Below are 72,089 nucleotides of genomic sequence, written 5' to 3'. Positions count from 1 at the left end.
GCACGTCAAAACCCCACAAACCCAATCCTATCAGCCATGTCCAAATCTTGGCAAAGAGCACATCGTTTATTAGCTTTAAACTCCCATATTCATGAAAAGGCACCCATATGGAATAATTCCGGTTTTCGTATTAATAAGAAGGTATTATCATGGCCATTATGGAAAGCAGCAGGTATTCTAACATTAGATCACATTTTTTATAATGGTGACTTTAAACCATTCACACAAATACAAGAGGAATTCGGTCTTCCATCGCATCAAGCCCTACGATATACCCAGCTTAAGCAATGTTTGGAAAAACAATTAGGTTCACACTCTCCGGTGCTGTTAAATTCACAGATAGTATTATACCTAAATACTTGGGGTAAACATAAAGGAGTGATATCTGGTTTATACAGAGTTTTTACATCACATCTTTTTTCTCAACCTCTAACACAGACACTACAATTTAAATGGCAGTCACGACTTTCAATTTCTTACACTACTGATGCATGGGAGACAATAATGGAGAATCTAGATAAAGGAACCCGTGAGGCTGGACTTAAATTTTGCCTATTTTAGATTCTTCATGATTCGCATTGGTCTCCTGCAAGATTAAAAAAAGCTGGTTTAATTTCCCATGCTAATTGCTGGAGATGTGATAACACTAACTGTGACTCAGCACACATTATCTGTGCCTGTCCGTTGATCCACCCCTTCTGGGCATATGTGGGAAAAATCTTATCTTCTACTAAGCCTTTTACACCTTCCTTTCACTCCTGCTGTTATTATTCTTCATGACCTTCAGTTATCTCCTAAACTCACCAAACCCCAATGTCGTCTTTTTCACACAGCAATTGCCACAGCAAAAATATGTATTTTACGCCATTGGAAATCTCCATCTCCTCCGTGGCAAGAAGAATGGTTGACAACTATGTTCCAAACAGCATCACACAAGAGAATAATCTATAATCTTCATAATCAAACTGACATATTTCTTCGCGTTTGGTCACCTTTCCTGAACCTGAATAGTGGCATGGATATTGATTATAACATTTCAGGAGTGGATACTAATACTCTTTGATCTGATATTTGACAATATAACCCACTTTTATTTATGTATCTATTTTTATTTATTTATTTTTCGTTCTTTCTCCTCCCTACATTCACCCGTGGTTTTCATGCTTTTCTATTATTGTATTAGCTTGTAGTGTTGTATTGTTATTTTATTCTTTTATTATCTTATTATTCTATCTTTTCTAATTTTCTTCTATTCTTTTCTTCGTAATATATTTTATTGACATCTCGTTTCTCATTTCTCTTCACATAACTTCTATTGATGCGCTTTGTTCTTATAGCAACTATTTTTCTATATTCTATTCAATACTCTTTTCTTGATATATTTCACAATTTTAGATTTTACAGATGAATTACTCCTCAAGGACTGAGATTTGTCATGTTACTATTTCATATATTTGTAGTCATATAATGTTTAATTTATATACTCAATTGATAGATCTATTGAGTTAACATATGATTCATTCTTCAAGATTTTTATATTTCTTACATATGCTGTTTGCATTATTTAAATATTTAATGTCTTTCACACCATATTTATTCAACTGTATACCTTAGTATTTATCTTTATAGTTGTAAGTGTAAATTATCGGTGCATAGTAATTATCATATATGCACTTTTTCTTTTTCATATATTCCGTATATTTATTCATATCATTCAAATTGTAAGTTATTATTGACTTTAGTGTACTTATGATGCAATTTTCTCAAAATGTCAATAAAAAATGTATAACACAAAAAAAGAAAGTGTCACTCTAAATGCCACACATTGGTGAATAAATGTTGTTCATAAGTACACTGAAACCATGAAAATGTTACACATAAGCAACCTGAAAACTTGCCAGCTGTGCCCTACTCCTTTCGCCTACAACAAAGAAACAAGTGACTCCTTGGAGGGGTTTGATCATGAAGCGCACAAGACTCATCCCAATAACTCATACCAGCGGCATGACACTGGGCCCTGGAGCAGCGGGCTGCCCCGAATCAAGCGCCTCGACGCATTGAACAGGGACAGAAAGCGCTACAATAGTGATTGTATACCCGGAGCAGACTCTAGCGCCCCCAGACCTACCAGCAAAAATGAAGGGGCCCCATAAAGTCAGTCTCCAACTTCAGTGAGGCTGTTTGATTTCTGCTGATACTCCTTACCGGTCCTCGTAAAATGGGAGCCACCGGGTGGCTTTGGCATCCACTGTCCAACGTGGGCGCCCTTCCGTGCGGGCACTGACACCTACCCTACCTCCTCTACACCCTGGTGGGGGCCTGTCACCTTCTGTCCTACGAAGCGGTGACTGAGCCCGATAATTACTGAGCACCACAAGCGAGCAGGAAGGCTCTCGCTCACCTCAGCGCAGCAAGAAGTACCAGCTGCACTGTTCAGGCCATTAACAGCTGTGCAACAGGTAGTGCCAGATGCATCGTTTAGGCCTTTTTACAGCTGCGCAGCAAGTAGTGCCAGCTGCATCGTTAAGGTCTTCTACAGCTGTGCAGCAAGTAGTGCCAGCTGCACCATTTAGGCCTTTTACAGCCGTGCAGCAAGTAGTGCCAGCAAAACCGTTTAGGCCTTTTACAGCCGTGCAGCAAGTAGTGCCAGCAAAACCGTTTAGGCCTTTTACAGCCGTGCAGCAAGTAGTGCCAGCAAAACCGTTTAGGCCTTTTACAGCTGTGCAGCAAGTAGTGCCAGCAAAACCGTTTAGGCCTTTTACAGCCGTGCAGCAAGTAGTGCCAGCAACACCGTTTAGGCCTTTTACAGCTGTGCAGCAAGTAGTGCCAGCTGCACCATTTAGGCCTTTTACAGCCGTGCAGCAAGTAGTGCCAGCAAAACCGTTTAGGCCTTTTACAGCCGTGCAGCAAGTAGTGCCAGCAAAACCATTTAGGCCTTTTACAGCCGTGCAGCAAGTAGTGCCAGCAAAACCGTTTAGGCCTTTTACAGCCGTGCAGCAAGTAGTGCCAGCAAAACCGTTTAGGCCTTTTACAGCCGTGCAGCAAGTAGTGCCAGCTGCACCGTTTAGGCCTTTTACAGCTGCGCAGCAAGTAGTGCCAGCTGCACCGTTTAGGCCTTCTTACAGCTGCGCAGCAAGTAGTGCCAGCTGCACCGTTTAGGCCTTTTACAGCTGCGCACCAAGTAGTGCCAGCTGCACCGTTTAGGCCTTCTTACAGCTGCGCAGCAAGTAGTGCCAGCTGCACCGTTTAGGCCTTTTACAGCTGCGCACCAAGTAGTGCCAGCTGCACCATTTATGCCTTTTACAGCTGCGCAGCAAGTAGTGCCAGCTGCACCGTTTAGGCCTTCTTACAGCTGCGCACCAAGTAGTGCCAGCTGCACCGTTTAGGCCTTTTACAGCTGCGCACCAAGTAGTGCCAGCTGCACCGTTTAGGCCTTTTACAGCTGCGCACCAAGTAGTGCCAGCTGCACCGTTTAGGCCATCAATCAGATGTACAGCAAGTAGTGCCAGCTGCTCCATGTAGGCCTTTTACAGCTGTGCTGCAAGTAGTGCCAGCTGCACCGTTTAGGACACTGTATCCGTGGGGACATTTCTGATTGAGTTAGGACTCTCGCTGCATTGGCAGCAACCTTGACATTATGGTTTCAGGGCATTTGAGTCCCCCTCTGAGATGGCTAGTTGGCCAGGGAGACTGCGAGGTTTGTACAGAGCCAGGCCCTTGTATGGATATGTGGTGCTAGGAAATGCTTTTCATGTTGTATGATTTACACACCCTGTTCTGAGTACCTCTAAAGGTGGCCTTATGATGACGAGGCTGTCGTGCATATTTAGACCTTGTTAGTCAGATTTTGTTCCACCCTCTGCTCTTTGCCCCTAATGTTAGTGATTCTCAGGAGATTAGGGTCCAATAGAAGTCTGTTGAGATTATGGGTGTACAATGCGGTTGGTGCCGAATGTGCTTCTGTTACAGGCTGATGCGAAGTACAGGGATCACCAGTGGTCACTGGGTGTTCCTTTTTGATCTGTTTTACTTTGACTAATTGTGCTTTGTGATGGTTTTGACAGTGGTCCAGTTGGTCCTATCTTATGTAAACATTTCCCTTGTAAATATTATCTTGTGCCTGTTGGCTTTATGTATACCTAGATGAAGGGCCCAACAAATGCCCACCTCTTTTCCCGGACGGCACATTAGTTCATATTTCCACACCCGACGTCTGGAATATGTTTCCCCTTTTAGTCCTTATTCCTCTCCTCACCACCGCTTTCCTAGTAACACCCTTGTCATATCCCCCCAGCACTCCTTCTCCTGATTTTCCCAACATGGCCACCACTTGAGTTAAGGCAGGAATTAACTGCTACAAAATCCTTTATCCTCCCGGCCAGACTAAAACTTCAGTAAAACGATTGAAGCATAACACTATTGAACCTTTCCCTGATTTCCTTTTTGTTGATCAATTTTACAATGGTTGCAAAAGGCGCAAAAACGATTTCATTTTCTTCACTCACGACACCCCCTCTTGGTCCACCAGCTTATATAATTCCCTTAACGTCACCTCCTCCTCCTCTATCCCTCATGGGAAACAACTTAAGATTTCCCCCTCTGCGTATTTCAACGGCTCCCTCACCATCTCAATCTATAACAACGGTACTGTCATGATCCAAGGCAAAGACACCTGTCTCTCTCTCTTTGACCACCTCTTCCCCTCCCTACTCCCCTCCTCTGCGACCGGGTTTTCCCCTGACTCTCCGTCTAGCTCCACCCATAACTCTCTTTCTCCTCCTCTGACCCCCCCTACACTCGAATAGGCTGCACTCTCGGGAGGCACAGGTCGGCCCTCTTCCCTCCCCTCCCTTGTGCCCTCCTCTCCCTTTCCTCCCAATTCACAGTATGCCCCCCCCCCCTTCATCACGTCAGCCTCACCCCTAGCTAATAAAATCTGCACAGTCCCGGTAGTCCAGTCTCATCTCCTCCCCCCTATTCCTACCTGCTACTCCCTTCTTTAGTCCCCCCCTCCTCCATCCTCCTCCCCAGCTAACTTTCCTTATGCTCCCCTCATTCCTGCCTCTTCCCTATTCTCTACCCCCTCTCCCTTCGCTCCTTACCCCGATTTCTCCATAATCCCATTGCATCTCTCTCCTTCCCCCCACTTGGCCAGCAATGCTGTGCTACCCCCTTTCCCATATTGGAAACCCTTTCCATCAACCTCGATCGGGCCCAGCAGAACCATTTCCTTTCTTCAACTTCCCCTTCTCCCAACCCCCCCCTTACTCTGCCAGTTGCCCGTTCCCTCTTAGCCACCTCTCCTAGCTGACAGGACCTCTCCAACCACCTCCCATCTTTTCCTCCCAAACCTCCCACACTCCTATGACACCTCACAGTCCTCCCCTCTCCCTCTCCTTCTACCCCACCGCCTTGATCCGCACCCATCTCCCCCTAAATATGTCCTTAATTCCTTTCCTTCGTGCAACGCCAAAAAAGACAACTCTCCCTTCATCTCTGATACACCAACCCCCGCTCTCAACCTCCACCTTTCCCCACCTATGAACCCTATACCCCAACTCTCCTCCTGTCCCCCATCTCTCCCTGCCTTCCACCACCAATTTCACCCCCTCCCTTTGCCATCGAGACACCAAAGCTTCCGTGCTCTGCCCTACTCTCTCTTGAAAATAATCTAAGCTCTCTTATCATCTCCATCTCCCAGCTTGTAGCTGGTACACAGTCAAAATATCGAGTAGGAAATATCGACCTACCATAATATCGAGTCTGAAATATCGAAGGTGCATAATATCGAAGGCAAGAATATCGTAGGACAGAATATCGACCCAAGGTAAGTAATATCGAAATACTTAATATCGATGTAAGTAATATCGAAGTTAGTAATATCGATAGCATATATATCGATGTTATTAATTTCGATGACACTAATATCGATATTTGTATTAGTGTATAGTTTTTTATGATGTATGTGTTATATGTTTAATTTAAGTATTTAAAATAATTACTATTGTATGTGTATAAATTTTATATAATAATAAATAAATTTAAAAGTAAATTTTATGTTTTTGTACCGGAGCGGGTTGTGGGTTTATAGGGGAATAGGGTGGGAAGTAATTTTATTATGCTAAATTGATTAGTAATTAGTAGGATTTATTAATAAATTATAATTAATTGGTAATTATGTGAAAATGATAGGAAAATAATTTTAATTAATTTATTAATTGATATATATGTTCTGTAGCGGGTTGTGGGTTTATAGGGGAATAGGGTGGGAAGTAATTTAATTATGGTAAGTTTATTAATAATCAGTAGGATTAATTAATTAATTATAATTATTTGCTAATTAATAATCATTAATTGGGAAAAATTTAATTGATTAATTGATATATATTTTCTGTAGCGGGATGTGGGTTTATAGGGAAAAGGGTGGGGAGTAATTTAATAATAATTAATTAATTAATATATGTTTTTAAATATTTATAATTAATTAATTGGCAAATAATTAATATTAATTCGTTAATTAATTAATATAAATTTGTACATATTTTGAATTAGTAATTAATTGGTAATTAAATAATATTAATTATTTAATTACATTAATTAGAGTAATTTATTTATATATATACTTTTTAGTTACTGTTAATTAATTAATTGGGGAAAAATGATATTAATTATTACATTATATTAATTACAGCTAATGTGCTAATATATTTACTTTATTGTTATTGTTAATTAATAATTAATTGCTAATTAAATAATATTAATTAAGTTTGGGTAAAGGAGTATTTTTAGGGTTCAGGGTCAGTTTTGGTTTTTTGGGTAAAGTGGTATTTTAAGTGTTCAGGGTCAGTTTGGGGTTTTTGGGTAAAGTGGTATGTTTAGTGTTCAGGGTCAGTTTTGGGTTTTTGGGTAAAGGGTTTTTTTTAGTGTTCAGGGTCAGTTTTCAGTTTTTGGGTAAAGGGGTATTTTTAGAGTTCAGGGTCAGTTTTCAGTTTTTGGGTAAAGGGGAATTTTTAGTGTTCAGGGTCAGTTTTCAGTTCATGGGTAAAGGGTTTTTTTTAGGGTTCAGGGTCAGTTTTCAGTTTTTGGGTAAAGGGGTATTTTTAGGGTTCAGGGTCAGTTTTCAGTTCATGGGTAAAGGGTTTTTTTAGGGTTCAGGGTCAGTTTTCAGTTTTTGGGTAAAGGGGTATTTTTAGGGTTCAGGGTCAGTTTTCAGTTCATGGGTAAATGGTTTTTTTAGGGTTCAGGGTCAGTTTTCAGTTTTTGGGTAAAGGGTTTTTTTTAGGGTTCAGGGTCAGTTTTCAGTTTTTGGGTAAAGGGGTATTTTTAGGGTTCAGGGTCAGTTTTCAGTTTTTGGGTAAAGGGTTTTTTTTAGGGTTCAGGGTCAGTTTTCAGTTTTTGGGTAAAGGGGTATTTTTTGGGTTCAGGGTCAGTTTTCCCTACTGTTCCACTCTCTGGAGTAGGAATAGTAATTTTTACCCTTACGCTATCCAACGTTTTATATAATTAATTGTTAAAATATCAAATGTTTATTTTATTTTTTATATTACTTACATTTTTTTTATGTTATTGTTTTATGTTTGTAAATGTATTAGTAAATTAGAATATATTTCTTTAATTTATAAATTAGTAAAATAATTATTAATACTTATCGTTCAGTGCATATATATTACATATTTACAGTATATATTTAATTAATGTATTCTTAATATATATGTATTATTTATTACTTTTAAACATTATTAGATACTTTTAAATATGTTTATTTTATTTATTAGTCTTATAGACTTAATTTTACTTTTATATATTTAAAAAAAAAACAATATTTTTAACATCTATATTTTTCACATCGATATTTTATTTTCGATATTTTTGTACTTACCATGTTGTAGATAGGATGTCGATATTTTTGCCCTCGATATTGTTGACTCGATATTCTTGTAGGTCGATATTTCTGTAGTCGAAATTCTGTCAGTGATTCTTGTAGCTTCCATTTCACTTTTAAGCTCCAAGATTTCCACTTTCTCATTCACCTCAACTCCTTTGGAAAACTCTCACCTTCCCACGAAATGCACCTCGCCCCCCCACCATAGCCAAGCATAACCTGTCGTCTGCAAACATGGTTCACTCACACAAGCACTTGAATGCCACACCTCTTCAACTTGCATCTCTGAGTAACCCAACTATCTACACTATTCCGACCAACTCTTCTGTCAGAACCAAGCATCGTCCTAAACCCTCCCGTGCACCCCTATATAAGTACAATATCCCTATCGCCCAAGTGCCCCCGTCACCAAAACAGTCTCGACAGAGCTGCGCTGTCTGCTCCACAACTGCAGATCTGCAATAAAACATAAACTCAAAATCTCTGATACCATCACCCTTCACAATACTGACATGTTCTTCCTAACAGAGACCTGGTTCAACGATACCTCTCACTCTATGTATGATCTCCTATTACCCACAGGCTATTCTATTTTTAGGAATGACAGACCTATCAAAGTTGGGGGAGGTGTTACAGTCATCTTTAGAAACTCCCTTCAACTTAAGACTTCTCCCATCAGGAACTGACTTCATCAGCGACCAATACTCGCAAAGTGACAATCAGACCTTCGTGGGTGACTTCAATCTCCACTGGGGCTCTGTTAGACGGGGACCCAGAGGGTCGGCCGAGTACAGGGGGAGAGGCCTCCGGTGAGGGCCGTCTCCGGCGATCGTACAGACAAGCAACTCCCCCCCCCACAAATGGACACCACACAAGGATGAGATCTACACACTTTATATAGGGTTCTTGAGGCAAGTTATCAACGATACAGTGGGGTCAGGATACGAGGATCCCCCCAATTCTAGTCTTTCTAGGGAAACGGGTAGCGGGACAGTCTCGGTACCGGTCTGGTACAGGGGCGGCAAGAAGGAGCTCACAATCCTCGAGCTTAGGGGTCTGCAAGGTCGGGCCGCGGCAGCGCCAGCAGGCTAGGATGATAGTTCTCGGTAAGGGGGGCCGCGGCAGCGCCAGCAGGCTAGGATGATCGTTCTCGGCAAGGAGGGCCGCGGCAGCGCCAGCAGGCTAGGATGATAGTTCTCGGCAAGGAGGGCCGCGGCAGCGCCAGCAGGCTAGGATGATAGTTCTCGGCAAGGAGGGCAGCGGCAGCGCCAGCAGGCTAGGATGATAGTTCACGTTGCAGAGGGGCCGCGGCAGCGCCAGCAGGCCGAGGCGATGGTTCACAAGGATGGGCTGCGGCAGCGCCAGCAGGCCAAGACGAAGGTGCACGTTGCAGAGGGCCGCGGCAGCGCCAGCAGGCTTCAGAGATGGGTTCACAAGGCAGGGCTGCGGCAGCGCCAGCAGTCCGTCAAGGATGAGTTCTTCTAGGTGTCTCTCAACTCCAGGATACAACTGCCTTCCTGCTCTGGAGCTGCCCCAGTTATAGGTCTGGTCTCCTTTGATGTCCGGACTCTCGCGCTTGGAGGTCGGGAGGTCCGGGATGAGGGAGACCAGACACCCAGCAGGGGGGTGGAGCCAGCGCCTGGGGAGGCCGGGGGCGATCGACACCTGGCGGGGGAGAGCCATCGACACTCCTTTCTCCCATTGACCTGCCAAGTGGTCTCTTCACCTCCTGGGTGGATGGTGGTGCCTCGATGTCGGGGCCTGGCCAGGCCCAGGGTTGGGGTCGAGCCGAGGCCACGCGGCCTCGTGATGCAGTGTCCAAAGATGGCGGCTGGGCCGGGGCAATGTTGCTGACGGAGGCCCGGGCCAGCCGATACTGGGGTGTTCGGGAGCAGGTGTCCCGTCGTGGACAGGTTGCGGGTTGCCTCGGTGGGTTGCCGGGATGGTTCTTTCTGGGGAGACAGGGAGAGCCGGTGTCCGGGCCCTATCATGCGGGGAGGGAGCGGGCCTTCCACGAGGCCTGTCCAACATGCGTCCCCCCCAGCTGAAGGCAGGGAGAGTCACCCATCCTCTTGGGTACTCTCCTCGCCGAGGCGGAAAAAGCGTGACAGGCCGTCCGCGTTGGCGTGGTCCTGGCCAGGACGATGCTCCACAGTGAAGTCCATCCCCTGCAAGGAGATGGACCATCGCAACAGTTTTGGGTTCTCCCCCCGCATTTGCATCAGCCATTTCAGGGGTCGGTGGTCTGTCCAGTGGTGACTGTACACAGCAATATCGTCCAGGTGGGCGGCGCTGAATTCTTCGAGGCCCGCCAGTACCTTGTTCACGAGCCGTTGGAAGGTAGCTGGAGCGTTTTTCATGCCGAATGGCATCACCTTGAAGTGGTAGTGGCCATCTGAGGTAGAGAAAGCGGATCGTTCTTGGGCCCCGGGGGTGAGGCCGATTTGCCAGTAGCCCGCTGTTAGATCGAAGATGCTCAGGTAGCGGGCGGCTTCCATGCGGTCAACCAGCTCATCCGCCCGGGGGATAGGGTGAGCGTTGGTTCTGGTAACGGCGTTCAGGCCCCGATAGTCTACACAGAACCGGAGCTCGGGGGCAACGCCCGGGGCGGCAGCCTTGGGGACCAGTACGACTGGGCTGGCCCAGGGACTGTCAGATGGCTCGATCACTCCCAGAGCCAGCATTTTGGTGACTTCGTTCTGGATGCAGGCGCGCACCCGATCTGGCACCCGGTACGCCCTGTGTCGAATAGGTGGACTATCCCCGGTGTCCATGTCGTGAAGGCACCAGGGGGTGACCCCGGGGGTGAGGGAGAACAGGTCTGCAAATTGTAGCAGGAGAGCTCGACAGTCTTGGCGTTGCTCTGGGGACAAAGCATCGGAGAGTCTGACCCCTTCCACTGAGCCATCCTGTTCACGGGTCCTCAGTAGGTCAGGGAGGGGCTCGGAGTCTTCTTCAGTCCCACTATCAGTAGCCATCAGGAGGCTGAGTTCCGAGCGTACGAAGTGGGGTTTGAGTCTGTTGGCGTGGAGGACCCGTAGGGGGTTTCGGGAGGACTCCATGTCGATTAGGTAGGTGACGGGACCCTTGCGCTCTATCACCTTGAAGGGTCCTGTCCATTTGTCCTGTAGGGCACAGGGTTCGACCGGGGACATCACCCAGACTTGTTGTCCCGGCTCGAACTCGATGGAGGAGGCATGCTGATCATACCATTTCTTCATGTCCTCCTGGCTGGCTTCCAGGTTGGCTTTGGCGAGCTCCCTGAATCGCCGGGTCTGGTTGCGAAGGGTCAGGAGATACTTATATATATCTGGAGGAGACTTTTGGGGGGCCATCTCCCACCCTTCCTTGACCAGGCTGAGGGGACCCCGGACGGGGTGTACGTACAGGAGCTCAAATGGGCTGAAGCCTAGGGATTTCTGGGGGACTTCTCGATAGGCGAACAGGGGGCACGGGAGCAGCACGTCCCATTGGGACGTAGGGGTTCTTCTAGGCCCATGATCATTCCCTTGAGAGTGCGGTTAAACCGCTCGACCAGTCCATTTCCTTGCGGGTGATAGGGGGTCGTGAATTTGTAGGTGACCCCGCACTGTTGCCAGAGAGACCTCATGTACTTCGAGATAAAGTTTGTGCCCCTGTCGCTGACGACTTCCCGGGGGAAGCCCACCCGAGAGAAGATCCCCATCAGGGCTCGGCCCACCACGGGCGCTGTCACGGTCCGAAGAGGAATGGCCTCGGGATAGCGGGTGGCGTGGTCCACCAGGACCAGGATGAACCGGTGCCCTTGTGCCGTTCGGGGATCCAGGGGCCCCACAATGTCTATTCCCACCCGTTTGAACGGGGTGGTGACGACGGGAAAGGGTTGCAAGGGTGCTTTGGTCTTTCGGCCGCTTTTCCCGCTGGCCTGGCAGGTGGGGCAGGCTCGGCAGTGGTTGGAGACATTGTTTCGCATTTTGGGCCAGTAGAAGTGGGTCACCAGGCGGCTGTACGTTTTGTCTTGCCCCAGGTGTCCGGCGAGAGGTACATCGTGTGCCAAGTTCAAAAGGAAGTCTCTGAAGCGGAGGGGTACCACCAGCACCCGACTGGCCCCCAGCTCAGCAATCCTTTGCTCACTGTAGAGCAGGTCATTGTCCCAATAAATCCAGTGGGCCCCCGAGGTGTCTCCTGCGCTCTGGGCGAGGGCTTGCTGCCGGAGTCCCTCGAGGGAGGGACATGTCTTCTTCTCTTGTCGGAATTGTTCCTGGGTGGGGCCACCCTCTTGACGCCACTGGGCCAGTTCGGGAAGGTCCCGGAGCCGATCGAGCCCTTCTTCGTTTTGTTCTGGAGGACTGGCTTCTAGGGTGGCTCCCTCTGGGACGATCGGGGGAGGAGGCTCTGGCCATTCGGGTTCTTTGGGACTGGGGATGGCGCGGGCGGCCATGGACCGGGTCGTCACGCAGGCCCATTCAGGGAGGCCCAACATCCCCAGGTGCTCTCTTCTTTCGACGGCTGCCCAGGGGGAGCTTTCGAGGTCGTTCCCCAGGAGGCAGTCCACGGGTGCATCATCGCGGACAGTTACTTTCAGCATTCCGGACACTCCTCCCCACTCGAAGGGGACGCAGGCCATCCGACACAGGCTTTCTGAGTTGTCGGCCGATCGTACGGGGCAAGGGATGTTTGGCAAGATCTGGTCCGGGGTCACCAGATGACAGCGGACTGCGGTCACACTGGCCCCGGTGTCGCGGAGGGCTTCAGCCCGGCGCCCATTAATGTTGACCCACTGGCTGTATTTCTGCGTGTTGGCGGGCAGGGGGGCCCGCGGGATCATGTCCCTTTCCCCTAGGCAGACCAGGGACATGGCGGCTGGTTCCCACTCGGGCTGGTCGGGCTCGTACTCCTCAGGGTATTCTGAGGTTTGCTCTTCTCCCAGGGCGGCGGCAGCGACCTGGCGGGGCATAGGGTTCTGGTTCTTCGGGCAGTTGGGATCATTGGCGTACTGGCCGGGTCGCTGGCATCGGTGGCAAGTAAGGTTGGCCCGGAAACCTGGACGCATCGGGGGGTTTCCCCTGCCGGCCGGGGGCGGGGCGTTGCTGGCGGGAGTCACCGGGACGGCGTCTCTGCCCCGACCCTGGCCTCCTCCTCCCCCTCGGGGGCGATGGGGTCCTTGGGCGGCTCTGTTCTGTTCGCTGGGCCCGTTTCGGGCAACTCGGGTGCTTTCCCATCGGTCAGCTTCGGCGGCGAGTTGCCGAGGTTCAGTCAGTTTACTGTCAAGGAGGTGCTGCCTGAGCTCGACGAAGCAGTTGTTAGAAAGGTGCTCCCACACAATAAGGTCGAAGAGTTGTTCGTAAGTTGTCACTTTGCTGCCCTTGATCCACCCCTCGAAGGCTCGGCTAAAGAAGTTCACGTACTCCACCCAGGTTGTACCCGGGATCCGCTTGCAGTCGCGGAACCGCTGGCGGTACATCTCGGGCGTGAGTCCGTATCGAGTGAGGAGGGCGGCTTTCATGTGGTCGTAGGATGTCATCTGATGGTCCGGGAGTTGCAGCAGGGCGTCTCGCCCTTCGTTGACAAACCTCCCCCATAACCCGGCTCCCCAGTTGCTCCGGGGAATCCGGTGGGAGGTCATGCCTACCTCGTAGGCTTTGAACCATTGCTGGATATCATCGTTCCGGTAATACTCTCTGACGACATCCTTGGGGATGTGGACCTTGGGGTCTGTAGTGGCAGAAGTGTTCGGGCGCTCGGGGATCCCGAGATCTTTGTTCTGTTTCCGAATCTCTAGTTCTTTTAGGTTGCGCTCATGTTCATAGGCTAGCTTCTTCTCTTCTAACTCTCTTTGTCTTTGTTTCTCTTCTCGCTCCTCTCGGAGCCGCAAGTGTTCCAACGTTATTTTTTGTTCCGCCAATTTGAGTTCTCCATCTGAACGAAGTCGAGCCAGTTCCAATTCATGGAGCCTGCTTTTTTCCCGTTCTCGGACCTCTTCTGGGGAGAGACCCGATCTTCTTTCTTCCGTCGGTGGGGTGCTTGTTTCGGGTGCCTCGAGGCTTTGGTTTCGGGGTACGGCCGTACCCGTCTCCGCCCAAGATTCCAGGGCGTTTCTGAAGTCCTCTTTCGTGCTCAGTCCTGTGGTAGCAATGCCTAGTTCTATGCAGAATTGTTTTAGTTCTCTGTGGTTGTATTCTTCTAGTTTTTCCATCTGGAGTTTTTCCGTTGCTCCGCTCTCTTTTGTTGTTATGGTGGTTGTGTGTCGTGGGGTGAGTTACTCTCTGTACGATTATGCGTTGGTTCGGATCGCGCCGCTGGCCACCAATGTTAGACGGGGACCCGGAGGGTCGGCCGAGTACAGGGGGAGAGGCCTCCGGTGAGGGCCGTCTCCGGCGATCGTACAGACAAGCAACTTCCCCCCCCACAAATGGACACCACACAAGGATGAGATCTACACACTTTATATAGGGTTCTTGAGACAAGTTATCAACGATACAGTAGGGTCAGGATACGAGGATCCCCCCCAATTCTAGTCTTTGTAGGGAAACGGGTAGCAGGACAGTCTTGGTACCGGTCTGGTACAGGGGCGGCAAGAAGGAGCTCACAATCCTCGAGCTTAGGGGTCTGCAAGGTCGGGCCGCGGCAGCGCCAGCAGGCTAGGATGATAGTTCTCGGTAAGGAGGGCCGCGGCAGCGCCAGCAGGCTAGGATGATAGTTCTCGGCAAGGAGGGTCGCGGCAGCGCCAGCAGGCTAGGATGATAGTTCTCGGCAAGGAGGGCCGCGGCAGCGCCAGCAGGCTAGGATGATAGTTCTCGGCAAGGAGGGCCGCGGCAGCGCCAGCAGGCTAGGATGATAGTTCACGTTGCAGAGGGGCCGCGGCAGTGCCAGCAGGCCGAGGTGATGGTTCACAAGGATGGGCCGCGGCAGCGCCAGCAGGCCAAGACGAAGGTGCACGTTGCAGAGGGCCAGCAGGCTTCAGAGATGGGTTCACAAGGCAGGGCTGTGGCAGCGCCAGCAGTCCGTCAAGGATGAGTTCTTCTAGGTGTCTCTCGACTCCAGGATACAACTGCCTTCCTGCTCTGGAGCTGCCCCAGTTATAGGTCTGGTCTCCTTTGATGTCCGGACCCTCGCGCTTGGAGGTCGGGAGGTCCGGGATGAGGGAGACCAGACACCCAGCAGGGGGGTGGAGCCAGCGCCCGGGGAGGCCGGGGGCGATCGACACCTGGCGGGGGAGAGCCATCGACACTCCTTTCTCCCATTGACCTGCCAAGTGGTCTCTTCACCTCCTGGGTGGATGGTGGTGCCTCGATGTCGGGGCCTGGCCAGGCCCAGGGTTGGGGTCGAGCCGAGGCCACGCGGCCTCGTGACGCAGTGTCCAAAGATGGCGGCTGGGCCGGGGCAATGGTGCTGACGGAGGCCCGGGCCAGCCGATACTGGGGTGTTCGGGAGCAGGCGTCCCGTCGGGGACGGGTTGCGGGTTGCCTCGGTGGGTTGCCGGGATGGTTCTTTCTGGGGATACAGGGAGAGCCGGTGTCCGGGCCCTATCATGCGGGGAGGGAGCGGGCCTTCCACGAGGCCAGTCCAACAGGCTCTCTGCAAGACTCTTCTGTGAACTTGGTGGCCACCTTTCTCTCTACAAACTATCTTATCCAACACTGCAAAGAATCAACACACTCGAAGGGCTCAATCCTGGACCTTGTTATTTCTAAAGCAGGCATGCTTTCTATCGCTACCCCTATTCACGTAGACTGGTCTGACCACCTCCTCATCCCATTCTCCCTTCACCTAGCACACTCTATAACTCTTGGCCAACCTAAGAGGGCTACCTCCTGGTTCGGTGACTCTAAAAATATTCACACCATTTCCCTCTGAGAATCAGCTTTGCTGTCACTTCCAAGGCTAGACCCGAACCTAGATGTTGACGATCTTACCTCCCAATGCCTCTCAGTCCTTGCAGCCGAAATCAATAACGTCGTTCCTCTCCAAAGCAAAAAGAAAAGGCCCATTCCCTCAGCACCTTGGTTCAACAAATCCCTCTATGAAGAAAGGAAACACCTAAGACGCCTGGAGAAACAATGGAGGCAAGTACCCTCCACCGATAATTTGGCCACGCTTCATTCAGCAAGATCCAAGTACCACAAACACATCTTCCTTGGGAAAGCATCACACTTCAGAACCCTCCTTGACTCAGCCAAAAATAGACCCAAAAAACTATTTGATCTCATCAAGAATACTAACTGCTCTCCCCCTACCTCAAGTTGGAGGATTCTACAAAGAAAGCTGCAGATTTCGCTGTATTCTTTGATGAAAAAGTGAAATCACTGGTGGATCAGGTCGCTCAGCCTACCCCTCCAGAGGAACGCAAATCACTAGCCATTTGGCAGAACTTCGACCCTATCTCTGAAGATGTCCTCCTCAAGTGCATCCTCGAAACAAAGCCCTCCAACCATTCGCTAGACCCCAGCCCTAGTGCCATTGCCATTGACTTCTATACCCATTCTCTTCCCTATTGGACCACTCTGGTCAACCTCTCCCTCTGTCAAGGCTCCCTTCCTATTCCCTTCAAAACTGGGCAGGTCACCCCTCTGCTTAAAAAACCCACCGCTGATGCGAATGACCTCAACAACTTCCGCCCCATCACTAACCTACCCTTTCTTGCGCAGATCACAGAAAGATGTGTTGCAAAACAACTCACTCGTCATATCAAGGTGTAACCGGGTGGACCGGCACAAGATGCCTGTTGGACCCGGCCTCGTGGCGTGGTCCTCGCTGACCTCCGCAGCCCCAGATCTACGGGTGGAGCTGATTCTCGTCCACCCAGAACTGTACATGACGCTACTACCCCGGACCTGAGACGATCCCCAGACCGCGTGCCTGCACCCGTGCACGTGACCATCAGACTCCATGTTTGGCTACCCCGGCCGGCCGGCCGCCTTCTTCCCTTTCGGCAGCCCCTGGCCTCTCCTGGCTGCAGCAGAGCCTGCGCGTCCGATGCGCCCAGATCTACCCGGGGGGTGAACGACTCCTCAAGTAACCGAAACAAAGACTTCCCTCACACCTCCGGCCCCCTTCCGAGGAACTGGTTTCCATCACACCTCTGAACTATCCCTGGGGGCTGGTTTCGATCGCACCTTGGGCCTCCTAGTGAGCTGGCTCCAGGCCCTGATGGGCGTCTGGGATTCCCTGGTCGCATGGTCCAAAGCATCAAAGAACCACCCGCCCAGACGATCAGGCGCCTGGCCCTCGGACCTCCTGCCTCTGAGGGTCCGGACATCAAAGAGCGCGATGACTATAAGACAGCCTGCCTTCCATCTAAGCGGCAGTTGTATCTTGGACAAGAAAGCCCTGCTGATCTGATCGCGGCTAACTTTGAGAAGAACAGACTCTGACCCACCGAGCCCTGCTGACGTCATCACGGCTCATCCTAGAACCTAAGGAACGGAACCATCGGAAGCCCTGCTGACGCTGTTGCGGCTCCCTCTCAAAGCACGAGACCTGACCATCGGAGCCCTGCTGACGCTGTCGCGGCTCCACCTGCTTACGAGTACGACGGAGTACTCCCGACCAAGCCCTGCTGACCTCGTCGCGGCTTGACGAACTCTCTGGTCCGGCTGGACCATCGACGCTACCCTCACGATCGACTTGTAACCGAAGTGAGTAGGACAGCAAGCCACACCGCCAGCCCCCGTACCCCCCAGTTCAAGGATTGAGAACTGTGCGCAGGGTGCGTGGCGTGCCCGCTAGCCTCCTGAGACTGTCCCGGTTCCCCGATCCCTCGTTACGAGACCTTTGCGATCCCACGATCGCTGTATATTGCTCCCTACTTTTAATCTTGATAAAGTCTTTCTTGATAAAGAATCACGGTGTGGTGTCCGTTCATAAGTGTAGTGTGTCGACAGTGTGTACGATCAGTCCTCCCCGGCGGGGACTCCCCCTCGATAAGACTCGGCAGTAATTGTGGGAGAGGAGGTTCCAGGCGGTTAGGAGAGTCCTCTTGACCCCTGGGGTCACCGCCTTCCAACAATGCCTAAACCCGATACCTGGCGTGAACCTGTAACCTGGGACCCCCCCCCCTCTTATTTCCACAGCCACCGCAACTCCCGGAGTGGACCGGAGAGGAGGATTACAGCTGCGACGAGGAGGACGAGATCGGGCCCTTTAACTGGATGGGAGGCTGGATAGAGGAGCAGGAGTCGCGTTCTCCGATAAGTGTCAGCAGGGAGAATCCACAGGTGTGTTATTACACCGTAGGAGCAGACAGTGAGTGGCAGAGCGGAGTGGCGTGGAGCAGTGCAGAGATCGGAACAGCGAAGGAGAAGTCGGAGACGCGGGAAGAGACCGAAGCGGGCAGACCTCAAGAACCATCTGAGACGGAGGAGCCGCCTGGACGAGGTGGAGAGGCGGACAGGAGGAACACCGAGGAAAGGAGAAAGCCAGGAGGCCAACCCTACTCGTCGCCCAGCCGCACACCAGGAGGGGTGCGGCTATCCGAGGTGCATACACGTATCGTGGGCTGGGTGAAAAAGAAGGGCAAAAGCCTAACGTAACTGTCCCGTTCTATCCTCTGGGAGTCCACCCCTTACACCCCTTCACGTCCCGTGAATGACCTGCACGTACGGTTTTCCTCACTCCCCACCCCTTGCTACTGGCATAACGAAAGTAGTGTGAACTGACACTTGCCTCTTTAGTGTTTCCCCCTTTACCGGTGGAGCCTGGGCCATTACGGAGCCGAAAGAGAATAGCAGAAGGAGGAGCCCTATCCGATGAAGGGAGGAGGGAGTACTCCGAAAGACCCGACTGGAGAGAAGTCGATCTCCGAGAAGAGGTGTACCTAGGAAGACCTGTATTGACTTTTTGTTACAACAAATAAACCCCTGCAAAACTAAGACACGTCTCCTGCCCCTTCCTACCCCGCATTTTACACAAGGACAATGATCTTCTTGACAATTTTCAGTCCGGCTTCATCCAAGACTGCAGCACTGAAACAGCCCTGCTGCAAGTGATTGATGACGCGCTGCGGATACTCGATTCGGGGGGGTCTTGTCTTCTAATTCTCTTTGACCTTTCTGCAGCCTTTGACACTGTCAACCACAACACCCTCCTCAACACTCTTCAACAGAGAATGGGCTTGTAGGGCACTGTGCTTAGATGGTTTGCTTCCTTCCTCTCTGATAGATCCCGAATGATCAAAATAGCGGACAGTCTTTCCTCTCCTTTGGCGGTGGGTCAAGGTGTTCCTCAAGGCTCTATACTTGCACCTACATTGTTCAATCTCTATTTGGAACCACTGGGAAATCTCCTAAGTAAATCCGGGGTCCTCTATCATCTCTACGCAGACGACACTCAAATCTACCTCAAGGTTGCCTCCACTTGTGATCTCTCTGTCCTAAGCTCTACTCTGGACTCCATTCAAAACTGGATGTCAACACATCAACTGATTCTGAATCCCTCCAAAACTGAATTCCTCCTCCTCTCCTCCTCACTTTCTCCTAAACCGGTTCAATCATGGATGGACCAGATGAATCTACTGAACAATAAACCCATTATTGTCGACAGCGCAAAATCCCTTGGTGTCATACTCAACACAAAACTCAATCTACTCTCCCACATTAATTCAACTGCAAAGTCTGCTTGATACCAACTGCGCCTTCTTTGGGGGGTTTGTCGCTTCTTCCCGGAGCATGACCTTAAAACCCTGGTCCAATCGATGGTCCTCTCCAGACTGGACTCCTGCAATTCTCTTCTTACTGGCCTCCCCAAATCCCACCAGTCCCCCCTTAAGTCTGTTCTCCATTCAGCAGCTCGTTTCATTTATGGGGCCAAAAGAAGCGACCACATCACACCCATGTTATCCACCCTCCGCTGGCTTCCCATCGAGCCAAGATCTATCTACAAGACTGCCTGTATCGCCCACAAAACCTTGCACTCCTCCTCTCCACGCTACCTGGCGAATAAACTGAAACTCTCTGGAGGCTCTAGACCATCACGAAATGCGGAAAATTTCCTGCTTTGAACCGCCCACTTTCAAGAAGGAAAGGTCGATGGCCCAATCCTTTTCAGGCAACGCAGTGAGAATCTGGAACTCCCTTCCGCCGCAGCTCCGGACCATGACCTCTTCCAAGGCCTTCAAAACTGACCTCAAAGTTCTCCTCCTTCAAAGACATTTCCAAAATTAAAATTCATGCCCTCTCTATTATCTGATGGAAGACCTTTTATTATGGAAAATTTCTATTCTCGATGACCATGGAAGTGCCTTCCCAGTGTGTTCGTGTGGTTTGAGTGTCTGCCATTTATTGCAGTATTACCCTTTTACCTGCGTTTGGTTCTCTTTTGTAACATGCCTTTCTCTTCTAACACACTGTTTGCTACCTCTTACATTTTCTTTGCTTTCGATACTTGCACAAGTGCCACCATTGCGCCATGTAAGGTTTGTTCTTGTGTTTGAGTGTCCTCCATTGACTGCAGTATTTTACCTCTACTTGTACTTTGTACTCTTTTGTAACCTGCACGCGTCACTTTTTCCTCCTGTAATGCACCGTTTGCTCCTCTTGTATTTTGTTTGCTCACAATTGTCATTTTTGCCTCGTGTAACATTGGCTTTTGTAATTTATTCACTTGTCATGTTCTCCTCATGTATCAGTTCAGTGCCTATTGTGAAGCGCTCTGACACCTTCGGGTAAAGTGTGCGCTATAAAAACGCATAAATAAAAATAAATAAATAACAGCCCCCAAAAGAGCGTCATATCCTCTTCCGGAGCCTCGGTCTCCCTGGAGCCGCGCAGTCCCTCTTCTATGTTGGCGGCGGGGTCCGGTCACCGTGGTAACGGCCACGCCGTGGTCCTACGTCTGTGTCGATGACCCTCCTCTCTTCCGGTCCTGGTCTCGGACGAGCGCCGCCTGCCCTATAGCGTTATTAGAGCCACGCGCGGGGCACCAGGCGGGTGTGCGCGGGAACTTCACTTCCGGTTGTATGTGGAAGTCTGTCCCCCGGGTCTCAATCCGGTCGTACGTAGAAGCCTGTCCCCCGGGTCTCACTTCCGGTCTTACGTCTGCCCAGGACAGCGTCACTCCAGAGGGGACAGCCTCACGCGACGCACCAGGCGGAAGTGTACAGCGGAGAAGTCTGTCCCCCAGGCTTCACTTCCGGTTGTTCGTCTTGATGCTGCACATTGACCGAGGCCGGGACAGACCATGATGAGCAAGGGCTGGAGTCGCAGAACCGGGAGCGCGGAGCGGGCCTCGGGTGAGAACCGCAGCGGTCGGGGGGGGTCGTCCCTCTGGAGCAGCTCCTGCCCCCTGTACACAACCCCCTGGCACCCCAGATAAACCCCTCTTCCTATGCGACCTCCAGAGCAGAGCTGGGGCCAGGGAGGCGGGTGAGGACCTGGGATTACCGGGGAGGGGCCTGTGCAGGAGCCCCCCCCCCCTTATCCCCTTACACAGCCCCTGGCACGCCAGATAAACCTCTCTTCATGTGCACCATCCAGAGCAGAGCTGGGGCAGGGAGGCGGGTGAGAGCCTGGGGTTACGAGGGGGGCTGTGCATGAGCCCCTATCACATCCTAGTGCTGCATTGTACACCTGTAAATTGTGTGCCGCTGCACTCTAAGCAGCTATACTCTGCACCAGTCCACTCTACTCCACTGCTCTGCACTCTACTCTGCATCACTCTACTCTGCACCACTGTACTCTACACCACTGTACTCTACACCGCTGTAATCTACGCCACTACACATGACTCTATGTCAATGCACTCTACGCCACACTGCACTCTACGACACTCTACTCTGCATCACTATACTATGCACCACTCCATGTCCGGCACCCTACGGCAGTATATTCTGCACAACTCTACTTTGCACCTCTCTGCGCTACTGCACTCTTATGCAACTCTACTCAACTAAGCACCACTATGCTCTATGCCGCTGTACTCTGCACCAATGCACTTTATGCCACTGCACTCTATTATTCAACACATTAATCTACGCCACTACGTTCGGCATCGATTAATTCTATGACCCTACCCTCTACTCTGCTCCACGTCTCTGCACAATTTCACTCTATGCCACTCTACACCTCTCTAATCTACACCACTCTTTGCTAGTGCACTCTACACCACTCTGGTCAACTCATCTCTATGCACTCTTCCAAACTCCACTCTACGCCACTGTGCGCTATGCCAATGGGCTCACTCTGTACCACTCCGCCCTATGCCACTTTACACCACTGAACTGAACAACACTCTAGTCTGCAACACTGCACACCCCACTGCTGAACTCTACTCTGCACTACTACAGCACTTCAATTGGAAGCACTCCACTCTACGCCTTTTCCACTCTACGCGCCTATACTCTACACCACACCACTCTATTCCACTGCACTCCAAGACCCTCTTCTCCGCACCATTGCACTCTACACCACTGTTTTCTACGCCACTGCCTCTTAATTATATGCCACTATACTCTGCAGCACTCTACGCCAGTCCACTCACCCCACTACACTCTACTTTACGCCACCGCACTCTGCTCTGCACCACTGTACGCAAGGCCAGTGCCTTCTATGCCACTCTACTCTACAGCACTCTATGCCAATGCACTCTACGAAACTCTACACTGCACTCTGCAACACTCAATCAATCAATCAATCATGACATTTATATAGCGCTCTACTCACCCGGAAGGGTCTCATGGCGCTGGGGGAGAGGGGTCCGTTACTGCTCGAAAAGCCAGGTCTTGAGTTGCTTCCTGAAGGACAGATGGTCCTGGGTTAGTCGAAGGTGGATGGGGAGGGAGTTCCATGTCTTGGCTGCCAGGTAGGAGAAGGATCTTCCTCCAGCGGTGGCTCTGCGGATGCGTAGAAAGGTGGCCAGGGCGAGGCTGGTCGATCGTAGCTGGCAGGTGGGCGTGTAGAAGGTCAGGCGGTTGTTGAGGTACTTGGGGCCCAGGTCGTGGAGGGCCTTGTGTGCGTGGGTGAGGAGTCTGAACGTGATCCTCTTGCTGACGGGGAGCCAGTGCAGGTCTCTCAGGTGGCCGGAGATGTGGCTGTGTCGGGGGATGTCCAGGACGAGTCGTGCGGAGGCGTTCTGGATGCGTTGGAGTCTTTTCTGAAGTTTGGCTGTGGTTCCGGCGTAGAGGGTGTTTCCGTAGTCCAGTCGGCTGGTGATGAGTGCTTGGGTGACCGTCTTCCTGGTTTCGGTGGGGATCCATCGGAAGATCTTTCGGAGCATGCGCAGGGTGTTGAAGCACGATGATGAGACGGCGTTGACTTGTCTGGTCATCGAGAGGGAGGAGTCCAGGATGAAGCCCAGGTTAGGTGCGTGGTCCGTTGGATTGGGAGTGGTGCCCAGGGCAGGGGGCCACCAGGAGTCGTCCCAGGCGGAGGGCGATGAACCCAGGATGAGGACTTCCGTCTTGTCTGAGTTCAGTTTCAGGCGGCTGTTCTTCATCCACTCGGCGACGTCTTTCATCCCTTCGGCTTGTTCTGGCGGCGGTGGGGTTGTTGGTGAGGGAGAGGATCAGCTGGGTGTCGTCGGCGTAGGAGATGATGTTGAGGTTGTGTTGGTGTGCGATGGCTGCGAGGGGGCTCATGTAGACGTTGAAGAGGGTGGGGCTGAGCGATGATCCTTGTGGTACGCCGCAGATGACTTCGTTGGCCTTGGATCTGAACGGGGGGAGGCGGACTCTCTGGGTTCTAGCGGCGAGGAACGAGATGACCCACTCCAGTGCCTTCTCTTGGATTCCGATGTTGCTGAGGCCCCGCACTAGGGTGCGGTGGCAGACAGTGTGGAACGCTGCGGAGAGGTCCAGGAGGATGAGGGCCACTGTCTCCCCGTTGTCGAGCAGCGATCTGATGTCGTCAGTGGATGCGATGAGGGCGGTCTCGGTGCTGTGGTTGGCTCGGAAACCGGACTGCGAGTGGTCGAGGGATCCGTTCGTCTCGAGGAAGGCGGTAAGCTGTCTGTTGACGGTCTTCTCGATGACTTTGGCAGGAAAAGGGAGGAGCGAGATGGGGCGGAAGTTCTTGAGGTCGGTGGGGTCCGCTGTTGGTTTCTTCAGGAGGGCGCTGAGCTCGGCGTGCTTCCAGCTCTCCGGGAAGGTGGCAGTGTTGAAGGAAGCGTTGATGATGTCCCGGAGTTGGGGTGCGATGATGGAGTCAGCCTTGTTGAAGACGTGGTGGGGGCAGGGATCGGTTGGGGATCCGGAGTGGATGGTGTTCATCGTGCGGGTGGTGTCCTCGGTGCTGACCGGGGACCAGGCGCAGAGGGTGGTAGTGGGGGGCGTTGGTTCGGTGGTTGGGTGCGTGGTTGGTGCGCCGAAGCTGTTGTGTATTTCGGCGATCTTGCTGTGGAAGAATGAGACGAGTGAGTCGCAGAGGTCTTGCGAGGGAGTGATGTTGTTGTTTCCGGCGCTGGGGTTGGAGAGCTCTTTGACGATGCTGAAGAGTTCCTTGCTGTTGTGGGCGTTGTTGGTCAGTCGTTCTTTAAATGCTGTCTTCTTGGTGGTGTGGATCAGCTGGTGGTGTTTGCGGGTGGCGTGCTTGAGGGCAGTCATGTTGTCTGTGGTCTGGTCGTTGCGCCAGGCTTTCTCGAGTGTGCGGCAGTTCTTATTGGAGTTCTTAAGGTCGTCGGTGAACCAAGAGGCTTTCTTGCTGCCGTGTCTGCTGGGAGGGGTCTTCAGTGGTGCGAGGTAGTCTGCGCAGTTGGTGATCCCACTGTGTGAGGTTGCTGGCTGCTTTGTTTGGGTCCGTTGTGCTGGCGGGAGGGTTCTGGCTGAGGGAGGTGGTGAGCTGGTCGGAGGTGATCTTGTTCCAGCTTCTGAGAGGAACCTGTTGCGGGTGGTGGTGGGTCGTGGTTCTTCTGAAGCTGAAGTGGACGCAGCTGTGGTCAGTCCAATGTAGTCCGGTGGAGTGGCTGAAGGAGATGTACTTGCTGGTGTAGAAGACTGGGTCAAGCATGTGGCCGGCGTAGTGGGTGGGGGTGTTCACCAGTTGCTTGAGTCAGAGGTTGGCGAGGTTGTCCAGCAGGGTGGTGGTGTTGCTGTCCTTGTTGTTCTCCAGGTGGAAGTTAAGGTCCCCTAGGGGGATGTAGTCAGCGGAGGGGAGGGCGTGCAGGCTGATGAAGTCTGTGATGTCTTCGCTGAATTGTGTGCGTGGTCCCGGGGGTCTGTAGATGAGGGTGCCTCTGAGTGTGGTCTTGGGGTCGGTGTGTATCTGGAAGTGGAGGTGTTCGGCGGCGGTGAAGGTGTCGTCGGAGCTGGTCGTGATGCGGGTGGTGTTCTTGTGTACGATGGCGATGCCTCCTCCAGTCTGGTTGACGCGGTCCCTGTGATCTTGTATCCATCCGGGATGGCGATGGCGGGCGCTGAGAAGGCTTTCATCCAGGTTTCCGTGAGGAAGGCGACGTCTGGTGATGTTGTGTCGAGCAGGTTCCAGAGTTCGATGGCGTGTCTGTGGGCGGAGCGGGTGTTGAGCAGGATGCACTTTAGGTGGTTGCTGCTGGTGCTCGGCTTGGCGGGTGCGGTGCAGGTCCGGAGGCAGGTGAATTTGCAGGCTTGGCAGGAGATGGGTGCGTTTAGGGCTGGCTTGGTAGCAGGCGGGGGTTCGGCCGGCGTTGAGGGTGACGGCGTGGTAGGTCCGTCGTGTGGTCTGGCGTCAACGGGGTCCAGGCGGGGACGGGTGCAGACGGACTTGCCTTTGGCGCGCCTTCTGTGCACCCGCTGTGCGCGGTCGCTCTGGGGGCATCATAAGAGGGAAGGAGGGGAGGAGGGGTCAGCTGGGAGGCAGGAGGGAAGAAGCCAATGGGTTTGGGGGGGCGGGCCGCACGGGAGGCAGCGGCAGGAAAAACGGGACTGAGGAGCCCGGCGGACGAACCAGGAAGAACTCACTCACTCACTCGGGGTACAGAAAAAAAAGAGAAGGGGGCGGGCAGGCACACGGGGCACACAATCAAGGCGCAGGCAGTCCAGGCGGCGCTCGTGCAGGGTAGGAGAGCGCCGATCTGGAGGGAGGAGCAGGCGGTAGGATGACTGGCAGGCTGAGTTGCAGCGGTGGGGAAGTGACCTACCCGAGGGTCAAGGGTCACTGTCTCCGCCGCGCAGCAGACTCCTTAAGAGGGAAGGAGGGGTCAGCTGGGAGGCGGGAGCGAAGAAGCCAATGGGTGTGGGGGGGGGGGCGCACGGGAGGCAGTGGTGGGAAAAACGGGGCTGAGGAGCCCGGCGGACGAACCAGGAAGAACTCACTCACTCGGGGGTATAGAAAAAAAGAGAAGGGGGCGGGCAAGCACACGGGGCACACAATCAAGGCGCAGGCAGTCCAGGTGGTGCTCGTGCAGGGTAGGAGAGCGCCGATCTGGAGGGAGGAGCAGGCGGCAGGATGACTGGCAGGCGGAGCTGCAGTGGTCGGGGAAGTGACCTACCCGACACTGCACCACTCAATGTCACTGCACTCTGCGGCAGTATACTCTGCACCTCTCTACGGTAGTGCACTCTTATGCCACTCTACTCAACTTTGCACAACTCTACTCTGCTGCACTGCACTCTACACCACTGCATTCTACTATGCCACACCCTAATCTACGCCACTGCATTCTACACCAATTAATTTTATGCCACTGTACTCTATGCCATTTTACTCCGTAACATTCTAGGCCAATGCTCTCTACAGCATTCCACTGTACTCAAGGACACTCAACTCTACGCCATGCGACTCCACTCTATGCCACTCCAAATACCAGACCCTCTGACACACTCCTCCGTTCTACGACATTCCAACGGCACTCTCCTCTACTCTGCTAACTTTTAGGCTTGCTGAACAGCAGCCACACTGGTGTAAAACATGGCTAAAATACATTGGCAAAGCAAGTAGCTCTTACATAGGCGAGACCTATTGGCTCTGCCAATGCTTGCTTGGGGTTATAAGGCATCTGTTAAAGCAAGTGCTCAGCTAGTATATCTACTCTGTTCTCCCTTGCTTCCGCTGCAAATATGGTTATTTTTTGCAGACACTGCATTTATTCAAGTATCAACTCTGCTACAAGTATCAAGCCTGGCTGATTCTCAAAATGTGTCTCAGTGGAAGCACCGAATGTAACTGTGTACCCACAACACAGATAATATCTAACTTATACTGTATTACATTCCTGTTACATAAAACCTCTAATTGACACTTCACAGGAGTCACAAATATACTTTATGCGAAGCAATTTGCTGGGACATCTTATATTACCAATCACTGTGCTTGTGAACCAAAACAATGCAGCTGTCTCCCTCTTTCCAAAGATTTCTATAGAGAACCAACACAGACCAATTAGAGTTTGGATGACTTTACTACAAGAAAATTGAGCCTTTACGTGTAAAAACCAGGTGTGACTGAATCTAAAGGTCTGAATATTGACTAACACTGACACCTCATTAGGCTAATTCAATATAACAAAGAAAGCAGCTTTGATTGTCTTATAGATCTTCTGGACTGGAAAACACGACACCTTTTCAGCATAAGTCACTTGTAGTAGTGCACTACAATTCTATATAGCTGCTTCCCCGGCATGTAGTCAATCAGTTGTCAACTCGCTGTACTTTGCTTTGTGCAGTTGGTACATAATGTGAGAAGACCAGAGAGGGGACTACAGTGAATCATTAAGCCTGGCTTGTTGTTGACCAGCAGACTTCCTATTTCAACTGTAATTCAGCTGCAGTGGATGATAGGCATGGAAACGAAAGTGGTGCAAAGAACTGCTGAATAGACTGCATCAACATGGGCAACAAGCCATTACTCCTTCAGCACACTAGGTCATAAGACCAATTTGGATGGAGAAAATATGTAGTGTTGGCAGAAGGCCTTGGAAACAGACCGTACAAAACAGGACAGTTAATTCAGTTGTTTGGGATGCAGATCACAAGTGATATCACGCACTTCAGTTCAACTCTACTACAACATCCTGAATTCACAAAAGAAATGTTTGAGGAATATTCCATTAGTAAACTACATTTGTGAATACAGAAATTCTGTACGTTTGGAATTTCTGAACTGGGAAATTTAGCTGCAGGAGCAATATAGGGTAGGCTCAGTGGGGGCCTAAAATTACTCTACACCTTCAAGTTGGTATCATTGTGGGTGTTAAATAACAATTTACATGTGGTAACCAATCTGGCAACGTGCACATTTACTCCCATCAAGCAGTGCACGAGTAAACATGTTTGCAAGCTGGTAATGTGCAGAACTACCTGTGTATTTAATGATTGTTCGGGATGATTGGTTTCTTCATGTGAACAAGTTCTTCACTATGAAAAGGCAAAAAATAACAAATGCTGATGCATTTTACTTCGTGTTTGTGCTTAAAGGCCATTCCATTCAGCAGAAATTCTGTAAACATAATATTATACTCCAGCAGATATTCCGGGAAAATGTAAACATATAGTTACCCACAGAATTGTTTGAACATTCAAAAATGTTGAACATTTCCGGCAAACGTAGGACTGGAGGAAATATCCGACTTTCTCCTTCCATTTTGTGAATCCTTCACAAGTAATTTAAAAATGTTTTCATCATCTCGGTTACAATTTTTTTTTCGTTATTACAGTTACTTTTTTAATACCATTTCATTATTGTTATCATAGACATAGCTACAATTTCCATTTCACTTTACTGAAGATGTTTTGAGATATCTTCCTAAATTGTACTTCTTGTTTGCATGTCGTCCTTGGAGGGCCTGGTATTTTTAAATAGCCTTTGTAACATCTAACCAGATGTTCCAAAGTGGGCGTGTCTGGTTGTTAAGTCACTATTGAATCATAGAATTTTGTACCATACAGCTTTGGAAGTTTTAAGACGTCCATAATATTTGAGGATTACTGTTTTTGGTTGAAGTGGAAATAGTGAGACTTTGAGTCCACTTTCCTGTCATTAGTGCGGAAGTCAACCTTTTGTCAGATGAAACATTTTCTTTTTGTCTTGATTAAGGAAGTATTTTACTTATCTTTTCACCTTTTCCTTTTATCTATTGACTGACTATATCATTAGGTCTACAGCAAGGAAAACTGCGCCCCTTCTTATGGTATAGAAAAATCACTTTTCTTTGCCATTTCTCTCTTCCTTTGCTGAATCTGGAAGCACTTTGAAGTCATGTGGCAAGGAATGTGCTTCATAAACAACTTAAAACCTAATTTAAACAAACCACGTTATTTACATGTTTTGAGAAGCTTTGCAGTGCACAGGATTCAGGGAAATTCAAATTCCAGTATTCTCCATATGTTACTCTTACAAATATTAATAGTTAAATTCGAGTCCGAAGAGTTGTTTTCAGGAGGTTTGTATGTATGGGTAGTTTATTTCTGACCTTAAAGATGAATTAAACTTGTACTAGAATTTCGGTCCATATACTCCCAGTACTTGCCTCCATGTTTTCGTCATTGAAGCCTCTTTTAATACTGGTTGGTTGTAATCATTGGTGATCTGTGTCTAGGGTGTGTCGATCCCTTGCTCATCTTTCGCTGGAACCAAGCGAAACCAGACTGAAGAAGACCATTCAGACGGACTCCAGTCTTGGCTTCCTTGTCTTCCGGATTAGAGATGACGTGGGTTGGCAGTTAGTTCAGGCTGGACAGTTCTGTTGGAGCAGGACCAGGTCTGATTTTCAAACACGTCTAGTCTGAGGTGGGATGGTGGACAAAAAGAGCAATGTGTTTGTATACTACTCCGAGTGATTGCCAATAGCCGGACTTAATACAAGCATCCCTCCCATCACCTTTTGTGCGTTTGGTTTCTCTATTGTACTCTGTTGTGTAGGTGTTGGAAACCATCAGAGGTTGATTAGATTTTCTTTATTGTACTTTAATGTTCAGATTGATTTATTCAAGAATTACAGTCTTAATTTCCCCCAAAAGTAAATTGGAGTGGAGGTGAAATCTCCCTTCAGGATGAACGAAATCCTTGCAGCATGTTTATACTTCGGCATATACGGGGGTGGAGACATCCCCAGAACGACACATTATGAGCAATTTTATGGCAAATATACAGAGATTTCTATATGATATTTTTACGTTCTAATTGAGGTCCAGGGGAGAGGAGCTGGCCTAACGTCTGGGGCCGTCGACCTCGAATCGTGGGAAACGGGTTCGAGTCTCGCCAATGACGCTGAACATCCTCTGATTCTGGTCAAATTATTTAATCTCCACATGCCAAACAACAAGCATTTGCAATGCAATAGGTCTCGCATTTACAAGAGTTTGAGCTATTGGCATTCTAAATGACGATGCCTTTTATTTATGTGTTGATTTTTAAAACCTAAATAAAAGGCATTTAACAATGCCAATAGCTTAAACTCTCGCAAATGCAAGACCTATTGCATTGCAAATGCTTGTTATTTCTTGTGTCCAAGACTGCCAACCGCTATCTTGGACACTTCGTGAAAGACTGTAGTGGTTAACTGGATTTCAGAGGTGCTTGTGCCCAATGCTTGTCCTCCGTGCAATTTAAATTTCTTATTTCAATGCATACACCCCTTACACATCAGAGTACATTGCTATTAAAGTAAAACATGATTTTGACAAACAAAATATGCTAGACCCCTAGAAAAGCTCAAGCAAGAAAAGGTAGCTTTGCAGCTGCTATTGATACTCGATAAGAACTAGGTAGGGAACTGTCGACCGGAGGAAGGGAATCCCTCAGGCCAGCCGATGTAGTTCATAGGTGTACACCGTCTTGGCTCCTCTTTACTAAATTCCTGTGTTAAACCCAGCAAGTAAAATATCCTTCTTTACCAAAACTGTCTTCCGCCTTGCCATCGGCCTGATCTCTTCCCTGGAGCCGCATGGCACCATCACGAAAGGCATTGTGCATAGATGCCTAGTTTGACTTCTTATCCACTTTAGACAGAAGTGGATAGGGCTTTGGAGGGGGAGGGATGTTGTACCTTGTATGTTATGTTGAGAGTTGAGCCTCCTTGAAAATTCAGAACTGTGCTCTCTGTCTTAGAATGTCATAATGCAAGTGATCATAAAATGTAGAGTTGTGTGTTAACTAATTCAGTTAATGTTCTGGCAGCGGAGGGGTCCCTGCGTGTTCACCCTCAGTCACTGTGAAAGCTCATATGTAGTATTAAACCTTATTCTACTGACCTGATGTTTCTGGTTTCAGTCACTACATTAGAGACACTCTGCCCTCCACCAATCCTTCACCACTGCCTACCCCTCTCAAAAAAAACAAAGGGTCTCTGAGGCTGTTGACTATGTCCTGGTGTGTTTTCATACCCTTTAAAGGACATCTGCTGCTTACAATTTCCAAAGACAAGATGGAAATGCATTCTTTGCAGTGGTGTCCAGCGGGTCTTACCTGCTGCCGTGTGATTGCGGTTCCTCACCGGGTGACTGTGTGAAGTGAGCCAAGATCCGTGTGCACACGGTGGCACTGTGTGAGTTGGCCGGTCTATACTTTGTCAGCGTTTAATGTGAGCAAGAAAAATGCACAGGGAAAACTGTCCTCCGCCATCTTCCCACGTGTTTCCGAAGTGCATCATTGTCGAGTCACATGTTTCTCAGGATCTTTGTTGACACAGGTGCTTCTTTGAGTTTCAGATTACATGAAGTGGGCTCAGATGTGACTTTATTTCGGGGCTAATGTTTTTACATATTAGCACGGCAGCTGCAACTACAAACAAGCACTGACTAATAACGAGGCGTGGAACGCAGACGAGAGACGCAGGCTCTGCTTTGATAGGCAGGAGCCTGCGAAGTTCCGGGATATTCCCTGCCTCTGTCGCAGGTTAGCGGTGACGTAGCTCGTCCGGAGCGCGGCACCTTGGAGGCAGAGGGAGTCCAGAAGAAAGCAGGGATTCAGGCAATGATGGGGTTCCCGGGTGAGAGCAGGCAAGGCATAACTGTGCGAGGAAGGTTCTCCAACTCACAGAACATCCCGTAGCAGCGCAGCGAGAAAAGAGCCCGGTGAGTGGGGGGTGTGTGGGTGTAGCTGTGTGTGTAGCTGTGCGTGTGTATATGTGTGGCTGTGTATATGTGTGGCTGTGTGTCTGTTAGCTGTGCGTGTGAATATGTGTGGCTGTGTGTGTGTGTGTGTGTGCGTGATCCATGGTGACTGAGGAGCCTGCCGGAATCGGGGTGCGTGTTCACGCGCGCGACTTGATCCGATTCCGGCAGGCTGCGCGTGCCAGTCTCTTGTCTCTTGTCTCCTCTTGTCTCCTCTTGTCTCCTCTTGTTAGTCCTTGTAAGCAGACCCGCCGACAATAGGCTCGCTCTGCGCCAGCAGGGCTTTGCCCTGCATCGCAGGTGCGAGACCTAAAAATGAATGTGTCCTTGCGTAAGGTAACTGGTGCTCATGTAAAGCGCACTGATACCCGATACCATCAGGTCATGTTGGCATTTAAAACTCTGAAAGAAAGAAAAAAGTGCCTTATTAATTTTTATCGCTGAACTGCTGTGTTAATGAAAAATAACACTTGGTGAACTTTCATGAAGAGGGTGAATAGCACCTGAGATTTCGAGCGAACGGAAACTTGGCTACAACGGCCAGTAGGCAGTGGAGGGTGCTCAAGAAAACTAGGAATTTGGGAGCTGGGGAGTCTGGTGAGAACTCGGTAACATCGAGGGCTGCTGGATGTTGGCGTAGGGACCTTTGGGTGAAGTGACAAGGACAGTGTTCCTCGTGTTCTAGCAATTGAGGACATGGTAAGAACAGTAATAATTCCAGGAAGTGTGTACCTGGGGCGGTCTCACTAATAAGACATGGAGAGGTCTCATTTATAACTCCAAGGACTGTAGACATGGAGAGGTCTCAGTTATAACTGCCGGGACTGTGGACATGGAGCGGTCTCATTATATACCTCCAGGGACTGTGGACATAGGGCGGTCTAAGTTGTACCTCCAGGTACTGTGGACACGTAGCGGTCTCAGCTATAACTCTACACCATTCTATATTGTAAGCATTTCAACTGGCAAATGGGTAAAAACTTTTGCAAAAGTTTTTGATAATAAATGAATGAATTTGTCATTTACTTTCATCTATTTCTGTGAAATTTGTCTGTGGATTCTGACCCCTGCTAAGTTGGTACTAGCAGGTAATTACAGAGTGCCTAACACTCCTTTAAGTCTCTGACTGCCATTCTGGGGTGGTATTGCTGTGACAATGTACCTCAAAATAATGCTTCCAGATCACTTGGATGCCATTCATTTCTCTCAGTACCGCAGAGGCCTTGTCTGTTGCACCAGAGTGATTCGGCTTCAGCTTCTTAGGATCCGTACGGCTGAAGATGCGGCTCGTGGTGCAATGCAGAACACACAGTAGTATTTGTACCATGTTCACTTTTCCTGTAAGGCAACAATTGAACGCACTGAATTCAGCTTTAGAGATGTACCAGAGGTGCCGCTTTTTCTGTCCACCTTTTTTGTAGTCCTGGCGTATCTCCATAAATAATTTTTCCTGAAAGAAAAGGAACAAACAGAAGAGAAACAAATTTAAACATCAATACTAATTGCTTGCACCACGACCAACAAGAAGCGTCAAACAGGCTGGGTTCTTCTTTTCCAATATTTCATGCTGCAAGGCCCAGATGAGTGTTAGACCTGTCAGCCCCAGGGTGGTCTTTCCCTATTTTTTTTCTCCTTTGCCTCATTTTTCCCACCTTCTTTTTGTTGGCCTTAGGTCTCCGGGCACCTTCCCAGTGCTAACCAATGCCAAGGTGCAGGTTCTCTCTTCCCCCAACATGGCTGCCACTGACCCCTGCTACTGCAGCGTGGTCTGTTTAGACGCACTCTAGTAGCCAGGAGCTGGCTGGGACCCCTAAACATTGTTTCGACTCCAGCCTGCCCATAGCTAGACTAGGGAAGGTCCTGGAACCTTCCAGAATAGGGGAGTGGACACCAAATGCCAAACTGACACTATAAAAGAAAAGGGAGGGAAACTTTCTAGGCAGTTGGGGCATCACTGACCTGGGTTACCCTACGCAGGAGACTTAGGCGGTATGGCCTAGTCAGGAACCTATACCACTGGGGGTGACAGGGTTTAGGCGCTGCCCACCAAGCTGTGTGAGGAACACTGAACTAGCCCACTGATCTGGCCCGGCGGGAGGGGAACCCAAGGACCACCTGAAGTGACCTGCTGAGGAAAGCCTTCAACTCAACCTCAACTCATCAACTCACCCCCCCCCCATCTTCAAGTAACTGCTTTACAAGAGTGCAGGAACCATCTAGCGCCGAAAGAACCTGCTTTCCTGTACTACCAAGGACTACGGGGGGATCAACCAGGTATAGGGCTGTGCCCACTCTGCGCCCTTTGCCTCACCTGGGTCCCTGAGCTGTTCTGCCTAACTCCCCCTGACTGAACTTCCTGAATTGCTGTACCCCTGAGGTGCTTTACTCCCTCCGTGTGGCCTGACCGGCCCCCTAGCACTCTCCTGCTGAATCCTTGTAGAGCGCTGTGTTACCAGTAATATCGCCAGAACTGTCGAACTGAACCCCCCCCCGCGCCCCCCACCCTCGAGCGCTGGAACGCCCAAGCGCTGTGGTACTCACCCCCACCACAGCGGACCCTCTGTGTGCCCCCAGAGCGCTGCCTGCTGCATCGGGGTGCTGGAGCATCGCGCCGCTGCTGCCTCTACTTCAGCGGATGCCATCCCGTTGAGGCGCAGGTCTGAGGACCCCCCCTTACACAGTAGGCCGCGCTGGCCCCGAAGCCTGTTCCCGCGCCACGTGATGGGGCGCGACCTGGGCTCCGCCGGCGCGGCGCCTGCAGTGAGCCTTGGTTTTCCGCACACCGCAGGCCGCTCTGACATCGGCGGCTGCGGGCGCGACTACCCCGAGGCTGTGCCATATTGTATCTTGGGCCCCTGGAGTCAGCGTGAGGCCCAGGACTGATTCTAGTGCGGCGTGGGGGCTCCAAAGGATCCGCGAGCCTCTCCGCCCGCACCCAGTCGAGTGAGGTCCTCCGGAGAGCGGGAGCTCTCCCTCCGGCAGCAATCACCAAAAGGGGCCACGGAAAGGCCCGAAGGCAGCAGGTAAAGCCCCGGGGGGAGGGCAGAGAACCTGTACTGACGCGGGACCACCCAAGAGCGAGAGGGAGGCCCGAAACCGCCCCTCCCCTCGGATAGACTGTGGCTGGGCACTGTTGGCACTAATTGGCCCCTTTCAGCACTGGACCGGGGTCAGGGCCCCTCAAGACATCGTGGGGGCCTCAACTTGTACAAATTAAACCCTGCCTGGGTTCCTTGTTGTTTAATGCCAAATGAGAGGCTCCCCTTGGCTTGATGCCTTGTTTATTGGTGCTGAGGAATGAAGTGGAGGTTTTTACCTACTAAAGTGGGTATCTCTACTCAATGAATTGGTTGTTCCTTGGTAAGGAATTGTTTTATTTGCATAAGCCAACTTTAGTATGCTTAATGAGATGTACATGTTCAACTGAGGCCTTGTTATTTTGCCTAATGCTGGGGTTATTTGGGCCTGATGAGATATTGGGTCATACCTAGAATGCTCTGCAAATGCTCACTGGAAGATTTTACCAATGCTACATGAAATGTTTTAATCCGATTTAATGCAGTATTTTCTGAAGAGCCTACCGTTATTTACTATTTAATATTTATTTATTTGTGTTTATGGCCAAGTACTAAAAATATGCGTTTTAAGGAAAAGTAATGAGTTCTTACTACGTGATTTTTGCCTGCCCTGATCTTGATCTTAGATAAAACTTATTTATTTGAATCAAACATACTGGTGTGGTCTCAGTCTCTGCGTGCACTTATTGTCTCAGTGGATGTATGTGCTGTGTAGTTACTTAACACCTAAGCTTCGGGTGCCTACCTGCTCGGGCCAAGCTACCCCCTGGGGACCTGGTGAACCCAGTTCCTACAGAGAGGTTTTGCAGTAAAGTGAAATTGACCTCTACATTGCTTTGGGGGTCCCTCAGTTAGTTGTAGTTAAGAAATGATACTCTCCTCCAGACATCTCAAGCGTAGATCAATAAGAAACTAATTTTACCAGAGTGCATGTCTGCGCAAAATGTCTTGTCCTACCACCTCATAAATGAACCTACCCAGTGGGTTTTGGGGCACGCAGTCCATTTGTTCCTTTCAGCCGCCACGGAGCTCCCCGGTGGCCCGACTGCCTGCCATTCAGGGGAGTCCGAGAGAGCTGCGTATCAGAGAGTGAAATGCAAACGTGGCTGTACCTCAACAACTGCAGCCGTATTAAATGATATAGGCGAGCGACCCGTTTTATGTGTCTTCATCTGCTAACTGCCGGGCTCTATTATTAGCAGACTGTAGCCTGACTCCGACTGACAGCGCTTGTGAGGACGCCATTAAATCAGCACTCCTCGCCACTTAAGATCTAGTAACTTTTCCAGCATGAAGAAGTATCAGTTGCTCGTCTTGTGCTTGTTGGGAATGACAGACTCCCTGTATGGTGGTGGGAGGGGAGGGGGTGTTTAAGCAAGGAAAGGCATGCAATGCGGCAATAATATGCGTACAATCTAAAGCTAGACGTGCGGCCGCCATAGTTAAGTGTAAAAAAAAAACATTCACTCCGGAATACATTTATTCAGAAGTTATCTCCCCAGCTACAGCTATACTTGCTTCTTGAATGAAACTACTCGCGAATGCAGCATCCCCATGCTGCACATATGAAAGTGGGTGCTGTGCTAACCTATAAAGTGCGGAGTCCTTGCATGTAAACCATAGGCCCATGGTGGCTTAGGAGAAACTTAATGAAGAAGAGAGTACACCTACCGTGTAACAACCAAGTAAAGGGGCCAGTAGCCATGGGAGGTTACAAATGACGACATGGCCGTACAAAGGAGGGACTAACAAGTCTATTTATGAATCAGAAGACAGCATATACGAAGGACAAAACGCAAGCCAATAAAAAATATTGGCGGAGGAGTGTGCAAGGCTTCTCTTCCGTACTGAATTACAACAGATCATCGCCAGAGCAGCGCTTACGCGCTGGCCTAGGCTTGACCTAAAAAGCAATTTTCATTGACAAGGAAACAATCCTTCCCAAAGTTTGATCTGATTTTAATATTTAAATGTTATGATACATATTAATTTATTACTCTGTGCCACTATTATTTCACCTCAAAACACGAAGATGGATGCCAAAGAGAAGTTAGAGAGGAACATTGGGAAAGGAAAGAGAGAGGAAAAGGTGTGGGGATGGGTAAACGATATTTCATAGCGAGTAGATGGCCGTAGTCATCTGACAACTCTTTGGGAGAGACCTAGAGTGGTTAGGTGTGTGTGGGGGGGGGGGGGGGGGGGGGAGAGGGGTGTTACCAGGCTGAGCAGCCATGGGACAGTGTTACAGCCTTGGGTCACCATTGGGGGAGTTGTGGTCCTGCTTCACTTTTGTTGATCCTGCTGAACCAACATTCCCTAAAAACAGTGACTTGCAGAAGAAAAGCCCAGACTGGAGCATCACATCATCCAGCAACAAAGTCATCCGCCAAGCCCATCGTATGCGATAGAGATTCTACCACCCTGTCAGCTGAAGACATGTTGTGAATTCCAGAGGGTGCAAGTAGAAGTTAGTAAGGTCGTACTGCCCGTCCAATGCAGTGATTCTCGCTACCAGCACCCAGGATGGGACGTCACAGCAGCAAACATGAGTCCTGGACAGATTTAGGAGAAAACCTACACCACTGAAGTAGCGAGTAGCGGAATGGGAAGAGCCCAGTGAGATGCCTCAAGCTGAGCAAAGAGGGTTACTTGCAGTCGGGACACCGTAAGGTGCGTGGAGAACCAAACCAAGGTAAAGAGTTTTGGAGGGGAGAGTAAGGCCCAACCACATTGAGCACCACAAGGATGCAAATTCATAGCTATGCTGGAGGCTTAGAACCAAGGGGCCACCCTGCCTGGATAAAGAATCGAACTCCCCAGGATGCAAAGGCATCACAGCAGCCATGAACCCAAGGCCGATCCTGGAGAGCCAGACCACCCATGGTGAAGCATGTCATTGACAAAAGAAAAGGGCAAAAGAAGGTTAACACCAGTGCATAGTGGGGAGGCTGGGGCTCCGAGAGAAGGCCAGATTAGGTGTGGTTGGTGGAGGGAGGTCCTAAGCTATCACTGTGGTTTGTACATCGCATCAAGCTGTAGGGTCAAGCAAGGGTGTAGAGCTGCACATGACATGCGAGCAAAACCAAGGAGTGTTTAGAACCAAACTGCAGAGAGGCAGCTGCAGCCCAGCGACTGTATGTTCACCAAGCTACAAAGCCAGAATCTAAGACTTTCACAGCAGTAGCTCAATTCACGACTCTCTCCAGTTGGCCCTTGCAGTAACAAAGATTTAAGTAAAATAGATCCCCCTCCTATTGTAGGCCATGAACATGTCCTGTCAAAAGCCAGGCCATTAGGAATGGGGAAGATGAGGGGCATCAGCAGAGGAAAGTGCAAATGCTGATGGATGTGTTCTTTTTTGCCAGTCTTTAGATTCTTCTTGGCAACAGACCGGATTATGTGTTCAACTTTCAGGAAGCCATTTTAGTAAACGCTTACATTTTTGTGAATTTAATGGTGCAGCGCATACCTAAAACCATGCTTGATGACCACAGTCACACGTAGGATGCAACAGATTGGTACCAAAGTTCTCAGCTCCTTTTATCGTGCTTTTATGTTACATAGCACCGCGGGACAGTGGAGAACCTTGTGAGGTTCTACTCCTGTGGGTAATGGGACAAAAGTTCTGACTCGTAGTAAGCCCCACTTCTATACACACTCCGACATGAAAAGAGCAGGACTGATCATTGCTGCATTCAGTTAGCGTTCTCCGGCCCCCTTGACAAATTCTCATTTTAGAAAGAACCAGAGGTTAAGCTGCTCCTCCGTTTCATGCATACCCAACACCGCCATAAACCGATTCTCTTGAGACATTAACACAAACGCCTGTTATCCTTGCTCTGACTCCCTTCAAGAGCTTGGCCACCTCTGATGCCGGAAGCCTCTGTGAACTACCACCTGCATATTTAACCACTAAAGACGGTTGATATAATGCCCACTTCTCCCCGAGAAGTTATATTTAAAGAGCAAGCACAGATTTTTCTTTAAGCATTCTTAATCCAGATTTTAAATGTCTGCACAGGTCACGGTGCTACGGTCATTTGTGCCAAGAGGGGTATCCTAGATATAGGTTTGCAGCATAAATATACTCAGTCAGTCAGGGTTTGTTAACCCAATCAGTCCTCTTGGAACCTCTCTTTCCATGTCATGCTGCATATTCTCTGATGACACTCCCTTTGAGGAGCTGAGCCCCCACATTCACCTTCATGAGAATGTTAAGGGTTGGTTGGCGACCATCTTGTGTTCACTGCTGCAGTCTTTTTCTGAAAAAGAAATTGATGACCCAGCTTGGAGCCTTAAGGTGAATAGATTTACGCTTCATGCTTTGTAAACACTGTTAATCACCAGTCAGTATCAAGATGCTGCACCAAGGGGTTGGGTGAACGGTCTGGTTTGTGTTGGTCAGAGTACATTTCATCCTCCTTACAGATGTCTCTGGTATTGTTTGGCCACTCAGACCTTTTCTGATTTTCTTTCACAGTGGACGACGATGACCTGAGTGGCCATGGCTCCCACAGGAAGAAACACAGGAAGCATAAGAAACACAAGAAGAAGCATCACCCAGAGGAGCTCAGCCATGGCGTCTCCTCTGAAACCCTGGAGTCCGACTCTGGGCCTGCTAAACCACAGCTCAAGCTCAAGATCAAACTGGGTGGACAGATCCTCGGCACCAAAAGGTACAGCTGAGGCCTATACCTCCTATCCGACAGCAGCACTGAGATCTTAGGTGGTCTCCTGTTAATGTGGCCTCACCACACAGAAGGAACACAAAACCCAGTTCTACGCTGCTTCTTGAGATGACTGAAGTCTTTCTTTTGCTCTAATCTTCTCAGCCTCTTATCTCGTTTGATCTTTATGAGATGGTTGCATGTAAAGAACTCTCTAATCACTAGCATCTCGATGGGAGGCCTTTGATCCAGCGATCATGATCACCTGTAAATGCCGGCTTGTGCTGTGTTAGAGCAGACACGTATATTGGTCCAAGTTATGTTAAGCGTACGCTTAGTGGATGCCTTCATCTAGTTATTCCTGGTTTTGGCAGCTCTGCTTGTTATAGGGTGTGAGAGTTAATAGTGGGCAACCCAGTATACCCTTGAGGGTTTGGGCAAAAAGTATGATAGGGTGAAGATACCTTCAAGGGATTTTAGTAAAAAAAGAATTTTGAAATCTCTTTAAGGAATGAAATCATGTGGGTTTAGTGATTTGAGCCCACTAATGCTTCTCGGTCAGGTAGTTTGCTCTGGATTAAATGAGTCCTCACGCTGTGATTGCTGCTGACAACCTTAAAAACTGTTTGTCCAACATAGACTTTGTAGATGCAGCAGCAATCACAGCGTGAGGACGGACTCTGACTCATTTAATCCAGAGCAAACTACCTGACCGAGAAGCATTGGCATGAAAGTGCCACTATACCTTCTAATTGGTAAGGGAACCTTTTAAAATTACTGAGGACCCCCTTTTTTCAAATCCGTGGCTCCTGGAAGCGACTGACTGGACAGGCTCCCTCACGGCAACTTTTAGCCTTCGCGGTGCAAATCATTCTATCCGCCCGGGACACCTGTTGGCTCCCATAAGGTAATTTCACGGCAAAACGCTAGTCATTCAACCGGCAGCAGAGCTGGGCAATCGAGTCTCTGATCTTGGCGCTTCTATAAACGAGGGTACTCAAGATATGAAATCCATGTCCTGAGGATGGTCTCTCACACGAAAGAATAGAGACCGAAACGTCGACACGGCTTTATCTACCATTGAATGTTTAACTAATTCTGTGATAGGTAGAAAATCTTGAGCAATTGATGCAGTAAGGGCTGTGTAGATTAATGTATATACCCTTCTGTGTTATTGCTGTTCATCTTGTACCCAACATTTTAACTTGATTTGATAAAAGTTTAAATACTTTCTTTCTATATACACCCGTCTTTTTATCCCTTTTTGCTCTTTCCTTTTACTGATCGCTAACAAGTGACAGTCTTGAATGCATATAAATCTCGGTTGTTGCATAAGCAGCATTAGTGGGCTCAAATCACTAAACCCACATGATTTCATTCCTTAAAGTGATTTCAAAATTCTTTTTTTACTAAAATCTCTTGAAGGTATAGGGTGTGGCAGTGATGCACAGAGAATGCCCCTTGTATTCCTTATCAGGTGTCATTGTCACCTACAGCAGAACTATATACCTTTTGTGTCTGTTTCAAATCTCTTTGTTAAACATGGCGCAGAAGTGATGATTATATTTGTCTGAGATATGGTAAATGTTGTGCATGGTTAGTGAAACTGGTCAAAATGTATTCCATCCTGTTTAGCTTCTGCTTGGCAGGTGGGGTGATACTGGTATCCTTGAAGTGCTAATAAGCAATAGTAGAGTAGAGATCGCAGTCTGTGGATCTTACTCGATTGTGGTTAACAACTCTGTAGAGTTGGACGCCTGTCCGACATTACTTTGTGCTTGTTCCCAGTTCTTGGTTGAAGGCATATTTAGTTCTGTTTTAGGCGTTTACTCAAGGGTAAACCGCCTGGGTGTGCTCAAAGAGAGAAACGGTTCATGGAAATGATACTGTTAAACATATGCCCACCTTGTTGTTAGTACTTTTATTTCAGTAAGTAGGTGGGTGGTTTGTTGGTTTTGTGGTGGTTTATGGTTGGCTCATTATGGGAGTCCGGCTTCGATAGGCATCAAAAGCCTTTGCTCCAAAACCCATGCATATGTTGCAGAGGACTTCCTATTGAATACTTGTCTTCCACCAGTGGCCTGCCGAGTGCTGTTACAGTGGTGTTGTTGTGTTTTCCCCATGCTGAAAGACCCTTCCTATAGGCTGATTTTGCACTTGTTTCAGTGTAAGCTTTTGGACGGGGGTGGGGCTAGTGTGTGCAGATCATGACGAAGTTTGCCAGGCATGCTGTGGCTGTGTTTCTTCAGATTTCACATGGGTGAGGTAGTTTTGAAATCAACCTGTCATTGGCTAAGCCCTAAAATCTGGAGCATGATGATTGCTTTTGAAAGGCTATGGGGCTCCTATTGACGAAAGACCCGTTAGGGAGCTCTTAATGTTGACGTGCAGCCATCAGGATAAGTATCTGAGCGCCTGACGAGGAGACCGGTTCTAAGTCAGGGTGTAATGTACTTTTTTTATTTGCACTGTATTTATTTATTTATTTATTGTCAGCCCGCTTTAGACAGGCCATACAATAAACATACCTGAATACACATACTCTGACATTTTATATCATACTACAATAATTAAAACATAACATTTCAGGATCTCACAAATCCCAAAAATCATACTAGTCCTGCAGGTCTAGTACTTTGAAAAATCTCCCCGACCCAACTCCAACCTACTTGACTTCCGTCTCTGAAAGCGGAGCAAATGTGACAAGATAACAAGATTTAAAGGCATCTATATTGCTCATTCCCTTCATGAGCAATATAGATGCCTTTAAAACTTATCTCGTCACATTTGCTCCGTTTTCACAGACAGAGGACAAAAGTTAGTTTGTCTTCCTACTCGCTAGAATAGAGTAGGACCTAAAAGCAGCTCCACCATGTTAAATTTAGCTCGCATATGCGAGCGGTCAAGTGAATTTTTCGAGCCCTGCATTTGCAGAAAGCCATTCTGATAGTTAGCAAACAACTGAATCTGAAAATAGTAATATTTTTAAAAATTAATTTGTGATCAAAGTGACGGGAATTGTAAAACTGCATAAATAATTACAGCTCACAAGATCAGGTTAAATCGATAGTAAAAATGCTTTTCAAACGGTCCTATGCATATTAAAGTGCTAGTGCCTGGCCCGTGACCAGATCTGGAACATTGGCTATTGTAGGAACACAGTATTGCATCTAGCCAGAAAGACCTCACTTGTTGGGCCACATTAGTGATTTTAGAGCCACCCAGCGAGCGGACTCGCTATTAAAGTGCGTCCCTGAGGGGCCTAACAATGAATAAAAGTGCTTTTGCATAGTCATCAACCTACTCTAAAATGTTAATCCCTATAAAAACAAGGAATCGCACCTAGTCCAGAGGACATCTGGTTGGACAATCACATACATGTTTAAGAATCATTCATGCATGGTCACATCACTCAAATATCCTCTCAGCATCCCACAGCAGTAATAGGCCACTGTAGGCCAATCAACAATATGTGCAGGTAAAATTAATAAATAAGAAAAAATTCCTTTAACAACCGCATTAGTGCAATTGTGTAGAGCATATATGTATGAACAGGCTTAGTTAGTAAACTTGTCGCATTCAGTACACATGCACAATTTCAAAGTATCCTTACAATTTCTCGGTACATATTCAGTAAAAAGTGGGCGAAGACATTCTCTCCAAGCTTTTAACGTAAAAATACAACGCAACGTAAAGGGCATTACAGACTCTTTAAACCCCCTCCCTACAAAGTTACATCCCACATCCACAAGCTGATTGATTGCTTCCACCTTTTTTCCATGAGCTAGTGTATTGCTTCTCAGGCAGAGTACAAGGCCAATGCCTCGCATCATGTCCAGATAAGGAGTTAGCTCTGATTTTGTCGGTATTCTTACCCTCTATTGGATGGGACGTAAGGCTAAAATCAGGTCGACACCCAGCACACCACAACATGCAAATACCTGCAAATCAACTGTACTTATTAAGTACTTAAATCAAAATAAAGCAATTTTTTGTAATTCTAAAGCATGAGGGTAACAACAATTTTAATTGAATGAAAACAATTAAGGACACTTTACTGGCTGATGCACAAATGACAAATAATCACTGAATCCCGATTTCCACACTTTATTATTTGTGTGCAATATGGATTTATCAGTAAAACTGTATATCTCTGAACGTTAGTGTCCAGTCCAATGGAAAATGCGCTGTCTGTAAATGACAGTGTGCTGCCACACGATGCTTTACTTACATTAAAAAATCCCCCGGCTCATGTCGATTAAAGCTAATTGGGATGCGAGCATTTGTCACTCTAAATAATGGACTGTGGTTGTAAAAGGTGTGGGAAGGGCTTTATTATTAAATAATGATAGATATCAATGCAGCACTCCCCCCCTCTACCCCCATAGCTCATATTTAAAAAACAAAGACCAAATCTTTAGTTAAGGAGAGAAGCTTGTGATGGAAAGAATATTGGGGTCGCCGCACTATCTAGTTATCATAGTAGAATTATTACACATTACATCAACTCTGTTCAACCAAGGGGATCAGAAAAACCTTCCTTTCTTACTTTATATGTTTGTATGTGTAGATAGATATCTGGAAAAAGAGGGAGGAAATAAAATTCCTGAATGGATCTCAAATTAATTTCTGCTCTATTCTATGGTTGAAATCGATTTCTTCTGCAGATGTGAAATTGATGAGCTTTGTGTGTAGCAAAAACAGAAAAGACTTCACAAAGGTAGATTTCAGTTCTAAATTAGCGAACAACTAGTTTTAACTTCTTGTTCAAACTTAACAAGGGATAATTATTGTCTGCGAGATTGCTGAAGTTTGTCCCCCCAGAAGGGATTTTAATAAATCATCCGGAGTTGCGCCCTAATCAAGTTTCATCTCCTCTAAGTTACTGGGACAGGATGGGTATAATAAACACGTCTTAAGGGGAGAAAAGGAAATTCTAGCGTGATTGGCCTCTGGTCACTGCACCACCACCAAATGCAAGCCCGTCTGCACTTGGACCGCGCCCAGTGCCAGGACCCTTGGTACTCCCGCTATCCACCGCTACACCAACAAGGACCTCCTGGTCCAAGAACCCCAGACACAGCAACAACAGCTGCTTCATGTCTTATCAGCGATCAACCATAGGACCCTTCACTTGCCAACACTGCTGCTTCTCCTGCTACACAGGACCACCCGGCCACTCTAGACAGTGCCCTACTTCCGCTCAGAAGACCACAAACAACCTGGAACCACTCCAGTGCATTCTTCTTAATGCCAGCTCCCTCTGCAAACACACCACAGAAATCTGGAACACCATCACCACCCTCTCACCTGACATAGCCATCACCAAAACGTGCCTCACGCCCTCCTCGAGCTGCAACATTACTATCATCTTCTAGGAAACCATCCGATGCACCTTCCCAAACGAAGACCCAACACCCCTCATGGAACACTTCAACTTCCGACTACAGACCAACGGTAAACCCACAATAAGAGGCACCCTCGCGCACAGACTCCGGGGACCCCGACCAGCCTTCTCTGAGACCATTTCCAACCTCATTGTCCCCCCTGCCATCGACTCCCACCACCACGTCCTACTCGACAATCTCAATTCCAACGTCGACGACCCTAACAGCGCCAACTCCACCATCCTCCTGGAAAGCTGCAAACATTGACCTCACCCAACTGGTCACCAAACTCATGCACAAAGCCGGACACACACTCTATGCCATTTTTACCTCCAGCAACAGAATCAAATGTACCTGTATCACAGAACTCACATGGACCAACCACGGCATCATTCACTTTACCATCTCCGATGCCCAGCATACCATCGCCAAGCACCACACAACCTGAAACTACAGCAAACCTTGACCAGGCCATCCAGAACTTCTACATCTGGATCACCAAAGCGCCAATAGAGTTGCCCCGCTGAAGCCAGCAAGAGACCACTTGTGGAGAAGTGTGGCTCAATGGTTAGAGCGGCAGACCCTGATGCAGAGGTCTAGCCCGGGACCAGGGTTCAATTCCCCGCCTCGGCGGGTCTTGGGCTCAAAATTCCACGGCTCATAATTCTCGCCTCGGTGCCTATTCCAATCATGGAGTCCCACTCTGCAACTCTGGGCAATAGCTTGCTTAATCTCCACAACGGCCCCCACAACGCTAAGGATGCCTGGCCTCCACCTTGGGGGTGCCCAGGAGTGCACACCTCACAGGGAGAGCCAGGATGGGTTCCACAGCGGTATTCATACAAGCGCCTTGAGACCCTTGCGAGTGAGTAGTGCGCTATGCAAGTATCAATTTACATAATTTACATTTACAACAAACCCTCAAAACAAGCCAGCTGATAAACCCTAGACTCACAGCCACCCTGCGAACTGATACCGACTCGAGAAGGGATTAGGTGCCACTAAGGATAGCTCCGACAGAGCCGCTCACAAAGCAGCCTCGGCAACTACCACCTGCACATCAAGAACGTCAAGAGAGCAGCCATTCATGCCCACATCGACACACTGGCCAACCATAAGAAGGAACTCTTCAAAATAGTCAATGAATTCTCTAATCTGACGGCCACAGAGAGCACCATCCACCCCTCCCAAGAACTCTGTGATATGCTCCCGGTCTACTTCCACAGGAAGATTGCCACCATCTACAAGAACTTCAACCCCCAGCCCTTCATTCTGCTTCGACAACCCCAACCAACCAGCAAACACCAGCTGAGCAATCACCACCTGGTCTATCCTCACCACTTGGACCACTGCAGCCATCATGTCTTCCATCCACTCCGGGACGCCCAGTGACCCTGCCCCCACCACCTATTCAACCTCTGAACCAACCTAATAAGCACAGAACTCGCCAGCATTCTCAACACATCCATCTCCAAAGCAGTTTTCTCAGATAGATGGAAACACATAGATATCAGACCCCTCCTAAGAAACCCTCTGCAACCACCAGTGACCTAAAAAATAACTGACCGATTTCCCTGCTCCCCTACCCAGCCAAAGTACTCGAGACAGCCATCAACTAACAGAATGCCTGTAATACAACCACCTATTCTGCGCCTCGCTATCAGGTTCCATGCCAACCACATCACCAAGACCGCTCTGATTGCTGCCACAGGAGACATCAGAACTCTTCTCAGCCTCGGAAAAACTGTGCCCTGATCCTCCTCGACCTCTCTGCTGTGTTTGACACTGTATCCCACCACTCCCTCGTGGACAGACTCTGCAAAACGCCCTCAAATGGAGCGCCTCTCTCCTTACAGGAAGCACGCAGAGCATCGCCGCTGAAACGCCCTCAAATGGAGCGCCTCTTTCCTTACAGGAAGCACGCAGAGCATCGCTGCTGAAGCTGGGGCAGCTCCTTCTCCTGGAACGCTGGCAAACCTGGAATGACAGGCTCCTCAGCCTCCAAACAGCACCCTCCCGGGCAGACTTCAGAAAGAAACTCAGGACCTGGCTTTTTGACGGAGACCTGACACTCAGCGCCCAGATACCCCTGGGGTGACAGTGCTGCTCTACACAACGGCTGATTGAGTGATATATCCTGAGCTAGGAGCTCAAGGCGCCTGTTTAGGAGGCTTGGAAGCCTTGAATCTCAGTAACGAAGATCAATACCGGGACCTGGGGATCTTCACACAACCGTCAGCTCTCTTCATGAAGCGTGCATGGCTGCTATTAAACATTTACCTCTGCATTGTAGGATGAGGACTTCGGCCAATAAGTTATAATGGTTTTCAGGTGAAGTGGTTGTGGGAAGTTCTCATGGTTGATGGATTTTTAGCCCTCAGTCTAAGTGCATAAGGAAATTAAATGGAGCATCCATACAGGTAGACTACTTGCATTGTTCACAGCAAAAGTGTCCAAACATGGATCCAAATGTATCCTCCACGAGGCTTGCGTTGTGACTAGCAGGTAAAATAGAATTACATCACAATGAGGCAGAAGTAGATGTGTTAATACTGACAAATGTTTATTTTGCACAAGTGGATGAAACGAAAGAAGAACTGAAAGTGACCAAAATAAAGAATTTATATGAAATTGTGAACCTCTTTCTGAATACTATGATTATTTTGGGGGATTTTAACCTATGTCTTAATCGTAAAAATAGAGATATTATTTGAAGATGCATTGATAGAAAACAGTATACTAGCCGAGGTTTTTCTTAGAGGTACAATATTAAGCATGTTGTGAAGTCATTTAGTATATTCGGCTTGGACCGCTAATTTCCAGCAACAATAACATCACAGACTTGGGAAACCACTATATCCAATCTATGCTGGTTTGGTTTCTGATTTTGTGTTTCCAGTGCAAGAATGAAGCTAAAATCACCTTACGGTTTGTTACGGCATAAAGTCCTTCCACTTAAGCTTTCCGTATTGGCTTATAACGTGCTTAGATGAATCACGTCTGCACGCGCTGATATGTTCCAGATCCATTCAAATAATAGTACTTGTGTGCTGACAGGAAGTGAAGTCACAGATAGGTGTCTGAAAAATGAGAGGTGGTGACGTGTCTGCAAGCAGGGCTGAAGACATCCAGTATGAATCGGAGCAATCAATAGCGAAAAACTTTATCAAGTATAGCAGGGTTGATGTGAGTTGGCAAAAAAATAAAAGCAGGTTAAGGACTATGTGGGTTATATAAAGAGAAAAAAATACTCTAAGGAGCCAGAAACCTGAAATCAGTTCAGAATCAAACATTGGAATTTATTGCTGAATAACCAATTCGAATTTTAGAGTAAATGTAGGAAGCAGATCAAATGCAATGACAGTGGATGATTTTGTAACAAGGTACCTCAAAGAAACCGCCTGTAGGTCATTATGTGACATGCCAGGAATCCTGGGCAACCTTTTTCGGAGACATGTTCAGGTCATGCACACAAGCTGGTCTCTCCAGTTTAGCAAAGTGAGCTTTTGATAGTTTGTCAATTGCTGTTGAAAAAATAAACATACTATCCGTTTATTAAAATGAACACGTGCTACGGGCCAGATAACCTCCCAGCAGTAATAATCTAAACTAATATAGATTGATGTTTCAAATTGTTTGCATCAATATTTCAGTCGTTCACTCGCTCTGGACTGTTCCCAAACAGTTGGAAAGGAGCCGTTATTAAGCCAATAGATAATAAGGATAATAATCCACCGTTATTTGATCAGTTCACCAGGTTTCATGTGTCCCTGCCTTGTGGTGGGGTGTCCCCTGCTAGGTGAAGTTACTTTGTGAGATCAGAGAGAGCCTGTGAACTTCTATCCTACTGAGGCCTATGTTTGTCTTGCTTTCATTTCTCCGTCCTTTTCAGATTGCACATTGTTTAGCTGTTGAACAGCGATTGATAAGGTTTATGATGCGCACATTGTCGTGTTCGCTCTCCTCTGGACTGTCACTATTCTTCTAGAGGTGTCCTCAGATCTAGAATAGAATGCCAGTTCTGAGTTGGTGAATTGGCCTGTGTATGTCTTGCTTTCCTTTCTCAGTCCTTTTCAGATTGCACATTGCTTAACCGTTGGCCAGCGTGATTCATAAGGTTTATGATGCGCCTGTTGTCGTGTTCGCTCTCCTCTGGACTGTCGTGGTCGCTCTCCTCTGCACTGTCGCTATTTTACCTAGAGGTGTCCTCAGATCTAGAATAGAATGCCAGTTCTGGGTTGGTGAATTGGCCTGTGTATGTCTTGCTTTCCTTTCTCCGTCCTTTTCAGATTGCACATTGTTTAGCAGTTGAACAGCGATTGATAAGGTTTATGATGCGCACATTGTCGTGTTCGCTCTCCTCTGGACTGTCACTATTCTTCTAGAGGTGTCCTCAGATCTAGAATAGAATGCCAGTTCTGAGTTGGTGAATTGGCCTGTGTATGTCTTGCTTTCCTTTCTCAGTCCTTTTCAGATTGCACATTGCTTAACCGTTGGCCAGCGTGATTCATAAGGTTTATGATGCGCCTGTTGTTGTGTTCGCTCTCCTCTGGACTGTCGTGGTCGCTCTCCTCTGCACTGTCGCTATTTTACCTAGAGGTGTCCTCAGATCTAGAATAGAATGTCAGTTCTGGGTTGGTGAATTGGCCTGTGTATGTCTTGCTTTCCTTTCTCCGTCCTTTTCAGATTGCACATTGTTTAGCTGTTGAACAGCGCTTGATAAGGTTTATGATGCGCACATTGTCGTGATCGCTCTCCTCTGGACTGTCACTATTCTTCTAGAGGTGTCCTCAGATCTAGAATAGAATGCCAGTTCTGGGTTGGTGAATTGGCCTGTGTATGTCTTGCTTTCCTTTCTCCGTCCTTTTCAGATTGCACATTGTGTAGCTGTTGAACAGCGCTTGATAAGGTTTATGATGCGCATGTTGTCTTATTCGCTCTCCTCTGGACTGTCGCTATTTTACCTAGAGGTGTCCTCAGATCTAGAATAGAATGCCAGTTCTGGGTTGGTGAATTGGCCTGTGTATGTCTTGCTTTCATTTCTCCGTCCTTTTCAGATTGCACATTGCTTAGCTGTTTAATAGCGATTCGTAAGGTTTATGATGCGCACGTTGTGGTGTTCGCTATCCTCTGGACTGTTGTGGTCGCTCTCCTCTGCACTGTCCCTGTTCTTCTAGAGGTGTTCTCACATTTAGAATAGAATGTCAGTTTTGCGTTCATGAATGTAGCCCAATTTTTTTAATGTTGTAGTCAGATATCCAGGATTGGATCCCTGGCCCTGCTCCAAATGTACCCCCACAGCTGGGATTAGTACAGCTCTTAATACCTCTACATTCAGCATTTCACTTGAAGACTCTAGGATGAGACTCGATATTTCAGGTCCCGTCATAATCTGGCGTGATACAGTGATGACCCATATACCATCCCTGCTTGTTGTACCTTTCCCGGCATGACCCGGTGCTCTCCAGGCTTCACGTTACCTTCTCGAGCGATGGCGTCTGGCACCCCCTTTCTATTATGTTTGAACTTGGGTCTACTCTACAGATCTAAACCAAAGTGTCAAGAGATTCAGCTGGGGTAGTAGAAAAGTGAATGAGATGGAGGTAACTGTTGAATTGATGAACCACACATCAATTAGGTAGAAAGTGGATTTAATGTAATAGCAGAGCAGGTACACAGCCAGACAGGTTAGCAGTCAGGAGTAACTGAACACATTGGAATACAACTAGTAGGAACACTCTGAATAGAATATGGAATGAACAGAACAGTGTTAAAGCAATATACATGTATTACACAACATAAAAGTAACGCTGCTATGGTTACTGTGTTTTTGCTTCCTTGTGCACAGAGAGACAATAGGATGAGTCCTAAACTGCTTTCAATCTACTATCACTAAACATGTTCTCTTTCTCTGCAGTGTCCCCACATTTACCGTCATCCCCGAGGCGAAGCAGTCCCCATCGCCCCTGATGGTCGTGGATGATGACGATGAACCCATGGAGGGAGTCCCTATCGAGCAGTACCGAGCCTGGCTAGGTGAGTACTACTTCTCTTCATCACTACTATCTCTAACTCGCCCCTAAAACCTAAGAAGACCCTGAACTCTAACACATATTCGCACACATAGTCGCACATATATTTGCCATCCAAATTAGTCTGACCTAGTTACTAATCCACAGTACTTGTATTTTGAATGTAATGATCCGACAGACCATGCACACACCAGCGATGGGTGCCATCAATGTGTGAAGGTGAAAGATAGCAAGAGGTGTGCGTGCTTCCACCGAGGGAGATCCCACTCCCCTTGAAAACAATCACGCTATGACCGATTGCCATACGCTTTTCTTTGTCTCTTGCATTCTGCCCAAACGGGAGTTTGCCCATTTAGTTTGCACTTGTAACACAGAAAGAGGAAGACTTAAGAAAGGGGAATGAGTTTTTACTGGTACTTTTATTCTTTAGTTTGAGAACGAAAACTGTTTACATGACGACAACTCGTTTACCTGGTACAAGTTCTAAAACATAACTAAAACAGGGACGTATGAAATGTCACACATTTTATATTGTCTTACAAATCCATCTTTACAAATGATAGTATATGGATATTCAATCGAGTGCAATCAAATCTCCGATTGGCTTCTTTGTGTCTTTTAGTCTGGCAGTGTAAGAAAGCGAATCATTATTTGGGGTGGGCGGCCTCCCACCTACAGGAATAATCACGCTGGCTAGTCCGGGTGAACCCCAAATGCACTAAATTAACCCGAGTTCAAACCACTGGTAGTCATGGCACAGAGCAGGCAGGCTTAAATTAGCACAATGTGTAAAATATTTGTGCTTTACCAAACAATCCACAAAATGGCACCAAAATGACAAAAACCAATAACGAGAACCGGAGTTATGAATTTTAAAGTTTTAAGTAAAAATAGCAACAAAATGCACTAAGCCCCAATGATAGTCTATGGAATCCATATACCAGCGTCTAGGCGCGATTTCAGGCAGACCACAATGGAGCACATGTCGGATATACCAAAAGGGTTTGTCTCGGTCAAAGATTTTATCTTTTGACTTTGTTTTTTTCAAATGGAAACCAAATCTGGCAGCCGGGTAAGCCTAAAGCTGGGCTGCCCCCTTGACCAGTAATCCTGGAAGTCAAAAATGTTTCCAGTCCCAGCTCTTCAGGCTTTCCTGGGCAACTCCTCCTGGTCACTTCAAAGGCACTCAGCCCCTCGGGGACAGCACTTCACAGGGACAGCACTGGACTCCCTTCAGTAGAAGCAACCAGCAAGGTCCAGTCCAGGTCCAGCTGGTACTGGTCAACTAGTTCCTTCATGAAAAAGGCCTCTTCCATCTTGTTCGCACCCTGTAGCCACACAGGAGCAAGCCAACTGACCTTTGTAGTTTGTCTTTGTTTTGGATACAAGAGGGAGCAGGTCCAGTCCTACAAGGCTCCTCTCAGGTCGCAGACGACAGCAGGTCCAGGACTTCAGGTCACAGACAGCAGGTCCAGGCTCTCGAGGCTCCTCTTAGTTCACAGACAGCAGAGCAGGTCCAGGCCTTTTTTGACTTTCCACAGATCCAGAAAGTGTTCTTCTGAGGGTTTCTTAGGGTGCCGCATTTATGGTTGGCACTAGCCAGTGGGTGGGGTTGACTCCTAGACACTCTCCAACTATTCGGGGAAAAATTCATGGTTGCAATCCTACCCACTTTTTCACCAGTTCCAGTTTGCTCTACTGGAAACAACCTCCTCACCCCCCAAAAGAGTTCCTTCTTCCTAAATTGCAAGATAGGGGGAACATTTTCTCCCTTGTGCAGAGCTGTTGTGTACACCCAGTGGTGAGGCCAATGAAATGAGCAGTGCCCTCCCTTCTCTACACTCCAAACAGCTTTTGGATTCGGAGCCAGCCTTGCTAGCTTTGGTCTTGGGGATAAAGCCTTTCCCTTCTTGAGATCTCTATGTACATTGACCTGTGCATTAACCTGTTTTAGCTGCTTTCTGTCAAAAGGTACAGATTCAAGTTTATAGTCTGTATTCTAAAAGGGCGGCTGCTGGACCCTCGACAATGTCAGTAAAAATAGTGCTGGGATCTAGTCGCTGTAGGAACAAGCCAACTTTATTTCCGCACATGTTCCACTTTTGAATGTCACGCTTATCTTGTGGGTGACCAGGTGTACTTATGGTGACTTTATATTTAAAAGTAAGGCTTTCTGCTTGTCAAAACAACGTTTCAGATCTGTGTGACTGCAGGTTTTTAGGCTTATGCAGTCTTGGTACACATGATTGGCCTTAAGCCATGTTTTCCAGGATCACTCTGGGTGACCCAATAAGTGCGCAGTCTACAGGCGTGCGCTCCCAGTCCCTGGGTACATTTACTATACCCTATATGAGGGACCGAAAGGCAAGTGAAATATGTCAATGGCCCTGTTTGAAAGGGTAGCACAGGCTCTTTACTCCTGTTAATAAGCACGGATAACAGTTCACTGAGTTCTAAGTTCAACAAAAATAGGAACCAGAAAAAGGCGAATTTCCAACGGGCAGTAATTCCCCAAAAATATTTTATAGCTCAGTATTGAGGTTTTATGCCTACTGACCATATATTTGCCCCCATGTACGCCCACAGGTAACATTTATTTTGAAACACACTTGCACTGACGTATGATCTTGGGCCTGTGTAATTGGGCCACGCCACAGGTCGTATCGCGGCTCATTGTGACTAAGAATAGCTTGCCACCGGCAAATTGACACTGTATTATATGAATTTGTACATTGTAAATATGCATCAATTGCTGTTCTATGTGTAATGATGATCCCTTACTTTAACTTTGATATGTTCTATGTACTATCCTGAGACCTGTTTTTATTGACCGCGTAGGAAGGGGGTCATTTTGTAAAGGGGGAGGATGTGAGCAAAGTAAGGAGATTGGAAATGGGAAGGTATACGGGGAATTAACGAGAATGAAACGGAGAGAAGAGGCAAAAGTAGTAAGATGGTAAAAAGGAATAGGAGAGACATGAGAGCATGAAAATATTGGTGTGGTTGATGAGACTAGAGAAGAAGTACGAAAGAGAGAGAAATTGAAGTTTATTAGGTGACAGAATGGCCATACATTGGAGGATAAAGGAAGGTTAGCAGTTTGAAATTGAGGTGCACAGGGACAGATTATATCAACCCTCAAAGCTGGCCAGAGGGTTCTTTGTAATAAATACATAAGTCTAGTTAAGTGGGCTTTTTTTCTCTGTTCCTTATACAGTGTTCTCTCTGTGCACCCAGCGGCTTGAACTGAGAGATTTCCTGCTTGGTCAGTGCAATCCCTGGGTCACTTTAACCACATGGAGTCTTTGGAGTTTGTTGTTTTGTTAGAGAGGTAACTCGTATGCTTACAGCTTAGCTTTTGCTATAAGCATTAACTTGAGCCTTTTTGTGTTTCTAAGATGAAGACAGCAACCTTGACCCACTACCCTTGTCGGATATGGTGCCCGAGGGGTTCGTGAAGCGAGAGGAAGATGAAGAGGAACGCTGGCTGGAGGCATTGGAGAAGGGAGAGCTAGACGATAATGGGGAGCTGAAAAAAGAAGTGGACGAGTCTCTGCTCACTGCCAGACAGGTGAGGTTTTGCGCTAACTAGTTTTGTATGGGGAGGTGAAGATGACCGCGGAAAGAGGACGCTGGTCGTATTTACTGAAGCACATAGGGTAACTGTTGAACAGGGTGAGATTTTACCAGCAGTGGCTGAATGAGCTGAGATTCTGCTGGGTGATACTTGGATCTAGCGATATGTCAGTTTATTTTTTTTTTACATCTGCGATCCGTAAATTAAAAAAACAAAATAGCACCTATGCGATAATGCTGCATCATCACACATTTTTTCTTTTGGCGGATAGTACGCAGCACCTGCACAAATGTTTTTACCCCAGGTTTTCAGAAGACCATGGCAAAGTCCATTGGTCTCAAATGCCAGGTTTGTTGGCTTTGTTAATGCTTGTTTTAGTAGGGCAATTACAACCCCGGTTTTCCAATTGGCAGACACCGATCCAGAACAGAGGAAAATATTGATACTGTTCCACAACAGAAGAAAATGTTGACCACCTTAGTAAGTCTCTGAATAATTGCTGGAGAGAAGAGTTGAGGATAGAATCTGAGTAGATGTTACCTGGAGATCGGATTTTATTTTTGAGAATAATATTTACATTTCTGCAGTATGAACTCATGAAAAAGATTGGCAGACGTTAGTAGAAGAGGACTTCTAATATGATGGTAAGTGGTGCTAAGAAGTCAAACGTTCTTATAGATATTCTGTAGTTTGGCTGGGGGAAAATAGTGAGTTATTCACAAAAGACTTGAGTAACCAATATTTTGGTAGGAAGACAGGGAAGTTTAACAAAAAACTTAAATGATTGTGTAAAGAAAGTATCTTCAATCCAGGGTAGGTAGATGAAGTAGGTCTTTATTAGTTAGAAGTAAAGAGACCTCCAGCTCCTTCCACAGCTTCCTCTGTACTGTCTGTAATTCACATCACAACAATCCAATCTCCTAGCAACATCCCACCATTCTAAGAAGAAGAGATCCCAACACATTGGTTATAAAAAAAGATTTTTATCACTGGTAAATAAGACGGGAGTACAAGTAAGTCAGTTACCTTTAAGGAGACCATTTCCCTAAAGTTCCTAGTTCTGTTTTGTAGAGCATCATCTGCGTAATAAGACCAGTGCCTTTTCCACTTCGTCCACCTCATAACAAGGAGTTCTCATTTAAGGAGTGTGTAAACCATTTAATGTGTGATCTGGTGGTTTTGATTCTTGAGGGGTAACAAGGAGTGCCTCACAATACATTACCTTCCTATACAGTAATTAAAATCTGTTGGTGCCTTGTCAGCGTTCGAAAGAGCTTTGTCTAACAGTCCAGAAAGTTTGACATGTGCTGCTTACCATAGCTAGTCTTCAGTCTACGGTGCTCATTGACCTTATGCTGTGATCCGCTACAAAGAAAATGATGTCCTTATTATATACAAGATGTTTTTCTGACTTCCATACCTTATGTACCTCCTTTGTGTGACTACAACCAATATTTTTATTAGAAAAGATAATTGCAATAAAATACACTGATTTGTCCTTGAAAAAGAACAAATCTAGAGCCCCTAAGCCATGGTCAAATTGGATTTTAAACATTGACCGCAGAGGTTTGTCAACTTTTTTAAAACCCAGGTGTATTTTCAATGATAAAATGCCTTGAAAGTTCGGCAGTGAAATGTCTATCACGTTGTCCTGAGCAGCCGGCGTTGAAAGAATGTCTAGCATGCGTCCTCTGAAATACACAGGAGCCTTTAACTAGCTGATGTAGACAATATGATTCTACAAAGTAACAAAACCCTGTGCTGCATGATCACCTCGGCTGGCTACATGAAAGCGGAAGTCGCCTAGGACAGCAGGCCTCGGCAGAGTGCAATAATGTCTGCCTTATGGGTTAGGACATGTTTTCCAGTTCCCCATAACCTGGATTTGGTGGGTGATATTTCAGCACAAAATACAGACCCCAGACATAAAACAGTGATATACCAGAACCGTCAGCGCCATACTCATTACGAATATTTACAAATGCGTATCTGAGGTGCCCAACCAAACCCGTCTAGCACATAGATGATCCCAGTGCGGAAGCCTGTGTCCTTTAGGAATAGCGATAGTTTGGCCAGCATTAGAGAGAGGCCTCGTGGATCAGTGTCTCTGGACTGGAAACAAAAGGACTCTCCAGTAAATTAGTAAGTGTAGGCATTTACATTGAGAAATGAGAATGTTAAGGAATTCGGATTAATATCAATGACTTCAGTAGATGCTGGCCGACTACCTGAGCTGTGCAGTTTGAGGCATTTAAGGAGGGGTTGGATCTGAGTCCTCTCTCCAATTATCTGATGGAACAAGTGAGTTTTCAACAGAAGAGACGAGTGTGGGGTATAGGCATGCTGCTGTACAGTGCAGCGTGCTGAGTACATGGCATTAAAACAGGTGTCTCCGACCTGTCCTGTAATGAGCTTTATTTCTCATCCGGGAGTATCGGTGTGAGGTACTGGAGGCCAAGTAACTCGCACATTCTTGCCAGTCACCCACTTACCCAGCTTCATGAACTTTAAGCCTAATGTGCATCGCGTCAAATACTATGATTTGAAACTATGATTTTAAAAAAATACTGTGACTTGGGGTTCTATGATAGGGCTGCCATATGCGTCAGTGAGTGCATGGGCTGTTGGTATGTATGAACATGTGTGAATGAATGGGATATATGCGTATGGGTGACTGAGAACCTATGACGCATGTACTTGTGGCACAGGACATACTTTTTGCCACGTGTGGCACCGTCGTTACATGTACACCCCAAATATACAACCATTTTTTTTCAAATGGGAGAAATTTAATGTACAGAAAAATTCTCTGCAAAAAAAGGTTCATACTAGGGAATATTTGTCTGCACTTGATGGAACATTTTTCTGCGCGTTCTAAGTATGGACAGCGTGTCTACCAGCCATTGGCAGCAAGATGCCTGCTGTGTGTAGATGAAACACTTTGAAATAGTTGAAAATTCAACTGAAGAGGTAGCTTGATGTTCATAAGCATTATATAAAACTCATCATTTTAATTCTTCAATGTCAAAGTGTCTTTACAAACAGCAGGCATTTTACTCGCAGTGGCCTGTTGACATACTACCGTATTTATAACAGGAAATTACAGTCATTTATTCAAATGCTAGGAATTTAAAGAAATAAAGTGTTTTATAAAAACATTAAGATATAATTGGCTTAATTTGAAGTAGAGAAAAACATTAAGACTTGATGTTTCATAGAAACATTTTTCTTAATTTTACATTTCTTCCATTTAAAAGAAAATGACGTATTTTTCATTTATAAACATGGCACTGTGTCTACCAGCCACTGGGAGCAGGATGCCTAGAGTTTGAATATGCTTTGAAAAGGGAGAAAATGAAGAGTTGACTTAATCATTAACTTTCATATTGAATTGTCTCTCAGTTCAAAGCTTTCAAAAACATCATTTTGTTCTCCTGCTCCAATGTTTAGTTGCGACCTACTTTTAGTTAAGAGTTAAATACCTTTGTGCTTCCGTTCTGAACTTCTGTGACACACCTGGGTCAGAAATGTGAGTGGAGCACAGCTCATTATCTGTCTTGGCTATCTGCAGCCTGATAATGTAAAGTAAGCATAGTCTATCCTTAACTTTAAAAGCAAACCACAACACTTATTTATTGCAGTTCTTAGTTAAAAATTAACTCCAGGCTGGGAGCTACTCTGAAGGTTTCTACGAGCTACTGGTAGCTTGCAATAGACCTGGTTGTAGACACCTGTATTAAAAGATTCTGTCTTACTATAACTACTATAAAGTAGGTTAGTCTCTTTCATTGACTGTCCTTGGTAGGACAGCACGGCCCTGGCGTGTGTCACCCTGCAACCCCCCTTAATTGTTCTCATGGCATATGCTGGAAATTACATTTAAAAAAAAATGTATTTTCTGCATAAGAATTACCCTAAAGATGACAACCGCTTGGTAATAGCATGATGTAAAAGAAAATTCCCTCATTATAGGGCAAAAAAACTAAAGAATGACGATAAATGCTGGCAATAGCACAATTCAGAATTAAAAGCAATTTTTTTTATTTTTTTTATTTTACAGAGTTTTATATAGCGCAAACTTGACCCGAATCGGGTATCAGAGCGCTTTACATAGCACCAGTTGTGTTACATGAGGACACATTCATTTTTTGTTAGGCACGGGGAGATTAAGTGATTTGCCCGGAATCACAGTATGTTCAGCATCCTTGCTGAGACTCCAACCCAGTTCCCCAGATTCGAGGTTGACCGCCCTAGTCGTTAGGCCAACTCCTCGCCCCAATTAAAATACAATACATCGTCATTCACAGCAATAACAGTCAGAATTTGCAATAAATTGTTTCACAAGTTGTAGTGGAGGATTCTCATTTAGATTGTATCAATGGTTTGTCGAGCATTAGTAAGAGAAATCGTTGAATTCAGTCAGACCATGCTACATCATTGTGATCAGGGGCCCTAAAAGTAAGTCTGATTTCAGCATTAAAATATTGCAGCATTGACGCGGCTGGATATGGTAGACCCTAGAACAGTCGCACACTTTCACCCTAACACGCGATTTAAATTCACACAGTTTAACTACCTGCACACTACATATCTTTCACCCCACAGACGGAATCTAATGCTGCATTCTGCCAATTTCGGATGCTCTGTGTTGTCCTTGTTGACACATGCTTCCTCCAAATGGTGTGGGGCTGCCTGATGATAGCACGCTTCATTCAGGTCACAATACATTTTGAGAGAAGCTTAAACAGAAACCAGCTGTGTACAGTAGAGATCTGCCTGCTTGGCCTCTATAGCAGACAACCTGAGAGGAAAGCTGGTAACTGGTTCATGGGCCTAGATCTGGGGGTGGCCCCTCAGGGCATCGTGTTTCATTACAAATCCCTGGTTAGCCCACAACATAGAAGGTGGCAGGTGGAGGTCAAGAATTGGGCGCTGGCAGAAGGATCAGCCCTGCACACTGAGGAATATAGAGCCTTCTGCACAAAACCCCTAGCGGAGCAGTGGATGGAGGCAGTAGATCCCTTCTCAGTCCCTGAGCAGGGCCTGTCACTTTGGGTGGAACACTGCCCTGCGAATGGAGACCCCTTGGCCCTGACCCCCTGCGGCGGGCGACGTCACCGGTTCACCCTAGTACTAACTGGTTTCGAGCACAAATCACTAAACCTGCAGCTGGACACTTCACATCACATTGTACACTCACAGTTTCTGAGGACAAATTTGGGGAATTTTCTCGAATCAAAAGTAAATGGTGGCTGGGTAGAAGCGGCACACACAAACAAGTATTAATAGTACAATTAACTAAACAACATATTAAATTATATTGTTGAGAACAAAACTTGGGTGCCCCAGACCAAAGATAAACCACTAATGTTGTCTTCAAAAGGAATAAAGTCAAAAGGAAAAAAGAAATAATATATCTAAGTAAATTATTCTGCTTAGCATTGAAAACCTCCGGTGCAAAAGGATTTGAATCCCCAAGCACTCCACGAAAAAACTGTTCCATTCTTCGTATGAGAAGTCTGCCCCATACTTTATTCCTAAAACATAACCGTCACATCCTTGATGCAAAATGTCTCCATAAGCTAGCCAAAACATGTTTCGTCACTCGCCATTTACCAGTAACTAAGACACTAACGGCCAGATTCATGAAGCTGATTTGCGCTCGCAAAGGGCCAGATTCTCAGAATCTGGCCCTTTGCGAGCGCAATTTTTGCATTTGGGATTCATCATCCCAAATGCAAAAATCGGTAATAGCGAATTCGCAAATTTGCGAGGAATTACATTTAAGGAATCTCTATTTGAGATTTCTTAAATGCAATTCATCATCCATTTTTAAATTGCGAATTCGCAATTTCGGGCCGCTATTTACCGCGAGGTCAAACCTCGTGGTAAATAGAGAAAACTTAGAAAAATGCTTTTAAAAGCATTTTTCTAAGTTGCATGTTACACACACACATGTCCTTTGGACAGGTGTGTGCGCAACACCATGTTAAATGTGGCTACAGGTTAAGTCCATGGTAAGTCTATGCTATAAGTGCTCAGGGGTATAATAGCAAACGTTGTGAGCAGTAGACTTCAATCGCAAGCGTATTACAACACTAGATTCACACTAAATGGGTTCAACTGACAAGTGGTAACAATTAAGGTTATTTTTTTTATTGTTTGCATAGGTATTGACAAATGGATTATGTCAGACAAAGGATGCAACTTTAGTCTTTACCATAATAACTTATCCCACTCTAAACGCGCAGCACCATAACCGCTTCAAGAGGATAAGGAACTGATCATTAGATAAGCTGGCAAGGGTGGCAATATAGCCGTTATAAATAGGAGAGATTATTATAATGAAGTTTGTAGACAATTGCATGATGTCTCTTATGTCCAACCGTATAACCCTATTTCTGCCATTAGTACCATGCCAAAATCAAAGTTAAAACTATGGCATGATAATGAATTACTGCTGGATGAAGAGCACCTATGTTTGAAAATTGTGAAACCTAGGTAACCATGCCTTTATATTTTTCCTGAAATACATAAAGAGAGCTGCTCCCTCCCCGAGAAAAAGTGTTCTAGCGCATGCTGCAACTCTGACAACGTTCAGGCAAGAATTAGTCATCAAGGCAGCTGGAGCTTGTGTTAGGAATTTGGCTTAGTTCTGGCAATGAGTGGCCTTTTTTCTATTAATATTTATGTTCTCCCTGCACAATAACTACCCATTAACTTGTGGATCATGTTTTCTTTTCTAGAAAGCCCTCTTGCAGAAGCAGCAGAGCCTGCCACCCCCTGTGCCAGAGGTACCCGTAGTCTTTGCACCCAAAGAGATGACTCAGGAGATGCTGGTGAAGAGAGAAGAACGGGCACGCAAGCGGCGCCTCCAGGCAGCCAAGAAGGCCGAGGAGAACAAAAACCAGACCATCGAACGCTTGACCAAGACCAACAAGGCGAAGGTTAAGACTCTGCGCGAGCGGAAGGCCAGGCAGGCACTGTGCCCTATGATCCGTTACTCCAACAGACTAGAACAAATCACAGTTTCTTTCCCCCTTGCTGTGCCTTGTCCTGTCCCTTCTGCACCGTCGCCTGCCCCCCCAGCGGCAGTCCTGTGCGGGGTGAGCGGCTGTACCAGTGCAAAGAAGTACTCGTGTTCAAAGACTGGCGTGCCCTTGTGCAGCCTTGAGTGCTATCGAAAGAACTTACAGCTTCAGCCCTGTGGGTGAGTGTAGACGCGAGGCAAGCCACTGGAGCACTTATAGATGCGTTGTGAAAAACAATTGACTTTCTTTCAGTTCGTAAAGCATATTCTGGCCACCTTGTTTAAAAACACTCAGTACCTCTTGGTGATCTTGAAATTACTGCCCTGTGATCTGCAGTGGGCTTCAAACTGAACTTGGGTGACTTAGTTTCACATTTTTCAATTTACTTGCATCATTTTGGCCTCTAAAAAGCTGTTCAATTCAATGCAGTCAAGTTGCACAACCAAACTCCATGTAGAAAATATGAACAATTACAGCTTATTGTTGAACGTTCAAAAATAAAAAAGTTTTTAGGGTAAAACAGTGCTTCTGTTAAGAAAAATTCTTAAGTTGGCAATGGACAAGCCACATTTTTACTTTAGTAAGTGTTTCTTTCCGAAAGAGAGATGAGTGCACGATCAGCAAGAGAATGGGCGATAACTGGCTGCCAAGTGTTTGCATATGCCAACAAGTCCGATAGATCAGCTTCCTACAGCATGCTGACCGGCAGAGGATCTTTTTAGAGATGATAGTATTAGCATGTGACCCAGTGAAAGTGCTCACACAACTGTTTGGCATCTCTAGCATTTGGCACAGGGCAGTTGTTTTCCACAGATTGATGTCCAGCTCCATTCACTGCGTCCACCAGTGCAAAAACTAGAATCCAATATCACTGGGTTTTGGAGAAATATAAAAATATAAGTAAAAATATAAGTCATCAAATAGTCCTTGCTTGTGAGTGGTTTGTGTGGTGAGTACTGTTATATCAGTTGCTGATACTAAGATGTAGATTTATGTAATAACCCCAAACAGATGACAAATTAGAGAAGGCAAGTGTGGCCCTGAGCAGGGCATGGAGACACCTAGAGCATGCATATGAATAGGTTGCAAGGCTAAGCAGTCTGTCTTTTATGCCTACATTTTAACCCACAGAGCCTGGATGTTCCAGCTTCTTAACATCAGTTTTCTTTTTTTGTTTCTCTTTTATTTGGATATTAACTCATAGTTCATTTTCAGTGAAAACAGAACCGGTTCTGAAGTACTACCACTCGTGCCATCCCGCCTTTCATTTTATATTGGAAGCTATAGTGCTGGGGAGACCCATTCTGATGAACAGTTTTAACTCTGGTATTGTGTTTACTTGAAGGAGTTTTAATTATCTACCATATTTCTGTCTACATTGTTCTCCCCATTTCTCATATGTTTATACTCTACAGCTTCCACTCAAGGGTCTTCTGGTTTAAGTTGTCTGCATTTTAGTTCTGTGATTCACTTCATTTTTCTGCCATGTGAATTTCCAGTTAGCCACAGTGTCAAAAACAGACCTCACTGGTGATAGGTATCCTGGTAACACAACTACGGTTCACTGCATGTTATACCTCGCACAAAACATTTTTGCTCTGTTTGAGGCAATCTAATAATTGCTTGATATAGACAAGTATCTATTTTTATTTCCAATGTGGATATTTTGTATAGGAAGCACTGTCGAGAGCTAAGGAAATGGCATGCGTAGACTGCAATAAATCCAACAAAACACTGGGTTGAACCCAATTAGAAAACCCTGGATAAGGAGCCTTTATCCGTGAGCTGCAAGGTGAATTCAGGTGGAGGCTTGGGTACAAAATAAAAGAGCCATGGTGGTGTCTTGCGTACCTACTAAATATATCCAAGACCTCTTGCAAGGCAGGCCTGTCACAATTTCTGAAGAGCAATTCCTTCTTACCATTAAATATGTGTGGTATTTTCTGTCTATAATTGGGACCATTTCAATTCTGCTTATTCACATGGTACTTTTCAGAAGTGGCTAATTGCCCCACCACACGCATAGAAGGCATTTCTTCTCTTGACTCTTGCAGCTTTGGAAGTTCGCAGTTGGCTTCCAAACTCGCCAAGTGATGTTTTGTAAAACGGGGTTTGTTGTTGGTTTTCACCCGACTGATATTGCTGAGTATAATAGTTTGTTCCCTGAGAAATGACACAATATATATCTCCGTATTAAACGGTCAAATTCCTGATTATAAGTCCATAGAAATTTAAAGAAGTCAATGACAACAGGTGTTAATCCGCAGTCTTTATTCTCGTATTCTGTTGTTCTTAAGAAGACTTGATTACACACGATATTGCAGAGTATGTTCTAGGTTTGGGCATACACAAGAAAGTCCTGCTTAGTACCTTTGTTCAGCAGCTGTCTATGTTCCGAAGGCAAAGGACCTGTCCCATTCTGTACCTCAACACACTGGAAAAACTCTGCTCCCAAACATGATTAAAATGTCCTCTACCATTGGCAGAGATTTCCTTTTTACATCAGATGGCCCCAACAGGGAGCCCTTGACTGTACCTCTCTGTGTATGTGAATCCGGTCTTCAGTTAATTACCCCCACATTAAATGCCCGTGTCTGAAGCAGTGTAGCAAAGAATCCATAAATGCTGCATAACATTCACAAGTGCACTCCGGATCCCCTCGATTGACAGTATGAGCATGAGACCAGCCTCCCTAATGTTTGCCCAAAGTATTCAGCTTCGTATCACTGACTTTTCTCAGTGGAAGGTAACAGCCTTGATCTTTAAGGTCCCACATAAAACCTGGCAGTCTCCCCACATTTGTTGCCTTATCCCCCCCATAAAGACTAATGTGTCGTCTTCGAGGCAGTCTAAAGAATCATTCAAGAGATTGCATACAGCTCTTTGGAATGTTAAGGTGGTTGATAAAGGACAAAAAGCATAGAATTAAACTACAGTATCTTTTGTTGTAAAGTCATAAAAATTCTGAGTGGTGTCGAGATTGGCTGCAGCTCAGTTTGGCGGTAATCGGAGAACAAATTCAGAGGAGAGTTTATTAAAACCATTCCCAAAGTCCACACTCATTTGTGTTTGGGAAAAGTTGAGACTTGAGTGTACCACATACGTACTTTATAAATGTTATCATTGTCATCGTCTTTACTAATCACTAACTCATCTCCCTCCCCGTTTCACTGGATACCTTACTGCTTTGTTTTGATTGGCTTCCTATCGCTCACATCTCAGGCAACGACTACGAGTTGCATGGTACCTGCGAAGTGTAAACAATCCACCTTTAAACACTAGCACCATGCTGAAACGCCCACCAATACTGTGCGTATAGGAGTTAACCCCACTGTAATATGATAACCAGCCAGATTCTGTTTTTCCTGGACATTTTATGCGTGGCAACCCCTGCCCAATCATCCCGCAATTTTCCTTGCAGGTGAAATCAGATCCAGTTGTGATTGGGTAAAGCTGTATCTCACCCAACTTGTAATTGGGCAGAGCAGTATCTCACCCAACTTGTAATTGGTTGTATTAGTAGGCAACTGTTCCTTGAATTCCCTCTCTGATTTCAGATTTGTAACTAGAAGCTGAGACATTTATTAAATTCCTGCTCGACCAAGTGACTAAATGCTACATACATCTACTTGTCCTGTAAATGAAAAATGCAGTTGTCCTATTTGGTGCCATGTAATGCCTTCACCATTCAGGGCGGCATTCTCGTGTTCTTACTTTAGTTCAGAGGACGGAAGTATGCAGTGAATTTCTCAGGCAAGTTTACTCTTAAGTATTCATTCTTTTTCACAAACCGTGCTGGAAATAAACTCCTGTTCTGTTTGCGGCCCATGCCCCGTTTTCCAAATGAAAATCAGGGCGATCGGTCCCTAGTTTGACATTCTTCGCTTGACTACAGTGCGTCATTGGTTAGTAGATCACTTAATTTCTCTGTCCCACAGGTCCCTAGTTTGCCATAATTATAAGCCTGTATTAAGTTGTATAACAGTGATTGGACATTTACATTTTGAACTTGAAACACTTTGCAAAGTCTTGCACTTCAAAATGTTAAGGGCTGTCTACCCCAGTAAGTTTGTCTTACATACAGAAAATACATTTTTCACTCTTAAAGAACTGAACGTAGACGGGACGCGGTCATTCCAGAGATTAACTTCCCTTAAAGTCTGAGCACTTCTACACACTTTGTTATTATGGGGTATTCACCAGCTCCTCCAATCCCTTTCCACCCTGGAACAGGTCAGACATGTACTACTGACAAGGACAGGAGAAAGAAAATGTTTCCAGGTTGTGAAAGGAGTATCTCCTGGACTGCCAATCCTTTTCCTCTGGAAAAAAATACAAGTTTTAACAAGTGAATTTGCAGTTGCTCTTTAGATTTTCGTGTGAGCAAATACCCACATGTGTATTTGCTCATGCAAAATGGAACTCACAAAATGCGCTAGTAATGGGGCTGGAAACCTGCATCTGCTGTAGGTGTCAAGGCCTACTTCAGTGAAGTCTTAGGAAATTCCTGTAAGTCGTAAATCTGTACCAGTGCAAGGTTCTAGGCCTATAGGTGCAGTTTCGGAGCTTTAAGAATCGGCACATTTTGGTTTTACACAATATCGATTAGCCATATTTTTTTATTTTAATATTGCCATACATCAAACATATTTAATGCAATGATCTGTCTCTAAACTCCAATGTTTTTCTTTCAAGTTGCAAATATTTTTTGAGCATATTTTATTTTGTAAGTTAACAACCTGCACAGTAGTTTAGGAAAACTGGCTGCAGCCTTCGTGCTCGATTTTCAGGTCTCTTATCTGTTTTTTTGGTAAATTGCTCTCAAACTGAACCTGCCAGAGTTGCTCCCGTTCTTCTGCATGTGTTTGCATTGAATACAGGACCATCCTGGGAGCATTAAAAATAACCACAAACTGTGAAATGTGGCCACATTTGTACACAATGTTATATGGGCACTCTTATTAATAATGCAACCAGAGATTACTCCTCAATGTATTTCTTGGAGTGTTCCCCCTAAGAGTAAGGGGTTTGAGTTGATGAGCCACATACACCACTCCGAGCATCTTCTGTATTTAGATGCTTATCTTGCCTAGCAGTAGGCACTCTTTTGGTGGATGTTTCTAGCTGTGGATTCCTCACCTTGTGAATATTTCCCCAGGTGTCAGACTGGATCTGTGCAGTCAAAAGCAGTACTCCTGCGTGCCGGTAGGTGCTATCGTACGGCCTCCGCTCTGGAAGTGACCAGCAGGGCTGTATATAAGTGCTACCCATGCACGCTGATATGAGTTGCTTTCATCTGCGTCTTCCGACATGGTTTCCAAGCTTACTCCTTTCATCTTTGACAAGTTTTTTTCTCCAAATTTTCTTTTCAGGTATGCAAGCAACAACATGTCGGGGTTAAACCTTGTAAGGATTGTTGCAAACAAATGCTTGGGGTAGATCCCCACAATATATGTCTGTGGTGCCTGGGGCCAGAGCATGACTCCAGGGCCTGCGGCAACTGTGCCCAGATTATCCGGAAGTGGTACAAAAGGGGGTGGTGATGGGCGGAGCATCTGAATCAATCAAACACTCACAGCCAGTCAAGAGATCTGGGTTTAATCCATCACTGTTCTTTAGCCCACTCTGCCACCCCAGTTCAGACATGGCTATATGCAAATCAGTCTGACCCTGTGCCTCATGGGAACAGTCCAGCCCGAACTGCCAAGCCATGTCTTCCCTGGACCGGCAACAAGCTTCCGAGGACCGGTTTCTGGCATTACAGCCGTCTTCAGCCCGGCTTGCTTGAATCCAGTGGCAAAGTGAGCAAGGGACTCACGTCTGAGCATACCCTGCCACACTCATGGAGGCCAGAGTGGGCTAAAGAACGGTGATGGATTAAACCCAGATCTTTTGACTGGGTGTGAGTGTTAGATTGATTCAGATGCTCCGTCCATCACCACCCCCTTTTGTACCGCAGATTATCCCGAAGGCCACACAGTACCACAAAGTGAAATTCTATGTCTCCAATCATCGAAAGACTCCGCGCTGTGACCAGTCACAGTAGAAAGGAGGGTCTCACTCTTGTAGTTCTCACGGCAGGTCCTCAATGTGCCGTAAGTCTAAGAAGAAGCTTAAGAAATCTAGCTGAGAATCGATCCCTTTCTTCCACTCTCGAGCTTCAGATCTGTGCAAGGGCGTTAACGCGTTAAAGTCTCGAAGTCCTGAAGAGCCGATTCTGATTTTGGTCCAGATACAACCCAACTTTCCAGGTCCGTTTGCAATGTTGCAGCAAATGGAGACCTTACAGGAGACCATATATTTGTCATGTTTCTCTCTCCCTCTGGTGCACATTTGGGCTCAAGAGACCCACAGAGGCCTCCAGTTGGGACTCTGTGCCATCTGTGCCTCTTGAACCCACATCAGGCCCTACACCCTCTTTGGTGTCATCTTCTGTTTTAGTCCCAATATCTGCTCTGGTTTTTTTTGTATTGACTGTGCCGGAAGAGGAGCCAATACCAAAAGAGGTCTCTAACCCGGAGCTGGCTTCGAATCAACTGAGGCTGCACTGCACTACTACAGGGGAGCAGCTTATAACCAAACCTTTGGGCTCTGATACCTGGGGTCCGCGTGCCAGGAGGTTTAAACCTCTAGAAGTAGCTGACTCATTCCAGCAGCTCATACCTCCCGCTCTGCAACCAAATAATTCATCTCAGAATTTGTTAAAGAACAGGAGGCAAAAGCCACAGTTTTTCACATTGTTTATGCACCTGTGCGACTCCCGCACCAACATCCTCTGCGCTAGTATCCGCAGAAAGTATGGCCCTACGCTGCCAAAACATATTTGCACCCTTTCCACAACAACCTCTAGATATGTTCAGTCTTCTCAGCAAAATCCCTGACAAATGTCATGCAGTGCTCCATAAGACCAAGGAAGAACCTCAGCTGGTCTTTATCTGTTGAAATAGGTGCTTTCCTTATGGCCTCCAGGAGATCCTTCTTCGGTTTAATCCCGAAGCTGACCGCATGTACCCCTGTATTGCACTTCTACAGCACAGAATCTGCATTTTTCCATCTGGAGTGTCAGACCAGCATCGGCAATGTTAGCCAATACTTTCGTTAAAACCATATTGAGACTCCCAATTTTTTCCCCCAAAGACCAAAATATCATCCTAAAAATAGACTTATCCATCGTTACCTTTCAAAATCTGACCAATCATCCTTTGTATGAATGTATGTATTTAAGCTTGTATAGCGCACAGCTACCCCCAACGGGGGTGTCCCACCGCTTGCGACTACAGTGCAAGGTGAGAGCAGGCTAGAGTTGTCGATGTCGAATTTGCTAAGGGAGCTGAAGAGCCAAGTCTTCAAGGCCTTCCGGAAAGTAAGTTCCGATTTGGCTTTTCTGATGTGATCGGGCAAGGAGCTTCATAGGGTCGCCGTTTTAACAGAAAAGGAACGTCCTCCAATTCTGGATTTAGAGAAGCGGGGGATGACTAGGCACTCACGATGATTGGATCTAAGGGTCCTGGACTGATGGTAATTTCGAACTCTCTTCTTTAGGTATTGTGGGTCCATATCATTGAGTGCTATATATGCGAGAGTCAATGCCTTAATTTCAATTCTTCTGTTGACAGGCAGCCAGTGGAGACTACGCAGATGAGGGGATATGTGATGTCTTAGTGGGATGTTTCTTATGAGCCTCGCTGCCGGGTTCTGCATAGTTTGCAATTTTCTGAGTAGGTATGCTGGCAGCCCCAGGTACAGGCTGTTTGCATAGTCCAGTTGGGATGTAATCACGGCACTTCTTAATCTGATGCTTCTTAAATCAAGTCAAAAAAGGGCCCCTCTCATAATTAACACCAAATCATTGATATTGGCACAAGGGTATTTGTCCACTATATTGTTTTGTTTCAGAGTGAGCAGTCCAACAGAATCTAAAGCTACCGTCAGATTTGCCCTGTGAAATCCAACTGGAGGTCTCTGTGGATTCTATTAACCCTTGATCTGCCATTTCCACTAACATCCGTGTGACCTCTTGCCCGGCAATAATAGGAACTTTACACCCCTGGTGTTGAAATGGGACTGCACCCAGTTTCACCATTATTTTAGGAACATATTTTTAGACTCACCAATCTCTTTTGAAAACACTTTGCTTTCTCTCCACACAATCTTCTCCACTGTGACCTCATCAACCAGCATGACTTCATTCGGTGCTCTGGGATCGGTGAAAAAATTTACGTTATACTGGTGCTCCCATCCTAATATTGGGGTCCACTTTTCACTACGTCCATCTTCCCTTTCACTCGTATCTCTTCAAACTGTATCTCGGTTAACATATAGCGCAATAGATGTATCTTCTCCCCCTGGGATCCACCAGGGCTGATAGCTTTGGGAAGCAGACATACTTTTTTCAGCCAACGTAGCATAAACATTTCTCTAAGTATGATTGTATAAAAGGACCCTGAATCCACCATTAGCTGGACAGTTTCTCCTTTGATTATAAACGTAGCTTTGGGTCTAGCCCTCCTCCCCGGGGTTTCTTGACCATCAATGCACAGAATCCGGCCCGCTTCTACATCATCATTCTCTCGACCTCCCTGCACAGCCGCCACCTTACATATATTCGTCACTTTACACATAGGAGCAAAATACCCTTCGCGTCCACCTTGTCTGCACTCTTTCCCAGTTGTATAACAATTTGTGGAGTCGGCTGTATGAAAACTGATCCCACATCTGGTGCACATTCTTCTGATAGTTTGAAAGACTCTGATGATTTGTAGTATTCCCAGCATTTTTCTTATCTTATTTAACACTCCTCTTTTTAAATGTTTTATGCACCCTTTATCTGTGCTGAGTACTCCATTTTCCTCTTGCTGAACACTTGGACCATATGTGCTGCAATCCTCTTTTTCCATGTCCTTCATGCAGAGATCGGATTGTTCGATGCTATCCCAATGCCATCAGGTAAAATTGGAGGTTTTTCTGCCCACAACCTCTCCTACATTTTGTTTATTCCTGATCGATACTATTGATTGGTCATGGATCATCTCGTCCATCATGGCCCCAAACTGACACCTGAGTGACAACTCGCGCAATCTTGTCACAAACTGGTCTACCGTCTCATCTGCTTTCCGTGGTTGGGTATAAAATCAACCCATCAGTAAAGTGATCTCCTTGGTAGATCGTTTCTCTAATCTAGCTTTGGACTCTAGGCACACATCAGCAATCGGATGGTCATCATTACCCCCTGCTGCTGGGAAATACTTAAGGCATGGTGGCCTTCCTTTCGTAATGTGCTTAACAACAAAGCGTTCTTTCTCGATGCTCTGAACTCCCTCCCATCTAATGCTTCAATCTACTTTTCAGATCTCTCCTCCCATTCATAGGTGGAGCTCCAGGTTGAGTTAAAATGATGGAGGTGGAATGACTGCTGCATCTGTCGTTACCCAAGACCACCACGAATAACTGAAACAATAATATGTCAGGTGCACTTCCAGGGCGTGCCTGTCACCAAAGATACAGTGAAATGGTGGTGGTCTTCGTTTTATATAAGGGGTGCTGATCACTGTTGAAGGAGAACACAGTAATGTCACTTGTTGGGTATCAGTCGCTTGTTCGCTATTAGGCACTCTGTCTCAGGGTGTGCCGTTCACCATAAACTAGTCACCAGGTGTGCTGATCACCTTAAAAACTTTGAAACACTTTCAACACATAACTATAACGTCACTTTAACCTTTGTTTTTTTTCAGTGAATTTCTTTTTTTTTTTGTAAACATAAGATAGGATCTTATTATTACACCTAACTATAACATCACTTAAAAAGAAATGGCAGTGAATTTCTGTGTTTTTTTTTTATTATCACCACCGCAGGGCAGCCAAACCCTGTGCCGCGTGGCTGGGTTTTTACACTGGGCATGGGGGGCTGTTCAAGGTCCTGACGCCCATCCACTCATAGGGCATGGAAGGCCTTGAGAAGCAGGGGTTGGCTACTGACCCTAGCCAACCCCGGCTCTGCAGTCAGCCCACCGCAGGGCAGGCGACTCCTGCGGGGCAGGAGGCTGCGTACAGCTGGGTTTCCCTCAGGGCATGGCCGCTCAGGGTCCCGCCCCCACCCACCCACCCACCCATAGAGCGTTGAAGTCTGGGGCCTCAGGGGTTGGCCACACGTTCTTGCCCACTGTGGGAAGTACCAGCAGCCCCTCCCTCAGGAAAAAAGAACAATTGTGGAAGGCTCCTAGCACCAAAACCCTGCCGCAGGGTGGGTGCCTCAATTACTATCTAGACAATGAAAGCATGACTGCCTCTTCAGCCTGGCATCTGCAGCCACGTGCTGATTGTGCCTGAAAGAGAATACACTACACTACCGGCTGACGGGCATGGTTCCGGGAGGTCTGGGCAAGCGCATTGCAGAAGTGGCATCGGCTACACTTTCTAGGTGGGTAAGGAAATGGAGCAGGGATTGATGTCCGCTCCATCGGGGCCCATTCTGCGAGAGGAGTCGTGGTTTCCAAATCTTATG

At 47.0% G+C, this 72,089-nt stretch overlaps 1 protein-coding gene across 1 annotated transcript; it reads left to right on the top strand.

The window, feature by feature from the left end:
* The first annotated feature begins 20,785 nt into the window (after window positions 1-20,785).
* Window positions 20,786-62,506, top strand: INO80B (INO80 complex subunit B). The gene is made up of 5 exons (XM_086964362.1): window positions 20,786-21,089; window positions 39,375-39,570; window positions 50,866-50,984; window positions 54,379-54,551; window positions 61,304-62,506. Exons 1-5 carry the CDS (start codon window positions 21,038-21,040, stop codon window positions 61,769-61,771), a joined length of 1,008 nt encoding a protein of 335 aa, XP_086820488.1. The 5' UTR covers window positions 20,786-21,037; the 3' UTR covers window positions 61,772-62,506.
* Window positions 62,507-72,089: the final 9,583 nt, after the last annotated feature.

Source organism: Lissotriton vulgaris, chromosome 3_2, assembly GCF_964263255.1.
Source record: "Lissotriton vulgaris chromosome 3_2, aLisVul1.2, whole genome shotgun sequence".
In the NCBI taxonomy this organism is placed as follows: Eukaryota; Metazoa; Chordata; class Amphibia; order Caudata; family Salamandridae; genus Lissotriton; species Lissotriton vulgaris.
This window is presented reverse-complemented; position numbering and strand designations above follow the sequence as displayed.

Bases quoted from the DNA above. Each gene is read 5' to 3' on its own strand.
- INO80B (XM_086964362.1), top strand. From the start codon at position 21,038: ATGATGAGCAAGGGCTGGAGTCGCAGAACCGGGAGCGCGGAGCGGGCC. The intron at 21,090-39,374 runs GTGAGAACCGCA...TTTCTTTCACAG, and splicing joins GAGCGCGGAGCGGGCCTCGG to TGGACGACGATGACCTGAGT. The intron at 50,985-54,378 runs GTGAGTACTACT...TGTGTTTCTAAG, and splicing joins GCAGTACCGAGCCTGGCTAG to ATGAAGACAGCAACCTTGAC.